Source organism: Micrasema longulum, unplaced genomic scaffold, assembly GCF_059751315.1.
Source record: "Micrasema longulum isolate JH-2025_06_02 unplaced genomic scaffold, ASM5975131v1 h1tg001710l, whole genome shotgun sequence".
NCBI classification, from domain to species: domain Eukaryota; kingdom Metazoa; phylum Arthropoda; class Insecta; order Trichoptera; family Brachycentridae; genus Micrasema; species Micrasema longulum.
Genome location: NW_028278888.1, coordinates 85,557 through 157,645, shown reverse-complemented (window position 1 = coordinate 157,645; position 72,089 = coordinate 85,557). Strand labels below are relative to the sequence as shown.

At 32.1% G+C, this 72,089-nt stretch overlaps 2 protein-coding genes across 5 annotated transcripts; one reads left to right on the top strand and one right to left on the bottom strand.

The window, feature by feature from the left end:
• Window positions 1-25,269: 25,269 nt before the first annotated feature.
• On the bottom strand, window positions 25,270-41,197 carry CysRS (cysteine--tRNA ligase, cytoplasmic). 2 transcript variants are annotated; one of them, XM_088237372.1, is made up of 12 exons: window positions 41,059-41,197; window positions 40,652-40,836; window positions 38,997-39,263; window positions 38,696-38,912; window positions 38,023-38,233; window positions 36,758-36,990; window positions 34,788-35,021; window positions 32,559-32,694; window positions 31,472-31,698; window positions 30,285-30,447; window positions 29,201-29,409; window positions 25,270-25,737 (listed from the first exon to the last, which is right to left on the bottom strand). In XM_088237372.1, exons 2-12 carry the CDS (start codon window positions 40,828-40,830, stop codon window positions 25,618-25,620), a joined length of 2,196 nt encoding a protein of 731 aa, XP_088093498.1. In that variant the 5' UTR covers window positions 40,831-40,836; window positions 41,059-41,197; the 3' UTR covers window positions 25,270-25,617. The 2 variants fall into 2 exon arrangements, with proteins under 2 accessions (XP_088093498.1, XP_088093499.1); XM_088237373.1 differs by lacking the exons at window positions 40,652-40,836; window positions 41,059-41,197 and having other exon boundaries at window positions 38,696-38,826; window positions 38,997-39,098.
• A 3,354-nt stretch (window positions 41,198-44,551) lies between these two features.
• Window positions 44,552-66,431, top strand: HisRS (histidine--tRNA ligase). 3 transcript variants are annotated; one of them, XM_088237370.1, is made up of 9 exons: window positions 44,552-44,702; window positions 45,419-45,587; window positions 46,417-46,629; window positions 48,992-49,213; window positions 51,004-51,210; window positions 51,599-51,893; window positions 57,476-57,576; window positions 63,712-63,894; window positions 66,084-66,431. In XM_088237370.1, the coding sequence occupies exons 2-9, from the start codon at window positions 45,468-45,470 to the stop codon at window positions 66,321-66,323; spliced, it is 1,581 nt and encodes a 526-aa protein (XP_088093496.1). In that variant the 5' UTR covers window positions 44,552-44,702; window positions 45,419-45,467; the 3' UTR covers window positions 66,324-66,431. The 3 variants fall into 3 exon arrangements, with proteins under 3 accessions (XP_088093496.1, XP_088093495.1, XP_088093497.1); XM_088237369.1 differs by lacking the exon at window positions 45,419-45,587 and adding an exon at window positions 45,043-45,327; XM_088237371.1 differs by lacking the exon at window positions 45,419-45,587.
• Window positions 66,432-72,089: the final 5,658 nt, after the last annotated feature.

Sequence of the window (72,089 nt, the reverse complement as noted above, 5' to 3'; positions counted from 1 at the left end):
GAAAAGTCAACAAGATGGAAGAATTGAGGAAATTTGAATGTTTAAACATAGGCAGAATGGTAGATTTACCTTATATATTTATTTTATTTAAGATTTTACACAGTGTGTCAAGTGGCCACTTAAACCAATGACAGATCATAAGCCCCGTAAACTCTTAGATTTCCATATTCCCTTCTCAGAAATGTTTTCCCTCTCTGTTGCAACAAATTTAGACCAGCACCTTTGATGAAAAATATTCAAAACTAATCAAAATGATTTTATATGATAAACCAACAATTAGAAAATAATGGTACTTACGTCATCATCAAATCCTTATCCACGCTTAGTGGTGTAAAGGGCACTGCATTAGTAGTCCAATTACAGCGCGGAAGGTAAAGGTAAGGTATATCAGAATATAAATTTCTTTTTTTTTGTACATGTTTTTTATGTATTTATAAATGCATCTACACCATAACATGCACAACGTATTCTGGATTTAGTATACCCAAGCACAGGCCTTGCCTTTGTGAGGATTTTTTTATACTCGTATAATAAAGTGATATATTATGTAATAAAAAATATAACAAGTGTTAACAAAAAAAATTTTTAAAAATAAATAAGAAGGTAACGTTTTAGTCTTACGTTTCAGAAGCCAATCTAGGAACAATGAAGTTTTGCATAAAAGTATCAATTTCAAAACTAATGCATGACGTCTACCTTGCCAGGAATCTAATTTAGTATCTCAAGCATGGCAGGCGAACGCGCCAACCACTACGTTACAAAGCGGACTTATCTCCACTCATGTTTTACTTAAGTGCAGCTATCGTTCCAAAAACACTCGTTTAGGGTTGTGATTATATTTTTTACTCACATAACTGTATTCGTCATTCGACCAGACGCAGATAATAATAGAAACTCTACCCTCTAATCCCTCTCGTGTAAACGTTGCGTAAGCTTCCTTAATATTGGTGCTTTCACTGTCGCACATAAGCTTGTACTTACCAGAAATCTTTTGAAATGTAATAAACATAAACGTATTTTAATTCCTACGCCATATTACAGGAAAACACAAAAAAAGAGAAAATATCATTTTTATTGTATTGAAAAATCCAGGATTTGGTTCTCTTGTTCGAGGAGAGATGTATTTACCTTCTGGGGTCACCGATTAGGTTTACCTTGGCAACCGATTGTTCGTCTGGCTGGACGCTTCCTTTGAAGTCCAAGAGGGATTAAATTAGATGTGCCAGATACTGTGACACATGATGGGCGGACCTCCACCTCGCGCCCTAGGAGGCCCAGGGCCGCGGACCCCCGCCCTAAGCCCTGGATATATTCTCACTCGCAATCCCTTCCGAGCATTAAATTTTCAAAGGCCTCGCTTTGTGTTATTCCTAGAAATTCCAATATGAATGGGCTATGTTAAATCGAGCGACATAGAAGTCCTTTCTTCGCTTTCCTTCGCCGAAGTTCGCAAGCCTGACGTAAGTCTCTCTAAATACTCTGGCGGAGAACCTTCTAACGGACGCTCGACTCGTGTTTTTTGGTATTTTCAATACCCGTATTAAACCTATCGAAAGAATTTTCCCCAATACGTTTATTATCGATGAAAAATTGTATTTCCTCACAGCTCGCACTATTGAAATAATACTCGACATTCAGGAGGACAAAGCTCGTATACTAGGGTCAGAAAATGACACAAGATCTTCCGCAAGATCTTGTTCAACTGCGCAAGAAACTTGGCCTACAGTAATTCTTGTGCCAAATCTTGGGCCATTTTATTTACTGTTTTACACGGAACAGTTTCGAGTATAAAACATTGCGCAAAGGCATGCGCAGTACGTCTCGTGACGACGCGACTACTGACAACTACAATATAATTATTATACGATCAACAATCAATATCAATGATAATAACATGAGTTTTTAATCTTAGTGAAAATAAATATTTCTAGAAAAGAAAAGCAAGTGTAAAGTGAATAGTAGAGCAAGACAAAAAATAAGACAATTTACATTTGGCGGCCTCCGAACCAAAGGTTCCGGGTTCGATTTCCGGTGAGAACCCAAAAAAAATGTTATGAATTTTCTTAAGCCTGGGTGTTCTGTGCTGTAATTCGTCCTCCTGGCCTGTTGTGCAAATAAATAAATACAAATTATAAATTACGAAAATAGAAATAAACAAAGTAAGTTAAAAAAATATATGCGTAACAGATAAGTTAGCTCTTAAAAAGTATTCGTATTCGGTTTGGCATCGAAGAATTTTTTTTTTTTGTTTTCTAAAATGATGTGTTTTTATTACAGTTATTGATTTTGTGAACGAATATCATTGCACTGTAAGGTATTCTTTGTTTCTAATGTGTTAGTACTTAAATTGTTAAAAAATTGTCGTGGTTTGATAGGATAATGTGCAGCAGTGGTCGATGTGTGGTTTAGTGATTGTGTTGTAGGTGATTTTGCATGAACCCTTTTCAATAAATCTTCTGGTTCTCTCCAAAATTGAAAATGTTTTGTTCTTTGCAATCTTGTTCGTTACCATATCAGTGTTGTAATAAAATGTCCGTTACAAGTTTGATGTTAAACACAAAACTAAACCAAAAATTTGGAACGCTTTTGTTCTATTCAATAAAGCTAAATGGCTTCTCTAGTGATTGATCTAGCAAGTATATGGAACACTGTAAGACGAACAATATTCGATCATGGCGTTGCACATCTTTCCGAAAGTCAACAAAAGTTTATGTTTAACAGTAATTTTAGAATCACAAAGTTTGCAAAGCGCACGATTTTGTCAATTTGTTTATTTATTTATCGGCAATTAATTTGATTTAGGGGAAACACTCAGTAGACGATGGCTATGAACTTTTTAAAGTGATGCTAAACTTGTCGTGTAGTTTAATCGAACAAATTAGTATACCAACAGAAACCCATTGGTGTTTTCAATTCTTTGTTTATTGTGGCCAGATCTTTCGTCAAATCCAGGTATGAGCACGGGTATGAGCGATGAACTAAGGAAGTACACTAATGAACAACATCGCTTGGTGCCAGTATTAACCGCTCGACGGCTTAATCTAAATAAATAAATAAAAATTAAATTTACATCTAAATTTGTTGCAACAGAGAGGGAAAACATTTTTGAGAAGGGAATCTCGAAGTCTGGTTTCGAAACGGTTCATGACCTATCATTGGCTGGTAAGATACAGCATTCTGCCTATGTTTGAATTGTATAATTGGCCAAATGAATGCAATGTTTTGAAAGTGAACGATTTTTTTATTGCTTTTGAAATAATACAGCGAAATGGAATCACATTAAAACCTTATTGAAACATGTGCAGCAAAGTTAATTGCCCCCTTTCATCTGATATTATAACATTTTTTTCCCTAACAACGATGCGGATATTTAGCGATTCCAATGACTGGAGTTCTACTGTACTAATTTGTTTGATTGTAATGCAGCTTTTGTTCTTATAAAATTTAACACATGGGTGGAGACTAAAATTTCGCAGGCTAATTTAGATCCATTATTCTGTCATCTCGTGTATTATTTAACGCTTTAGAAGTGCTTGGTTTTTATTTTAACAAGCACACAAAACACTCTAATAACGTCTAAAATCTCCCTGGCTTTTAAGTATAATAATCCGACAAATCTGTTCCTGAAAACACTTGGAATTAAAAAATAATTTTAAAAAAAGCATTATAAGTCTATTCACGTTTTTCGATATATATTGTTATTAAAATATTACAAAATATTACAATGATAAGGGTATTCTTATTTTTTACGTGCGACGTGGGATATTTTTTTTACAAAGATTCAAAATACGCATATTTTGAACTACCTAAAAATGAGACGCATCGCATTCTATGGGACAAACGGGATGTATTACATTACCGCGCCATACTTGTACGCAATGTTTGTTAGAAGCGGACTCGGTTGGTATAGTGTGTTATGTCGAAATGGCGGGACGCCAACTGCTAGTCGTTTTATATGTACTAGTTTTTAAATCCGAAAATTATGAATAAATCATGTTTTTTTGTTATTTAAGATGTTAACATAAGTTGTGTCCGTTTTTTCTAAATTTAAAGCATTAAAGGTAAAACAAAATGGTAAAGTTTATGTGTTTCGAAAGAAAATTTACTGCTCCAGAAAATATTGTCTTTTAGGTTACATATATAAATATTTATATACATATATTTATTTGATTACAAGCCTTTGAAATGGAATGTCAAGTAAACGAAAGTTAGCATTTTCGACACCTCCTTCTGTTCGCGTTCGATCGAAGGAATAACGCTGCCAAAGCTACTCGTGATATTTGCGCAGTGTACGGTGACGATGCTGTGAATTATTGACTAATTTGTTGTATTTTTCTCTTTATTTGGAAAAAATGGACAGAACTTATGTTAATACAAATATACATATATAAAGATAAAATATTTTACGGATTTGCAATATTATTACCGATTTGTAAAAATTCCTTTTTCTGATATTAAAAAATGCGATTCGTTCGAAAATCAACCCGTTCCAGAAGAAAACGGATGCTGTAAAAATTGGAAAGAGGCATCTCTCCGTTTAAATTCCTCTCGTATAACTGATGCCTAAATACTTAGACGCCCATTAGGTAGGCATATAGGAAAACCGCTATTCATTATTAAGAAATGAAAAGAGTTTTATGGGTGGCAAGGTTCCTTTTCCTTTATGCCTCGGCGTTGGGGTGGGCAGGGAGAAACACCCCGTTATATTGTAGGAGGAAATTCTTTGAGGCGGTGGCAAACAATAGGCTCCGGGTGGGTTAAGTCGCTGGCGGGTGGTAGGCCCCTTTCTCTAATTTTGGCGTCCTTTAGGCCGATACGCACAGCGGTCTCGCTGCAAGGCTTGGGGCCTTAGGGGTAGGAACCGGGAACTGGCGATGGCATCATTAGCATTAGCATCGTTATCTTAATGAATATTGCAGCAATAGCAACTGCTCAAAGTTCATGCTAATTTTAATTTACTTCACAAAAATTAACGGGAGGAATAATATTTAATCTGCTGATTTTTGTTAACTATTGACTTGTATCATTATATATTATGTTCTAAATGAAAATACTTTGTACACTCACATTTACTTTTTTGACCTATTAGCGCTTTCACCATTTCATCTTCAGACTGGTGAAAATTAAATGCTGCAAAAATCATTAAAACATGTTAAAGTTAATACAATAATACTTCAATTAAAAATTATTAAGACTCAATGTTACAGATTTTATGCATAGTATTATATCAATGGCATTTCTTAAATTATTTTACGGAAGTGGCTTTATTTTTTTTCTTGTTATTCGTGAATCAGATTGTGGTCCAGTGGCGAGTGTTTCGGACTGAAGGATCAGTGGTCCGAGGTTCGAATCCCATTCTAATCCAACTTGATTTCCATTTTCTAATAGTGAGTTATTTACAACTCGTTAAAAATTCCTCCAAAATTAAAATGTTTTAAATGCAAATAATTATGAAAAAAATGCTTATAATCAATATGTTATATGCTAAGATTCATTATTTGAAATAAAGTAAAAATAGCAATAATTATTGGAAAAATTAGTTGGAACTAGCACTGTACTAAAACTGGTGCTATTACCCCTACAGGGAGGGAGGTTGCGTATCATTACACGCATCGAGTCATCCATGTACGATATAAAATATGTAGTTTTTAGGGTGCAATCAAATCCGCACGCAAGTAATGATAATTATCCTACCGCGTACACAAAAAGTCAAAGACATTCCAATTTGTTGGGAAAATATCTTGGTGAAAGTTTACTGTAGCTGACATCAATGAATATTTAACTAAAATAATGGGTTGATGCTTAGTAAAAGGTGAGGATATGAAAAATCTGTGTCCGTTCTATAATGACTTACAGCATAGAATCTAAACCGACACTATCAGAACCAAAACCCTCTTTTAAACCAGCGAAATGAAGATACTCAGAGACATTGCCGGCAAAATCCTTCGTTACAGACAGCGTCGTAACTACGGTCATGAGTGCCCGTGGTAAGATTTGAATTTTGGCCCCCTAAGACTTGTTTTCTAGGAAGAGAAAAGAAAAATAAGGCTGTGTATCTACAAAGTGCGCCCCCCTGAGGGTTACGCCCCTGGCAGCCTCTCGCCTGGCCAGCCCCTAGCTACGACGCCAGTGACAGAATACGAAACACCGAGATCCGAGGGTATGCGGAGTCGAGAATATTGTACTACGGGGACGTCAGAGAACGAGGCTCTGGAATGAGCATGTGACCAAAATGATAGAATCAAGGGCCGTAAGAACAGTGAGCGACAATTTACCTTAAGGAAGCAGACCTCGAGGATGACGTCTAAAAAATGTAAGGAGAGCTCGTAGTCCACCTTTCAAGAGGGAACTTGGTGCAGAGAGTTACAGGTCAATTGGTCTTAAACAAGCGGAAGAAGAAGGAAAAATGAAAGCTGTAATTCGTACATGTCATGTCCCATATTCGATTTTCGACCGGATTAAAATGAAAATTGAAATTAAAATTTTATCAAAGCGTGTTATTCTAAGAGTTTCACGTGACGATTAGGATAGCGTTAAGATTTATTTTTTAATAAAACGTAGTTTTCGGGTTTTGGGAAAAGATGGGTTAGAAAAATATTTTCGTAATACGTCAAATTTCTTTAACATTTAGTTCATTAGTTAAGTCATTATTCATTGATTGATTTTGTGTTTGTTTTGTAGAACTACATATTTTAACTTATAGTATTAGAAATCAAACACTGATTTGAGTCTACTGAACACTTCATTTTATTTTTACAATTATGAAAATATAAAATTACATTCAATCCATCTAATCTTCACATTCGTTTGAAAATGCCCTAACAAGGGGAAACAATTGTCCCGAAATTTTTGTTTTAATATTTTTTATGTTTGTAAAAATAAAATATAGTGTTCAGTAGACTCAAATCAGTGTTTGATTTCTAATACTATAAGTTTAAGTCATTATTCATTATAGTTATAAAAATAAAAACTTAATTATTAGTTAACATATTACAACAGAGATGAAGAACGTTTAAAAGAAGGTAATTTTTATTTTATTTTATTTTATTTCATTGGAAAGCCAAAAGACATTTATAAATTTATAAGAATCAATTATACCATAATATAGAAGTCTAGGTATCTTCAGGGCTTATGACCTGTCAATGGCTGGTTTAAGTGGCCACTTTACACACTGTGTAACATTCACCATTCTGCCCATATTTGAACACCTATATTCCTTCAATTCTTTTATCTGTTGATGAAAGAATTTAAGGAGTAGCTCCCCTGGAAGTTGAGTCCAGTCCTTGTGTACAAAAATATGGACAAACTCAAAATAATGTTTAATATTAGTGTTACGCGTTTTACTCTCTTAAGAAAAACAGGACTATAGTTTCAGGAGGGGGGGGGGGCTCCTCAGTTTTAAATCACCTGTCGATGGGAGGAGTACTTTCCCGAAACCATAGTAGTGTTCTTCTAAGAGAATAAAACATGTCACATTAATAACAAAGTTTATATTTTTATAATAATTTTTGATGAAGTTTTACGAAGTGAATGCCGATTCAATTAATAAGTTTTTATTTATTTACAATTGAACGAAATTATGCAGAAACAGCCAGCCATAGAAAAGTGGATTGCACTTTTGTGAAAAAAATAAATCAACAAATCCACACTACAGTTGGAATGTTTTTTACTTCGAAAAATAATAAATAATGCTAACATTCGTTTTTATAACAAAAAATATATGTTATGACGTATTTGACCAGTTCTAATGATTTTTAAAGTATGGTTGACCGCTCAACCTAAGATGTGCATTTTGCGGAAAACAGCCGGCCTACTAAAACCCTGATGTATGTTGTGTCGTTATAAATTGAACAAAATTGTATTAGGGTACTTAATTGTAAAGAATCACTTAATATATTTGTTAAAATAACATCAAAATAATTTAACTCTATGTTAGAGGATTTTTTGTGATGTTTGTATGTGTGGCTGACCACACAACCTAAAATATGCATTTAGCAGAAAACAGCCAGATCTGATATTGAGTTATCATTAAAATTTTAAGTTAAGGTGACATTATGTATTGAATTGAAACATATTTTTTGTTACACGTATTTTTAAACTAATGAATTTATAAAATTAGAATGTATTTTTCCACTTTAATTTGTTTACGAGAACAAGATTTCAGGGGGCATAAATCTTCCCATCAGCATCTATACCGTAAGATTTTCCTAGTACTGTGGGTGTTTTCTACAAATTGAAAAATGCCATGTTTGTGATCAAAACTATTTTCAGAAGGTGATTATTACAATTTGTTTTATATAAAAGCGTCCTGGCTTTCTTGAACCCAATAACACCAATATCCGATTATTCTAAATTGTGGACTGATTGCTTTCTGCATAACTACATTTCATTGTAAAATGGGTAATCTAACAATATTTTGGGTAGGCCCAAATGCTTGTAGACAAGGCAGGATTTCACTCCTTCGGCAGCTGTTAAGATCTCAATTTACCGCAATAGAGAGGCAGAATGGTGGCAGTGGCCACTTATATCAGCCAATAACAGGTCATAAGCCCTGTAAATACCTGGAGTTCCATATTCCCTTCCTGAAAATGTAATACGGAGTTTAAAAATGCGATTTCAACATTTCGGTTCAACATCTTGCCTCGTAAGTCTAGGAAAATAAAATGTATGTGGGGGTTAGAGCCCAGTAATCGATGACGCACATGAGTGCCAACTTTTCTTTCCTGAAATATAGAGCAACGACCGAAGAAGCAACTCAGCATTTTATATTGAATATAAAACACGATATTCTGCAAGAACAAAAAAGAGCAACGTCCTGTAGTATATTTACTTCATTCCCGCTATGGAGACATGAAGAACAAGGAACGCGGCTACAAAGAGACTACAGGGCATGGTAACGTAAGTCAGCTCAACCAAGTCAGCTCATGTCAGCCAATTCCAACATGTAGTCCAAGTGCAGTCGGTTCAAATCATCATCACCGTTACTCTCGTGCTTTACAATAAAGTTTTGAATAGTTATTTAAAATGCAATAAATACGCATTAAACCCCAACATCGTTTCTTCTGTCAATCTCCAACTGGGGTAGAAGGTTTAACCCCGCAACAAGCAAAATTCTACATGTATGTACATAATAATACCTCTGGAAAAGAGGTCATCACATCAAATGTAGGTGGTATAACTTAAGGTCTCTAAACGAATACATTATTCTCGATTTATTTAAATAAAAGCATTACAAAGTGACGTATTTTTTATCACTTAACGTTCATTATGAATTTTAAAAGCGTCGTGACATTAGGAATAAATCCTTAAAAGCTCTGGGAGTAATACGAGGAAGCTTTTTTCACAAAGTACTTGTTTGGGGGGAGAGTAGGGTGGAACGTCCCCCAATGAAAAAAACTTGTGTAAAAAAGCGGGATCTTCACTCTCTTTTACTTTACCCTTCGTAAAGGTGGCAAATCAAGAGGAGCATTTCTTTGTTTCGTGGGTGACAAATTAGTGCACCAGAAAATTTTGTTATTGGCCACAAAGAGGGTAAATCGTTAATCATCGCATTGTTCAAGAGTGCTCTCAAATTTAACTTCTAAAGCAAGAACCTACTTAGCATTAATTATTCAAATAAGATTGCAAGGGGATAAAACATTTTTTAATCATAAAAATACTTTTAAAAAATAATCTTATAAGGAAGTTGCACTAAATAATTGCCTATTCTTTTTACTTTTTAAGTATTTGTTTGTTGCTTCAAATTACACCAAGTCCGTAATTGTTTGTATAATTGACTGTAAACAACGCTAAAGAAATAAATTACAAAGCGCAATTCAACCGGAAAGATAGATTTACACTAAGAATTCTGGTGGGTACCTTCGTCCTTTATAGCGTATTACGGTTTACATTAAAATATTAAACCTGTAGCGCTTCACTTTGAAAGCGCGTAATAAAACCCACCCACAATTTGTGAAGAAAGTTGAACTTGTCCAGAGTTGGAGCAGGGAGGAGGCGTGGGCCCTGTTGCCAGGCCAGACGCAAACACCGCTCCCTAACAACGCGCCCAGTAATAGGTTGGTAAATATACTGAGCGCGAATACAACCCTCTCAAACTTTCAAGCCCTTCCCATCGCCCGCCCCAGACTAATTACGTTTAGAGTTCTTAAGCGAAATTACTTAGGCAGCCCCCCCCCATTCTTTCTTTCCCCGGGCGCCACCACCCCCTCCCACGCCAAGGAAAGCGAGGAGGGGGAAATACCAGGAATGTAAGACGATCGGTTTCGCAATTATACGTTTATTTTGTACGGTAGGGAAATTCGTAATGAGTTTTCCCAATTCTTCGACGATCGTTTGGGATATCGTCTTGCAGCAAAATAATTATGGCCACCTTGAAAGGGCGGTTTATATTTTACGATCTGAATCCGGCAATGCTTTGCTATTGCTAGATTCGACTTCACACTAATATACATTGAGGTGATTTTCACAAAAATGGGGCTACATAAATTATATATCAAATGAACACGATCAAAAGTTTGATATCAATGATTGTATTTAGTTCAAATAAGATATGTACATATACATTATTCTTTTTGTGTTTCGCATTACAAAAATTGTGAGGATATGCGATGACAGAGAATTTTGATAAATAGGTATTTGAACATTGTTTTCCTGTCACTGTCTTGCAGATGCCTCCTTGATGCTGTGTGAAAAAGACAACTCCATGTCGAACCTTTGATGCCTAAATAAAATACACAAAATCAACGTTTCATTGTCCAATTTTCCGCACCTCAAAACTGAACTGATTATTATTTTTTTTAAAACAGTGTATCAGAATGAAATTCTCCGGATCGGTACATTTTGTATTTTTGAAAAATACTTTTTATATTTATATACAGTGCGCCCGTAGATCGCAGATAAAACTGGACGTTTTTATGGGTTTTCGGATGGTTCTAGTTCCCATAATAAACAATTTATCAAAAAAGCAAAACAATAGAGACATGCTCTTTTACGTAACCATAGAATTATGTTCGGTTTTTCAAATAAAACAGTTCATCTATTCATACACATATACGCACCCCGAGCCTTCTAAAATTATGACACTTAACTCATGCCCAAACGCTTAGTCATGATCAACGCGTATTTAGTCGTTTTTTAACCGCCAGCTGGTTTTGACGTGAGCTTGATATTTCATTTGAAACCCAAATGCCTTATTCCGCGTGAATATGTGTAAAAACTGTTCGGATAAAAGAAAATATTTTTCGTTAATAAGTAGGAACCTAGGTACTTGAATTCTAATTCTAAAAGAAATCAATATTCAATTATTTAATTTTAGCAGGTACTTAAGTAGTTTATGTTTGAATTTCAAAAGATAAAATAATATTTTTTTCAAATAGAAAATTCCTTTTGCAAATGTAAAACTCTGCTCTTTTCACCAACAGTGGTGCACTTTGTTTGGGAATGCGATTTTCAAAAATGTATTAAATGTCAGGTCATATTATTTTAGTATTACCAAAAATCCAGTAAAAAGATATAAATGGGCGGAAATTATAAGAAATTATGAAAATAATCTAATAATCTAGGGATTTATAAAAACTAATTTTGTTTATTTACATTCAAAACCAAACTTTTTTTGTACCGGAAAAAATCAAATTGTTCCATTTTTTTATGAGCTTTTACGGCAAATGCAGCCCTTGTGAACGGCGAAAAAACATTTAACACTCTTAACTTTGTTTTTACTTAATAAATTTAAGATTTTATGTATTTTTTAAGGTGCTATAAATATGCTCATGCCAAAGATCAACACTTTGCTGAAAACCGCACGTAAATCAGTCCAGTAGTTATTCAGTATATCGAGGACACACATACATTGCCGTTTATACATATAGATAGCAGATGCTTATTTTTAATATTTGCGTAGATTTATTTCATTGGAAAATAAGGTTGTAAAGTTAAATATGAAGCCGGAATAAGTAGATTGTTTAAAAAGATTTTATTAAAAAGAGAGAGAAAATTCTTTATGGATCGCGGATTATCACATTTAAAATGATATTTTTTGCATATTTTAGTTTATATAGATAAAAAATAACAAAAAAAACCTTTTTTTGAAATCATAGTATCTATCTACTACTAAATATTGAAATGCCGTTGATCTTTAAAACATTCTGGATGGTGGCAATATGATGCGCCATCATTTTGTAAATTCATAAAAAAAGACGTAACATGGTTTTATTTTACCATCAGATATGTACTTATATTTATATAAATATGTATTTATTTAAATAGTAACCCAAAATAAGGGAATTCATTTTACTTTTGGGTGTAACATTTAACATAATTAAAACCTGTCATCAAAAATGTATTACCCAATTTAAAAGGCACTATCAATATTTTTCTTGACAAGGAAATACATATCTTTTTATTGTATTTGCATTTTTTAAAAACAGTTTATTTAATTAAATCAATAACAAATATTTTTACATAACAGCAAAACATTCATTATGTTGAAACCATCGTATTTACCATAGAATCTATCAAAAACGTTTTTTTTGTTGAAAAAGTCTTACATTGAGATATAAATTATTAAGTTCAAGAGGGCAAAGCGCGTGGGAATACGCCGTCCAAGTTACCCATAAAGACGCTTTTCAATGTCGCATTTTGTATAAACGTTAAGTCATCGCTTTACATTCTCCCCGCGATACCGTTCGGGAATATCACTTACCAAAGTGTTCCAATTGCCCCTGCCTCCCCTATTGTTGGGAAGCTTTGTGTTGGCCATACTGTTTACAGAATTTGGCCTAAGTTTGAAGCGATTAAAAACTTTGCGATTAGCGAAGCGCCCTTGTGGCCAAAATCCGCGAGATGGAGCGCGTGAGAGGTACAGAACCGGACCGGGGGAAATCGATACTCATCATTTTTTTAATCAATTATTTAATAATATGTATTTTACTCTTCTTCTTCTTCTGCAGCCTTATTCTCTCCACTGCTGGATAAAGGCCTCTTCCAAACGTCTCCATTCCTTCCTATCACCCGCTTTCATCATCCACATTTTACCGGCAATAGAGGCAATGTCGTCGACCCATCTTTTATGTGGCCTTCCAACACTTCTTTTGTTTGCCCACGGTCTCCACTTTATTATTCTGGGTGTCCACCTGCCATCATTTTGCCTCGCCAAGTGTCCTGCCCACTGCCATTTGAATTTCGCTGCACGATCCATGATATCCACGACTCCGGTTCGGCGCCTTATTTCTTCATTTCTTATTTTGTCTCTTAGACATACACCGAGCATCTGTCTTTCCATGGATCGTTGCGTGCATTTTAATTTCTGGCTACTTTTTTTGTTATAGACATGGTTTCTAGTCCGTATGTTGTCACTGGCAATATGCACGATTCATATACTTGTCTTTTCAAGCATTTGGGGACTTTTTTATTTTCAAAAATATATTTAAGTTTGCCGAAAGCAAACTTAGCCCTATTCTTCTTGGTAACTCCGCTATCTGGTTACCTTTACCAAGCTTGACTTTGTGTCCTAGATAAATATATTCATCAACCACTTCGATTTTATTATCGTTAATGAAAATGTCTCGTCCTGTTGAACTCATAATCTTTGTTTTATGAATGTTCATTTCCAAACCAATCCATTTTGAAGCCTCATGTAGTTCTATAATCATTTTGCCTAGTTCATCCATGTCTTTACTTATGACCACTATATCATCTGCGAATCTTAGGTGACTCAAGTACATGCCATCGACCTTTACACCCTTATTTTCCCAATTGAGGTTATTAAATACATCCTCTAAGGCTAGCGTAAAGAGCTTTGGCGATATTTTTTTAAAAGTTTTTTTTTTTTTTGTATTTTACTCATATCTTATAATTTCTATAAAGTACTTGAAAACGCCTGTCTAAGATTCTGGTTTTATTTCAAACGCAGAACTATATTTTTCGTTCCGCCCGAACGCGGGTATTAAAATATTATATCGTTCGTCCCAAGCATTATCTGACTAAACAGCATTTTTGTACACCGCTATTAGTTTTTTTTTTAATTTAGGTGTTTCTATAAAAAAAAATCTAAGAATTTTAAAAGCTGATAATTAAATTGTTATGATGGCACAAGAGAATACGCAATATTTTAATCGTTATGGCGTTGGAGAAAACCAAAGATGACAAATCTTAAAATTGCAGTTAGCTTGGGTCCGTTTTAGTATTAAAAAATACGTTAAAACCATTTTGATTCGATATACACGTATATATATCTTTTATAATTATATTATTGTAGAATTCTTTAAAAAATCTGATTGAAAATATGAATTAACATTTAAGTTGTGCGAAAAATGGAGTATTTCGTGGAGAAAGCAAAAAAAAGAAATTCAGTATTCCGACATAAATGTTTTAAAGCCGATTTAAAAATTGTCAACGGCAAGGAGGAATCTTTGACATGAAAGAGTGAGTCCATTCTAGGATTTTTTTTCTAGCGATTTATCAATAGTGTATGTATTTTAACATTTGATATGCCTAAAAAACCGGCATCAAAGAAAAAAGATTATACAGATAGATTTAAACACTACTACACATTTATATGTGACTCCTACAAATGTGTAGGAGCACATTGTGTAGGAGTCATATATAAATGTGTAGGAGTCACCCGGAAACCAATTCTCAGTATCAACTGACTGACTATGGTAAGTAAGGACAGCACAGAAATTGAATCACATATTTCCTTTCCTTTGCGCGAATATTAGCCATATCGATAAAATCACTGACAGCCAAGAAAAAAGTACATTAAATCAAGTCCCCACTAGGAAGTAAAGTGAACACTGAACAATACATAAGTAGTAACAACCTTTAGTTATATAGTCAGATAACACAGTGAATTTGCTACAACATAGTTTAATTACTCAGTTCATACATACAATTTTGTAAACTCTATTCTTATATTTTATTTTGTATTATTAGACTAACCGTGGATTTTTTTAATTGGCTCTAGTATTGTTAACATAGTTCTTCTTTTTTGTGTAATAGCTGTGAAAATCCCGAATAAAGTAAAATAAATAAATAATCATACACAATCAATCTACGTAATGTACTTATTTAACTCGCCATTTAGAATCGGTGAGTGGTATGCATTTATGAAGCATGTACTTAAACGACAATGACATATTGAAATTCTCATCCGCCCCTGCCCTGTGTCCCATTAAAATAAAAAAGTTGCTTTGACGGGCCTGGCAGTACCCACAAGTTTGCCGGAGTTTAATGAGATTTAAATAATTAATGGAAAAGCGAGATTGGATTTTTTCTGCCCCTGATATCAAAATATAAACCGGCTTATATAAATTTTGTAAGTAATTACTCCGCTCCATGTAAAATATATTTTAAACTTGTTATGAGAAGGTCCCAGCGTGTCTTTAAGACAGATTGCTCGCCAAACTTTCTTGTTTGATGATTTTCTAGAGATTTTTTAAGGAACGATATCAAAATTTTAAAATATCATTTCGGCTATGGATATTGGTGCTTTCATTAAAAGAGTGACGAATTTCTTCGCGAACTTTTAATAGGCTGTGCTCTCCGTAATCTTACTTAGTAATAAGAAATGTTACATGATTTAAATTAGATAATTACAAACCTAGAAAGGTACTTTGTACTTATTCAAATTCAAATATTGACGTCAAAATAAGATACATATTACAAGAGTATGTAAATTGCGATGACTTCTGAAAGTTTTTTCAATCCCATACTAGTACAACTTTTTTATGAAATAGCACCTTTGCCAGTGTAGTGTTTAAATATTATGTATTAATACATACATAAACAGATTTCTAGTTATAGAACCTTAATTACTTTCATTTTTAAAAGCGTATTCTAAATAAAATGGCAATATATTATAATTCAATAAAAGCCCAGTGTTTTATTCCCTTTGATCAGTAGCGCACAGGTTTCAAAGTAAGCGATATTGTCAGACTGGACTTTTGTTCGATTTTAATAAAAAAACATGCATAAAAACATTTTTTACACTAATTTGTAATTACTTACTATAATTACAATCCGCGAATAAAAAATAGCAAATTAGAACTTTCAGAATTCGCATATTTTTTTTTACTTTTTAAGTGTTTTATTTATATTTTTGAACATTTCGGATACTTATATTTTCTGATACTTGAGAATTAATCTCATTTTGGTTATTTTTTCAGAACCAGTAAGTAGATAGATGTATTTTAATTTGAGCATAACTAGCGTCTAAAACCATGAAATTTTCCCTTTTCACTATCATACAATATATCAACCGCTTTGTGGTCCCGCGGTAGTGTGGTGGAATCGCGGATCAGAGGTTTGGGATCCTCTCCTCGCTCTGCAACTTAAATCGCATTCTCTAAAGATGAGTTATTCGTTGATAAAACCACAAATATATTTTTAATGCTTTTTGCGACAAATAACTATTATAAAAAATCGGTTAGTAAAATTACATGATCTTTATCGATCATTTCAACCACCGTATCATTTAGGCACGTGCTCATGTAAATGATCATAAAGATGCCCAACAATCGGGCCCCAACGAAGATAATAACCCGTCTACTTTTCCCACTGTTCAATTATTAAAAAAATTAAGGTTTTGGATATAAAATTGTTATATAAAAAGTTCAAATACATAAAGTCAAAATAAATAGTATTGTTTCTACGTCACAAAACGTAAGTACGCGACCTAGAACCGGTGGTAATATCTTAATTCCCAAATTAAAAACAACTGCAGCACTTCATTATACTTAGGAATATTTTTCTTTTAATGAAATGAACAATGAAAATAAAAAGTGCAATCAGGAATACAAAATATTTAAGAAAGAAATGAAAAGTTACATTTATATTTTTTTGTGTGACTGATTAAAAACAATTTTTTTTTTTGAATTTATTTGTTATCATAAAAATATTAATAATTAAAAATAAAATAAACAAACTATTGTAAGACGTCACTCCCCATTATGTACACACGAATTGTTTTCTTTTTCTTTTGCGTAATGGGAAACATTAATGTAAATATGTGTATTTAATTAATATAAAAATTGTATTTAGCAGTAATATTGTGTACATATATTTGTTATCTCAGATAATAAAAAATAATAAAATTAAAAAAATAGAATAAATATTTCAATATGAAAATGACATAATTAGCGTCACTTTTGATTTTCCGTAATTCGTAATCGTATCAAAAAATTGTGCCAGAACGAAATTACATTACCGATATCTTGGTCGCGAAGGTTTTTTCTATAGGATAGTGGATGGCAATAATCTTGGAGTAAAAACTATGCGTAAATTGTCCACTTACCGGATTTTTTGGCACCTTTCATATAACTGGGCGGTCTGGAAACGCCAGCGTCACATCATTATCACTAACTTTATAATTTAAAAAAACTTTCAAACCACCGCGATTACATATAAGACTTGTCACTGAAAATATTGGTTACTTGCACGTCGGTTGTGAAATGTTTTGTTTACACTGTTTGTTTGACAAGGCTTATTTAATTTAGTCGGATCAGCGCGTATGATTGTTGCAAATAAGAGCAGAATCAAAAGGGCTTGTGACTTGTGTACGTGGGCGTGGGTAGGAATGAATATTGAAAAAATATCGTAAATATGGAGCAACGACAAATAATCAAATAGACACGTTACTAGCGCGAAAAAAATGGCATTTCAATCCGTGGGTAGTTGCCTTTTTTCTCTAATAATTCACTTTCATCATAATCAGACGTGATGCTACTCAGAAATATGCCGTCCAGTTATGAAAAAATTGCTCTACTTGTAACTCTGAAAAACAAAACATATATAATATTAACAAATTACAACAGGAATGGAGAATACCTTAAATAAGGGAATATGGAAGTCTAGGCATTTACAGGGCTTATGACTTGTCATTGGCTAATTTAAGTGGCCACTTTACACACCGTGTTACATTCACCATTTTGCCTATGTTTGTACATCCATATTTCTTCAATTCTTCCATTTGTTGATTTTAGTGAAGTTAAAGAGCTAAAACCTTTATTGTTGTGAAGAGATTCATCTGACTGAATTATTTCACATGCTAGGCAACGCCTGAAAACAATTTTCCAATTTTTAAACTTCTTGGACCAGTTGGTTTCATTACAATATTTGAGTTTGTCCAAACGTTCGTAGACAAAAGACTGAATTCTCCATCCCTGTTGTAATTTGTTAATAATGACTCCCGAAGGGGTGAAATCCAGTATTTTGTCTACGAACATTTGCACAAACTCAAATATTGTTATATTTAATATTGTCGTTTCATTCGTAAATACAATTTAATTCATTTATTTATTTATTGACGGACTTATGCAGTCCATTCCAACAATGGTAAATACAATTTCTTATAATAAATACAGGTACTAATCAAATGAAATACAACTAAATAAAATTAAAGATAGGAAAAAAAATTTACTACCTCAAGACAAGATCCGGTCTACCTTAGTGATGTTTTAAATCTATAAAGACTTACACCAAAAAAATCCAGATCTTGTTTAGAGTTTACAATACGACACAATCGGGACATTGGCGCATGCAAGCCATAGTTTGTGCTATGTTGACCAAGGAACAGCACATTATTATTTCGCAACCAGCGGATCGGAACATTGAATGTCACTTGTTCCAGTAACGATGGTACATCAATTAAGCCATTCAGTAAATAAAACATAAACAGTTTATATTTTTAAGTACATTTTTCAAAATGTTGACATCTGCCAGCTAGTGTAGTATCTATGTAAAGTCATCATCATCATCGTTCCTTTTCCACACCTAATACTGCATAGGGTACTGCATTTGTACACCAATCACAGTGTATCTTAAAAAAAAAAATTGTTACATGAAGGCGATGAAGGTAAGATGATCATTCTTACGCTTCAGGTACCAGTCCAGGGACTATGAAATATTCCAGTGTAAAATTTTTTTTTAAATAAATTCCATTACACAAATTTATAAAGAAAAAAATAAAAGAATTTGAGATGAATAAGTCACTAAAAAAATTTTTAAATCCAAAATAATATTGAAATCCCCAAATTCCACACAAGTCATGGTCAAAATAGCTTTGTCTTCGAAGGTGTCAAAAATTAAAATAATCTCCCCAACGAACTAAAACTATTAAAACTAATATATCAAAAAATAAATTCAAAGAATTTTTTTAAACAAGTGTAAAAACTGCTTTCAATTTTGAATTAGTATGAATGTATTAATATTTTCTGTTTTCCCCTTTATATCCTATAAGTTTTTTTTTTTCATTTACTCATATATTTAAAACTATATAAATTCTAATAAATAAATAACTATAACAGTGTAAGTCACTCTTCAAGCACAAGAGTTAGTCTCTTTTTTTGGAGAGTTACAGTTTATTCATCCAAAATTACAAAATTGAATATTTATGAACTTATTAAGGCTTTTTAGGCTATGCCCATGTCCTAATTCCTACCTCAATACTGGGTTACCTAGTGAGCCAGGTAATAAGAAAATAAAGTATTTTGTGTAGTTAGGATTTTACAAATACATAAACTCGTATTTTTTTTCATATTTGTTAAAACTCTGCAACACTAAATATTTAGTATAATCTTCTCAAAGCACTGTAGATTTGAGAAAAATAAGAAGCAGAACTTTACAGCTCTGGAATGATCGCTATTTAGCAGAACCCACAGGAAAGGTAACAAAAATGTTTTTTCCATCTATTTACTGTGCGTTTGGATTCAGGAAACTGCAGCGTGCAGGATACGAACTTACACAAATCCTGACAGGACATGGCGGATTTATGAGCTATTTACAGAACCAAAATATCTGAGATCAACACTTGCTCATGCGATGATGTTACTCTCCAAGATGTCTCCCATCTATTGATGCATTGCCCCTTTTTTAGTCTGCAGAGAATGCAACTGGAGGCGCGATGCAGAAGTCTAAATGAGGATTTACACGATGTTCATGTAGTAATTAGTCATAAGGACTTGTCAAGAGAGGTAACATTATACATGACAGATATAGTAAAGGCAATAAAAGGTTTTAATGATAGCAGGATACCAAATGCCGAACACTCCTTAAGTGGATCGGAAGATCTGTTGACGAATTACAACGGTTCGCCTTCTCCTGACGAGTTTTCTGTGGTTTCCTCGTCACTAGAGCAAATGCGGAGAAGCTCCTGAAACAGGTGACAGCCGAAACATCCCACCGATCCTTACATAATATATCAACTAAATAACTAAACAAAGTTTTTCATTGAAGTCAATTTAATAGAATATATTTTTTTTTTATAAGTAAACAAATAAATAACTATCCCTTTGAAGTAAATATAAACCTTGTACATTACAAGGTAAAATAATAATGCAACTCACTTATTAAAAAAAAAAAAAAATAGCACTGTAGATTAAAAATATAGATACCTACCTTTCGTGCAGAGAGTTCTCGGTACCATTTTAGTAGATTAAAAATTTCCTTAGTGGTTTCATATTTCAGATTAAATGAACAGGGCAGGTAGGTTGGCTACATATGATGATACTTACATGTACATATATTATGTAAATACATATAATATACTACTTCTATATAGGTACAGCTTACAACACGACCTGCAGAGAATAATGATTCAAGTCAATAGTAAAAAAATTAAAACTAATAGTTTTTGACCATAGATCAATAGACATAAAAAAAATACCTCGATAAATAAAAAAATGGCCGGAATCAATAAATAAACAAAAATTAATAAAGAATGATGATTAATAAAGGATTGAAAGAGGGATGGGTGGAATACTTAATGGAATTATATTAGGGCACTGAAAGTGTCCATGCGCAACAGTTAGGCTGTACTGCAGAAGATACAAGTGATGACACTGTATGTGAGACAAGCATGGTAGAAATAAAGAGTGCACTGAAAAGTATGAAGTAGGACGAGGACGACCAAGAACCGAAGAGCATTTATGACAAGATATGTGAATGTGGAAGAAGCAAGGAATAGTATGCCAGGATAGACAATTTTGGCGGTCCACTCTCTACCTACTCCTACGGAAAAAATGACGGGATGGTAATAGGAGTGGTAGTAGTGGTAACCAATAGACTGCTTGCATTTGATTCGATTGAATACAGCGAATTAATCATCCACACTAAAGAAACAAGCAATATCGCATATATTCATAAATCCAATACAGCGGAGGAGACATACTCGATTTGCATAAAGGCAATAAAGCGAATAAGCAATGCGTAATTGCGAGTTTAACTGCCACAATTATATTCGTATAGACGTTTACGACGTAGATGTAGAATTTTACGTACTGTATTGGCATATGGGTGTGAGGCGCTAGCACTGACAGCAAAATGGCTGAAATGCTGGACACTTTTGAACAAAAAGTACTCCGAAGAATCTGCGGACCAGTGAGAAAGAGTAATCAGTGGCGCATTTGGTATAACAAAAAACTGTACAACATATACCAGGCCCCGAGTATCTCAGCACATATGAAGTTACTTAGATTAAGACGGGCCGGACATGTACAGCGAATGCCTGATTCAAGTGTCCCTAAAAGATTGATGAGCAAACACCCGGGTTGAATGAGATTAGTGGGACCCAGGCTGAGATGGGAGGATGAAGCGAGAACGGATTCAGCGCAGTTTCTCCAGGTGGCAAATTGGAAGACGGCGGCTGAGAACAGAGTTGGAAGCAAACGTTGCAGGGGGCCAAAGCTCGATATGGACTGTGGCGCCATCGATATTCAAATTCATTATTTACCGTTTTTTTACGAAAAAGAAAGGTTTTTAGTCCTCCTGAATATTTTGACAAATGGTTCTTCCGCAGTATTGAACTTACTTAGATGATAATAATGTACATATTATGTACATTCAATAACAAGAATTATAAATAATTGTAGTAATTAATTTTAAAAATAAAAATTCTTATGCACGGTAAATATTGGAGTATTCAATAAAACTGCAAAGATTCTTGAAAATGTATGAAAAAAATATTTTAATAAAAATGAACTACTTTGAACGACGTCACTAGTTGACATGAATCAACCAATGATAAGAGAATTGTGGAAGATTTCTCGTTAACTTACCATTAATGGATCAATTAAAATATATACCAACTTTGAAAAATCATAATACGAGACATAAGTAATTTTTTTTAATTATGGCTTATATTAATAGTATATTAACAAATAAGAAAAAGTGAACTTCCTCATTGTTGATTTATGTTTGGAGCAATAACGATTATTATTTTAATGATGTAATAACTTATATTTACATATAAGTTATTAATTTAAAAAATACTTCGTACACTTCCACTTATTTATTTTGACCAATTAGCGCTTTCACCCTAAGGTCATAATGGTTAAGTGGAAGTGTACCAAGTATTTTTTAAATTAATAACTTATATGTAAATATAAGTTATTACATCATTGCAATGGAATTCCATCACGAATTGTAAATAAAAAAAAATAAAAAGGATTATTATTTTACTAAAATAAACGCATGCAAAATATTACTGGGTCACTAATCCTTTATAACTGTCCACAGCATGCATACACCAAACACAAATATTAAGATTAAAGGGCTATATTCAGGGCTCTACTGTGGTATAACTTAATTTGTCAGCATGTATCACACTCCGAGTACAAACACAATCAGGTACCTGTTTATAATACTACATTTACTAGTATGGATGGGTTAATAATTCATCTATTCAGAAGAATTCTAGGCATTCAAAGGTTTGACTATGAGAGGTACACAAAAATATGACAACGGACGCAGAATCAATTGTTATCATGCAGAAGTGATTCGGTTGGCTAGATCACATACTGCAAATACTATCCGTGCTCACTGGCATCAGTCCTGGACGTTCATGTCTTGACAGTTCGTCGGCAGTTGATGTCTAAATAATGGTATGTAGACCTGACTTTGCAGTACCCACGAGAGTTGGTCGCCGATAATAAAGCCTGCAGAAAATTTGTGGACACCTCTTTATGATGTACCTAGAGAGCAGATATGGATTATGTAAATAATCATTTAATCTTTTTATCAATTAAAAACATACATACCTTTAACATGATGAATATTACATACTTACAACAGCTTAGACAGTTGCAATGAAAAATGTTAAGTTAAAAACGTTAATGTTTGTAACAACGGAACATCGCAGAGTATGCGGAACCTGGCTTGCCTTGAGAGGGCCCGCTGTCAAAATATTATAAAACAAAGAACATGACATATATAGTAATAAATTATTCTTACCTTGTAAACTCGGTGAAAAATAGATTTTATGAAGTATTTTACATGGTGTATCATTTAATAATCATGATCTACATAAATCTGAATAACTATGTATAATGAATTAATCTCAAATTGAGATAATTCTCCAATGGATCATATATCGACAAGTTATTTGTTACATTTCGGTCTAAATGGGTTACTTTATCTTTATTTTATTCTCTATGTAACACATTTTGATATTTTTTTAATAAAAATGTGACAGTTACATATTTAATGTTGACTTTAGCAAAAAACTATTTTGGTAAAGATGTAAATTTTATAAACAAATACATATATCTGTATTATAAATATTAAAAATAAAAAAAAAACAAATGATATATGAGAAAATAGGTGTATTAAAAGTTAATGACATTGTGGGTAATTAAAAAAAATAAAATACATTAACATGTGTTAAAATGACTTAACTTAACTTTAAAACATTTATATAATGAACACATTTTTCTTAACACTGTGTACTTGTACATAGTGAATATTGAAACCTTAGAGTAATAACACGCCACTGTCTAGTAGAGTTACACATACGGACAAAAACCATTCTATGATTATCAACCACAAAGTTAGCTACAGTTTATAGCAATACAACAGGCAGTAGGTACTCAGGTCGAGAATTGCAAGCGCAAACCAAAACCAAATAAAAAAAAAATTGAACGCTTTTGTTCTATGCAATAGAGCTAAAAGGCTTCAGTAGTGAATTATTACTCTGAGATTTAAACTTTTCAAATAATGTACATATTTTGTTTCGCCTTGATGCATTGAATTGTTTTTTAACTGGTTAACGCGCTGCTCTCCGTTTCCGTGCTTGGAGGGCTGGCCATACAAAAATAGAACATAAAGACATGTGCCTTTGTACGCGCTTTACGAGTCAAGGTAGAGTACTCCGAACGATTTTAGATTTTGTACACTCGGAGACATCTGTTAGAAGCTTGATGAAACACTAGGACACGAGGAATTATTAAAATTATCAACACAACAGCGGTTCAAATGAGAGTTTCTAAAAATTGCTTAAAATTTCTTACTCTGCTGGGAACTAAAATATCAATACCTAGCGGCAGATTAACTTAAGTGAATTTGCTTAAAAAATGATTCAAGGTATCATAAGCAATTAAAAAATAATTACAAATTTACTGACACCAAATACTGATATGTAGTAAACGCGCTAAAGAAATGAATATATATTTTTTTAACTTAACAACCAATTTTGCTGAAATACTTTTTTAAATTTTTTTACGTAAAACGAATATTCCTAAGTAGTCATCTGAAAGATACATATTTAAATAAGTTAATGATATTTTATGTTATTTTCAATTTAAACATACAATAAACGGTTGTAAATCCAATAACACTCAATGGGAAAATATTTGTTTTATAAACCCAAATACAAATGGTAAAATTATTTTAGTGTATAGCATTTTGGTTTTAATCAACGCATGCTAAAGATGCAAACATAGACAGAATGGTGAAAGTTAAGCAGTGTAAAGTTTAGTATTAATGAATTAAATAAATTATTGAAGGATCATAAGTCCAGTAAACCTATACATATCGTACCTCCGATAAAATAGTAATAACTCAAAAAATTCTGATTTTGAGTTAAATACACAAATTTAATTTAAAAAAAACTCTCATATGCTAAAAATAGACATAATTCTAGCTTTATGATTCAACCACTTAATGGCCATATGACACACTTACATCAACACTTATTTGAATGTGGCCATTCTCAAACAGGCTCATATTTTAACTATTTTTTTTATTATTACAATCAAGATTTTTTTTGAAAAATGTAATTTAATTTTTTTAAATGAATTAAAATATATATGACACATCGGCATTGCTTTAAAGTATGACGAGAAACACAAAAAACAAAATAAAGAAAAAAGGGTTTTAAGACAGGTAATTTTAGTTTTTAGGCTCTCCTGGAAATTCTGCCATTTAGAGATATGACTATTTTATTGGTTGTGCGATATTCTTTTCTTAAATAGTAATGTGTAAAATTGGACTAGTCGTAAATTTATTAGTCTTAAAAAGTTTATTAAATAATAATGCATACATAATTCGTTTATTGGAGATTTTCTAATATTACTTCTATAGTGTGACAGATTCTGGAAGAAGCATTGCGATAAATACAAATTACATACCATATGTATGCATTAATTTTGGTGAATTCCTTAAGATGTGTTTGATTGGACTGCTAATAATTCATCAATACCACTGACTTAGCTCAAGCGTCTTCAAAACTGTTCAACTATAAAATCACATTGATAATATTTAATATCAAAAAGGGAGTACATTGAAGGAAAATATAACCGTAAAGACACATTAAATGGAGACTTAAAATCGACAAAAGTGTGTCATTATTTACTTTGAAGCACTCAAATACTCATTGTATTTCTTTTCTTGGGCAAGTTGGAGCTTTTGAAGTTTTTTAATTAATCCTTTGCTTATTTCTTGCCCCTGATGATCATGTGTTGGAAGACCCTAGAATTACAAATGGTAAATTAAACCGAACCTCTTTTAACACAGTTTAAATAACATAGTACAAAAATTAAATGAAAAAAACTTTTTGAACATTAATTTCACAATAAGTAATATAATATGTTATGATAGTATTGTTTTTTTTTTTAAATTGGATGGAAATATTACACCGGTTTTGGATATATGTATCAAGTGATGAAAGCGATGTCATACTAAAAGTGTATTATCCTGATAGAGAATAATCTTTGTTACGATTTTTTTCAGTATTTAGTTGTCATGTTGTATTTTTTTATATAAGATGGTAAGCTATTTGCAAACGATTTTCAATACATAGGAAACAATAAAAAATCTATAATAAACAAATTGTTTAAAAATTATAAGCAAATTGATTGGTACCAACCTACTTTGTAACCAGTAAAGAGAACTAAAATTTTTATACTAATAGGTATTACAATTGTGTAGTAGAATAGAAAATGAAGGTAGACTATAGTGACCGACTGAAGTTTTGGTTTTGGTCAGTTTTAGACAGGAAAATGAGTTTCGGGCGCAGTTTCCGTTTCGATTTCGGACAAAAATTGGCCGAAACTTTGGCTCAGCGGAATCTTGCGGTCAGGATATGTTGGATTACTTTCGGATTAGACTGATTTTATGATTTGTTGACTACAGTTAATTCTAAGATCTTCCAAATTTATATTTTTGTAATTCTTTTATAGTTCATAACATCTTATAGTGTACATTGAAGAACTAGTGATATAACCTATACAATATGGACGGGCATGACATACCGATATTTAGGGGGAGTATTTTTCAGGTATTTTTATCGACAAATCCATTCCCCTACAATGACCTACCTCACCCCCCTTTAAATGGCCGCCATTTTTATTTTTACGTTACGATTACGCTAGTGCATGTACAAAATTATCAATAACTGAGTACGTAAATATCGCAGAACAATAAATTTGGTGTTATTCGCACGATAACATATTGTTCTAGCGCCTATTAAACAATTTTTATTGATACTAATTATCAAACATAACTAAAAACATTCAAACACCGAAAAAAGTATGCGAACAATTGTTTTTTTTTGTGCATTTCCGCACATCATTCAAAAACTAGTCAGTTAAGTGGTAATTTTTTTATGCTATTTCTACAGCTAGTTATGTTATCTACAAAATGAGATCAAATTTGTTATCCAAATTTAATTATTATAAGTACGAATGTCGTATAATTAAACCCTTTTGCGAAAGCCGCCCCCGGATAAGGACGATCCCGGTAGAGGGCCGGACCCCACATTCCTAGAACGAGCAAATATGATAGATAAACGTATTTGTGAGTGAGTGAGACAACATCTATCGAAAGGTCTTAATTGGTCGCATAATCCAGACGGTTACGTGTTGTCACTTGTTGTCCTTCGCTACCCGTTGTGATCACACGTTCGTTTTGTTTTGCTACTAAATACATTCTCAGTTTTCTGCAAATTATTGAGTCGGAAGTGATTTGTGGCTGAACTTTTTACAAGTAGTAACATGTCGAGTCATCCTCAAAATGAATTTTCAAGTCAACACGTTGCCGATATGGTGTTTGTTTACGGGTTTTGTAACGGAAATGCCGCAGCTACTGTTAGAGAATATCGAAGAAGATTTCCAGACCGAGTTACGCCAAATGTTCGGACTTTCGTCTTTACATACCTAAGATTAGCTGAAAACGGGATTCGAAAACAAGTAGTCGAACATTCTCGGCTATTGTCGCCACAAGATGAAGAAGAGATTCTCAGCATGATTACCAGAGATCCGAGAGTTAGTGTGAGGAGGATCGCTGCAAGACTACAGTTGTCAAAATGGTCAGTTTGGAGAGTACTCAAGAGAGAAGGCTTACATCCTTACCATTTTCGAAGAGTTCAGGATATTCATGAGCCTGATTATGTTGCAAGGGTTACATTTTGCTCTTGGTTTCAACGGCAGCTACGACAGGACACCGACTTTTGGAAAAAAGTCCTATGGACAGACGAGGCAACATTTACGAGGCAGGGGATTATTAACTATAGAAATGACCACTTGTGGTGTTCTGAAAACCCGCATGCAGTTCGACCGAGTACTTTTCAACATGAATTCAGTGTGAACATGTGGGCCGGAATGATCGACGGAGTTTTAGTCGGCCCAGTTGAGCTACCTCCAAGATTAAATGGGCAAGGATTTTTGGAGTTTTTGAGAACAAAGTTTGCAGATTTACTCTTTGATTTACCTCTCATAAACCGCCGCAATATGTGGTTGCAACTCAACGGAGCCCCCGTACACTTTGCGCGAAGTGTACGTTGTCATTTGGATGGGGAACATTCTCCATGGATAGGACGCGGAGGCACTGTCGCGTGGCCACCAAGATCACCCGATTTAACGCCCCTGGATTATTTCTTCTGGGGCACAATGAAGCAAAAAGTTTACTTCCATGCGTCCGCGACTCGGGAAGAACTCGTGGAAAGGATCCGTACCGCCGCGAATGAAATACGAGCTGCCACAGATATGATCCGCCGTTCAACACGACAAATTGTTTTAAGAACAACAATGTGCATTACAAACAATGGAGGACATTTTGAACAGCATCTTTGAGTTTCATTTATGTCTTATATCTTTAGAAAAACAATTGATTGTGTTATTTTGATGTATTAAAAGTATAAAAGCAATTTGTATTTTATTACCTCCATTTCGACCCATGTTAGAGTTGTATTAGATAACATTTAGTACTTAAAGTAAAAAAATTGTGGTAACAATTTTAGTGTCATTTTGTAGATAACATAACTAGCTGTAGAAATAACATAAAAAAATTACCACTTAACTGACTAGTTTTTGAATGATGTGCGGAAATGCACAAAAAAAATCAATTGTTCGCATACTTTTTTCGGTGTTTGAATGTTTTTAGTTATGTTTGATAGTTAGTATCAATAAAAATTGTTTAATAGGCGCTAGAACAATATGTTATCGTGCGAATAACACCAAATTTATTGTTCTGCGATATTTACGTACTCAGTTATTGATATTTTTGTACATGCACTAGCGTAATCGTAACGCAAAAATAAAAATGGCGGCCATTTAAAGGGGGGTGAGGTAGGTCATTGTAGGGGAGTGGATTTGTCGATAAAAATACCTGAAAAATACTCCCCCTAAATATCGGTATGTCATGCCCGTCCATATTGTATGTATAACATAACAACGAACCGAAAAGCGCTAAAGGTGAACAAATTTACTAATAAAATTTATGCCTTTTATTTTATTGTGTATTAAAATACACTATTGTTAATTAAATTTAACACTTATTTTAATGAATTCATAAGGTTTAATTTAGTTTTGAAGTAACTTAACTCATTTAAGTAAGTTTCGGCTTCAGCCAAAAGTCAATAGTGTTTGTAATCGCCCCCTTATTACCTAAAATTAGGGACTTAAAATAAATAATAATAATAATAAATATCACATACGTGGTCATCAAATTGTGAATATTTATCAGTCTCTTTTCTGAATAGATCCGAAGGAGGAATTTTCTTCTGTTCATCCTTGGCTTGTTGTAGCGCCAACTGTTCCTGTTTCTTCTTCTCCTTCTCAGCCAGTTTCTCAGCTTCCATTTTTCTTTTTTCTTCTTTTTCTTTTAGTAACTGTTCGCGACACACTAATTTTACAACACTTCGATCTGTTAAATCCAAAAATTCAGTATTAAAAATATAATTATTACAACAAAGAATAAATATATTATTGAAGTGATAAACGAAAGAAGGGAGATTTCAGTTGAGATCTGAACTGACTGGGACTGTTGATGTGTCGCAAGTGTGAAGGCAATCGGTGCCAGGCAGAGGGGCTGGCAACGGCAAAAGCACGATCTCCGAACCTAGTGTTTGGGCAGTGCCGGAGTTTGACAAGTTTTCATCAGCCTGAATCGAATGCTGTCATAAGGATAGATTTTCTTTGACATGTATTTTCCTTAACAAAGAGGTTCGATAGGTATTATGGAGCCATTTCATGAAGGGATTTGAATACTGTCCAGCAAAGCTTTTATTTCATTTTCTCTGGGCTTTTTAAAACAGTACAAATTTTGAAGATGTTGAGAGATGTGAAAATATTTTTTTACTAACGTAATAAGCCTTACTGCCACATAGAAAACAGATTGAAGTTTTTCAGTTTGGTGTTTTGAAAAATTTGCCTATATTTCATTGTAAATTAGATGCGACATGATATAAGCATTCGCTTTAGTTAGTCTATTGGAATATTTCTCAGTACGGATTCGATTTGTTGGAGAGGGAAGAAACCTTATATAGGGAAATAGCCTTAACAAACAAACCCGCTATCTCCCTATGGCCGCCATACTGAGACAGCAGGTTTTGGAAATAGATGACTCATATGTCACATCATTATGGCAAAATATGCTATTTTAAAAAGTTGATGAAATTTCGGCAGTACATATGCAGATAGTTATAAAAATTAGATTTGTATACACTAAAATCATAATAATAATTTCGTAATTATAACAGATTGAATTGAGATCAGCAGGAGAGTCAGATAAAATTTCACCTTCTTTGTCTTCAAGTCGCACTCCTAAGTTAGGGAGTATGTCGTCTCGGAGAGTATCACACAATCCAAGAATTTCCGTAGCCTTGAGAGTTCTCGCTGCATCCCTCACAGATTGACGAAAAGATGCAATTACCCCCAAATAAGGCATCACCATTTCTTCAAACTGAACATAAAACAGAAACTTCATTATCAACTATTTAAAAATCAAATGAGTAATGAAATAATTTATTGATAAATTTATGACAGTGTGAATTACGTATGTATATTAAATTTGTCATTAAGGCTGCATAAAAAGTAAGGAAATCATACGAAATCATGATTTAGCCATTTTAAGTCAGTTTTTTCAAAAACTGCGCAACTAAAAAAATTAAGTAAAGTTGCATTAGATAAAAATAATATTTTTTAAAGAAATTTCTGTTAAAAAATATACTTTAAAGTTTTGTATAGCTTAAATATAATTACTTTTTGACCCGCAGATTATGCCTCTTCAAATTTAGAGCAAACTTTGTTACATTGATTCTCATATAAAGACTGATCACTGAAGGAAAATTAGTTTAAATGATATAAAGATAATCAATTAAACAAAAGAACTGTGGCAGCAAAATCTTAAAAACATAAAAATGAAAATAAAAAACTTTTTTTTATTTTTAAATTTAATTACCAACTAGTATCCACAAAATACTCCGACTTTTTCAGGGTTAGTGACAAAGTTTGTAACTCAACTCTAAGACTAAAGTAATCTAAGAGCATTTTTCTAATATGTTGTTTTTAATCGGTCATCAACTAAATCTAAGTTATTTTAATTGTAAATAAAGGCCAGAATTCTACCCGCCCATGTACTCTGAAAGTGCAGGATATGCGGTAATTAGTTTCTATCAAGTTATTATTTCCTAAATTGATACACTTAGTAGTAAACTCATAATTCTTTAAGTAAATAGGAGCTAGAACATCACCCCCCCATGCACTCTATAGCTGCAAGACATGTTATAATCTAGCTGTTATCTGTTACTTTCATTATTATTTAGGCGAAAAACTAGAAGTCCAACTGCATATTTTCTCTGCTGCTGAAAGATGTTTTGGGATGTTTACTGTACAGCTAACCGTTGTAAGTTGATTTTAACAAAAATGGAGCTATATAAATTATCAGAACTAATAATAATGAAAACAACAAAGGTTTCTCGACTTACATTCGTATTGTTATCTTTACCAATAGGGAAACCAATTCCTCCTCTCGGTCCATGAATCGCACCAAATATGTGAAGAAGGTCAGTCACATAAGTTCCTACTCTCTCTAGAAGTGGGACACTTGGTGCTTCGGAAGAATTTGGGGGACCGTTCTTTATTTTTAAATACACATTAGTTGCACCGACTAAATCTCTTATACTGTCAAGTGCTGATCGGGTATCAATATTATCTAGAAAATAACAAACGGAAGTTTAAATACATCTTTAAAAATGCCTCATATTTTTTATGGGTTCTCTCTTGAGAGTTGAAATTCCAGCTATTTTAACCGATTTAGGGGAAAAATTATTGTATTTGTGTCAAATTTTAGTATTTAAATTATTACGACTCGTTTTTAAAATAAATAAAAAAAAATACTAAAATCTTGTTTGAAAATATTCAAAATATCAAAATCCTTTTGATGAAATCATTGAAAATATGTAAAAATATTCAGCATCCCCAATTATGACAATTTTTACAAATGCGGAAGTTCAGTGCTACGGAAAATTGGATGTGAATTTTTTTTTTTTAAACCCGGTAAAAATTAGAGGAGGTATGGCGGAGTTTCTCAAAAATGTATGAAAAAAATTAGAAAAATGAATTACATTGAACTACGTCACAAGTTCACTCGGATAAACCAATGATAGTGTTGTTATAGATTTCCGGCTTCCAGCCAACTCATTAATCAGCAAAACTCTCCGACGAAAACTTGTGACATCACATGAGAAGTCATTTCAAAATTGCAAAACTAAAAAAATCACAGCGCTGAGAAAATGAAACATAATTATTTTTCATTTGTCTTAGTTTGATAGTCGATTAACAAAACAAAAATATAAAAAACCACTGAACTTCCTCATTACAATTTTCTGGTGGTATATTTAAAATTTAAGCAATATCCTAGATTTTCTAGAACATTAATTATATTTTCATGTAATTATTCTATTTTTTTCTATACATTTTGAATTCAACCTATCAACCTTTTAAAAGTTAAGTGTTACATATGCAGGAATGCGATTTTTAACTTGTATTAATATTCATTTCAATATTACTCACCACAGAGAGCTTTATGCACATTATCTTGTGTGGTCTTTAATTTGGAAAAAAGTTGTGATTCTGCTCCAAACCAGCAGCCTCCTTGACCTGCCCCAGTTCCACACCTTATAGCATCCTTTACGCTAAGGAAAAATTCCTGTTAAGAAAATAAAATGGTAAAATTGGCTATGCATCACTCAGCCCTTTTATTAGAGTAAATTATTTTATAAGGAATTTGCAGCAGCAGCCTCCCATAAGCAGCAGCCTTCTATAACGAGCGTCTTGAGGATGAGGCGGTGGACCTGGCTTGGACACGTGCTGTGCATGTCTCAGGGCTCGCACAGTCTTGGAAGGCCATTGATGACGATTTTTCGACTTTATTTGGAGGAACTAAGGGGCGCTGGATTGATGTGGGAGGAGGTGAGAGTGCTGGATGGCGATAGGGTCTCCTGGAGGCAACTCCAGATGCTCCACTTAGGAGCAGATGTGGAAAAGAAAGAAGAGAAGGTATTTCAACAAAGATACATATTAGAGAACATGCAATTTGAAGGTATTCGTTAATACAATTTCACATGCTTATATATCTTTGATTATAGAATTATACAAAATAGATAGAATTTCATTTGTTGTTTTTAAAAAAATATTTTTTAATGTCTAATACAGTATACAATACAATGAAAAATAAGTTGTACGTGTGTAATTAATAACTAAGAGATTATTCGCAAAAGTTGGGAGAGTATCATGAAAAATTACAATTTTGTTATTTTGGCAGTATATATTATATTCCCAACACATACGGGCCATAGGTGTGTGGTGTGTAGTATTCCTTGAAAACAAAGGCAGTTTAAATATGTTCCGATGTCAGAGTGTTCTCATCCTGTATTTATTTGTATTATTATTATTATTATTATTATTATTATAATACAGTATTTATATAATTGTGTATTTTCATAAGCCAGCGCATGAAATACCAGACTCAACATAAGTGAAAAGTAGACAATCCATGGATGAAAAGAGCCATTATGGTTTTTAAAATCAAAATATCTCACCTTACCTCACTGAAGTGAGCAACATAAAATATTATGGCAAAATATCACTTGGAATAGATCAAATGCCATTTTTGAGCTTATGACTGTCATCATCTCAAAAATGATCTCTATGTGCGTTGTAATTTAATTTGATTTTAATTTCAATTTTTTTTTTTTATTTACGTTTACGTACATTACAAAAATATTTCAATGCATACATAACACGAAAAAATTAATACTAACATTTTAATATACAAAGATGGTAAAATAAAAACTGACGATAGTATTTGCACTCCCTTAAGTAAAGATACCTCAGAAACTTCTTCTGAACCATCTCCAGCATAAGAGAGTACTTCAATTCGTGGGGCGCCCAGATCAGAAATCCACACTCAAGCCTGCTTCGCACCCATGAGTTATAAAGAAGCCTAAGAACACAAGTATTTAAGAACACCTTAGCTGTTCGGAGAACAAATCCCAACATTTTGCGCGCACTGTCACAAACAGTGCCTATGTGAGTATTAAATTTCAGTCTAGCATCAAACATAACTCCCAGATCTTTGACAGTGGCAGTTCGCTTAAGTGAACACACTCCCATACAGTACTGTTTAAAAATAGTTTTTAATGCTCTTGTATATGACAAAATATAAAATTTAGAAAAATTGAAATTTAGTTGGTTTCGAGTTCCCCAATCAAATGTATTATTTATATCAGACTGGAGAAGGCGGCAATCATCCAAAGTGGAAATCTTCAGAAACAATTTTAGATCATCAGCAAACAACAGAACTCGTGAATGCGATACCACGCTAGTAATGTCATTTATAAAAATGGAGAATAAAAGTGATCCTAATATAATCGTGGTAATATACATCAATCGTTAAAACACTTAAGGGGTCAAATACAATTGGTTTTGCTTAGTTGGGAGATGGATCGTGTAATTTTAATCTCTTTGATAATAGACAAAAAAGTTTAAATACCATATTTTAATTCAGAGGCTAATACTTGAAATATTATGTAAAACCTTGCTTATAACTATGTACATAATATGTATAATGCTAAAAAAAATAGATGTGTGGGCAGATTTCGTTTTGAATAAGCATTGTTTGAAAATTATGATTTTAGGAATTTAACAAACTAAGCATTTACATGTCGCATTTAAATATTTTTATTAAGGAATTACTAATGAAAACATAATATGAAAATTGTAAAAATATTTTTAACATACATTGAGCATTTTCTCATACTGCACAGCCATTTCCATAGTGTTGGACGAATAATCCAGAGTATCTTTCCAAGAATGTAACAAAAATGCGAATCTCAGCTGCGTTGATGTATTTTTTTGTAATGCTTCTTGTATTGTAATGAAGTTTTTGAGGGATTTAGACATTTTGCATCCAGCTATTGTGAGATGTCCGGTGTGCAGGAAATATGACACCCAATTTGCACAGTCAAAGTACGCCTATAATATTTAAATAAATTAAAATTTGTTTAACACGATGGAAAATAAATAAAATACATACTAAATTATCTCATAATTCACAGTCGAGTTCTTTACGAAAATTGCATAACTGAAATTGAAATATTTTTTCCCTAACTGCAAAACACAACCTGTATTCAAAATTAATCAAATATCTGAGTAGTTTTGAACACAAGAATGGAAAACATGTTTTACAATATTGTGTTCAAAACAATCCAAATGTTTAATTCATTTTTAATACAGAATGATTTTTGCAGTTGATTAGAAAATATTTTTTAAAATTTCAGTTATGCAGTTTCTTTTTAAAAAACCCTCCAATTTGCATTCATGCCTATTTTTATTTCTGATGAATGATACAAAACAGTATTGAATGAGGAACTTCAGCTCTACGGGAAATTGTATACAAAAAACATTAAATTTTACGGCAAAGTTTCTTGAAAATAAACAAAAACAATATTTAAAAATGTTTTAATAAAAACAAACTTTGAATGACGTCAATTGTTCGTATGAATCCACCGATGATAAGAGAGTTGAGGAAGATTTCCATTTTACTTACCGTCAATCTCATGATTAATTGGCAGAACTGACCGAGATGAAGCAGAAAAGAACTTGAGACGTCACATATGGAGTAATTTCAGAAATACAAAACTCTAAAAAATCATAGCGCTGATAATATGATACATATTTTTTTTTTAAAAAACAACTGTTTAGCTGAGTTTAATAGTCTATCAACAAATAAAAAAAATAAAAAAAACCACTGAACTTCCTCATTATGGATTTGAAATCTAAGAGGGTGTACATTTTTTATTTAATATTGAATCCTAATATAAGTTTATCAAAAGTTGTTCTGTACTGTAGTTTGCAATAAATTGTAAAAAAAAATATACTGATAGGTAAACTGAATAAGGTTAACTTAATCACAAATTTAATCCACTTTGTTATCCACATCAAGTGTTAATTTTTATTCTCTGTTTATTATTATCTTACCTTTGAGCTATTTTAAGTGCATTGACTGTATTTCGACGATTTGTTTTAATTATATATTTTCAGTGAATTAAAGGGTACACTGCTAAAATGGGCTACTTGTATTTTCTTGATTTTTGAGATATCAATGTCATTTTTTTCTCCCGAGTTAGTTCAATAAAATGGAATATTTAAAGCTAACAAAATGTAGCTCCTTGTTTTATAAACGGCTTTCAAAAAAATAGCAAAAATACGACAGTTGCTGAAATGAGCTCGTTCTTGACAATTCAAAAAGGAGTTTTAAAAAAATATAAAATAGAGGTTTTTGTTTGTTCGTTACTGTGATTATATGTAAAAAAATATATAACATTAATTGAAAACCAATTTTATTTAATACATGACGGCAAAGTCCCGCAATTAAGGTTTTTATTCTTCTTTTTGCTCTCCTGTAAAATGAATTTTTTGTTAATGAGTCCGTTCTTGCCGTGTACCCTTCAAATAGTAGGGCGTTACATATTTTTGCAGTTAATTTTTTTTACATCCTATTATTTTAATACCATAGGTTCATTTGACACAAAGAACCAGACATTTTGAAAGGGAGGGGAGAATAATATTATTGTATTAATTAATAAACATTCTTCATTCTGCATTCTTGCCCCTTTTCAGTAAGTGACGGGGCGCTAGATACCATTAGATCCAGCACTATGAGTATGGAGTTAAATTTGTTAAATGCAAATCGATTAAGGAATATTTACCTCACTCTGGGCTAATTCATTATCATGATGAGGAAATTTAAGGTCTACCCCTCCAGTATGGATATCCAGAGATTTACCGCAGACTTCAGAAGCCATAGCAGAGCACTCAATATGCCAACCCGGTCGACCCAGTCCCCAAGGTGACTCCCACGATGGTTCCCCACTCTTGGAATTCTTCCAGAGGGCAAAATCATTTGGTGAACGCTTCTCGCCAGTCTCTTCCATTAAGTCGCCTGGAAAAAGAGTTATTAATACAGTCGAACTTGGTTATAAAGCTCACGGAAATAGGCAGATTTCGGATGTAATGAGGAAACATTTGTTGATATTTTACTTTATGGTTATATAAAATCTTTACGATATTCTCTATCATTTACTGCGCATATAGTTGTTTTATTATTCAAATTTTCTTTTTGATGGCCCTACTTATTTTTTTATTGCTGTAATTTTGTTTTTGCCTCTATTATTGCACGTTTTTTGACACCAATCTTTGAAGAGATCCAATAAAAATTTAAGGTTTTAATTTGGAGAATGACTCACCAAGGCAAATGTTCCTGTTATAAATTTATTCTTAACTTGTTTAACGAGCATAGTGAGTTTTGTTTCTTGCAAAACCTCATTTGAGATTATCTTGAAGGAAATTTTACTTTGTAAGCATTTATTATAATTTTCCCTAAAAGTTTATTTTTTAATTGTTTGAATGAATGTATGTTTGTATATATATTTGTTTACTTAGTGACAACATGCAATAGCGGTTGTATTTTTAAAATTTCCTTTCTCCGGTACAACAAATAATGCTTATAACAAGCAAATTTAGTCGGTCCCATCTTCCTCATAATAACCAAGTTCGAGCGTATTTATAAAATATTAAAATGTGAAAATTACCAATTAATATTACAAAATTGCCTATCCTTGTTCAAGTGAATAAGGAATATAGTTAAGTGTGTGAAAAAGAACCAAAATCCTGGACAAGCGTTTTTAACTTGATGCACAATTTCAGATAAAAATACAATACAAGATAAGTCCGGCTCATGGTGAAATGGTTAGCACATTTTTCTACTATGCTTGAGGTCCCGGGATCGATTCTTTGTAGGGTCGATATAATAAATTTGTCTAAAGGTGGTTTTACCCATGTTTCACTGTCTTCGGTCAAGCATTGACTGATTAACTTATTAACACTATATTGACATACGCTGCATTTGGTATACTAATGAAATGACCATAAGGTGTGGATAAGTGTATGATAATAATGAACTAATGAAAGTTACCTTCTCCTTCTTGCAATGAACTCGTATCGCCATATGCCTCTGGAACTAGCTTGGCATAATGATGATTATCTCGTTTATCAAATTCACCGACATTAAAGTACACAGAGCCATTTGCAACATAAGCTAATCCATTATTGACAATTCGTTCAATAAACTTTATGATTTCTGGAATATATTCACTAACTCTAGTTAGCACATCCGGTGGCAAAACCTTAAACATAAAACAAATCAATTAAGTAAAATAAGTCACGAGCAAAAGTATTTAAGGTCAACATAAAATATGTGTGATATTGTAAATGGACTAATGCAGTGTCCTATGCATCATTGGGTGTGGACGGGTATGATGTTGATGATAAAATATGTACACTAATTTTGTTTTCACCTAGATATTTAAAATGGAGTAACACCAAGACATAAAACCGATCATCATACTTTGGTGTAATAAAACTCTGTAGTTAGTATTTCAATCGCAACCTCATGCACACATAAGATATGAATAGCGAATGAATATGACGATGCTAAAATTAGTGGTTAATTCTTTGTATCTTTATATCAATGCGAGAACATAAATGTTAGAAAAAAGACGGCTTGTCTCCCATGAAAATAATATCCAGAAATTAATATTATAACAAGTACAAATTCAATGTTAATGAAAATAAAGTGTGAATCTTACATTTAGTGCTTTCATATCAATTTGGAATTCTTTTTCCCAGTACCTTGGGAGAGCATTGAAGATATGATTATCTTTCACCGATGAGCCTCTTTCTTTATCGAGCCACTGTGACACAGGGTCTTTAGCTGCATCTAAGAAATTAGATTTACTCGACTGTATCCTTGATTCATCATTAGAAACAATAGCTTCTTTCAGCGAATCTACAGCAGATGTCATACTGTAATTTATCATAAATGTTTAGTATCCATGAATCTTAATACAAAAAGATAAAGAATTAAAAAGGATATATATAATTACTTACTTTGTTAACATTCTTGTAAGCATATTTTTTTTGTCGGGGTCAGTAGTGTCTTTTGCATTATTTTCAAAAAGGTCCATTACGATTTTGGCATCCTCTACTATTCCTTCTAAACTTTTTTCTTCGGAAACATATTTATCAAATAAGTAGTTCTGTCTAGCTCTTCTTATGATCTTGTCATCGATATCTGTAATGTTCATTACATACAGAACTTTATACCCGAAATAGTCAGATAATACTCGACGGAGTATATCAAAAGAAATATATGATCTGAAAAACAAAAGTTTATGATAAGAAAAAAATATAACAATTAAAAGGACATGTGGAGGGAATGGACAGCGAAAGAATGGCTAAAAAGATTTACAATGTGAATGTTGATGGATGTAGAAATAGAGGAAGACCGAGTAAGACATGACATGACCAAATCCAACAAATACTTGAAGATGGACATGTCAAAATTCGGAATAATCGGTGCTCGTGCATGAGAAGATGTATAAATGTAGAGGAAGCGAGATCTGTATGCAAAGACAGAGTAATATGCCGTTCTATCCTCTCTGCCTACCTTTACGGAGAAACGGCGTTATGGTTTGTTGTTGTTTTAAAGTAAGTAATCGAAGAATTGAGAAAAATATAATTTTACTAGATAAAATACTTAACAATCTGTGTTAGACTGTCCATTTGGCAACACTGCTCTTGCCCGCGCAATTTGATTCCATTGTATCGACAGCTTCTACATACACGCTTTGAATCTATCCCAAAGTTTTTGCCGTTGTATAATTTAGATATGACTTTTTCACATCTCTACCAAACCATCTCCTTTCATTGCTATCCCCGCGCCTCCAGCGAAATTATGTGACTGTAGTTTCCTGAAGAGTGAACTGATTGCTGACAAGAAAGAAGACATAACTCCAAGTTAGTCAGTGTTATTACATGTTAATCTCTCTGGTCTGAGTACATCTCTAATGAATTGTTGCCGCGGTAGCCACTAGCTCACATTGTCAGTTTGGAGAAATAATTTCTTGTTCATCCGCTATCGCTAATATTTGACATGCCATCGTACAAGATGAAGCAAGTTACATGCTTCACCAGGAGTATTGGGTTGGTTTGGACATGTAGATCCAATGGACAGCGAAAGAATGGCTAAAAGTATTTACAATGCAAATGTTAACAGACGCAGAAAACATGGAAGACAGAGAGAGAAGTTTAACAAATACATGAAGAGGGACATGTCAAAAGTCGGAATAATCGCCGTGCGAGCATGAGCAGATGTATGAATGTAGAGGAACCGAGGTCTGTATGCAAAGAAAGACGATGTGGCGTTCTATCCTCTCTGCCTACATCCACAGAGAAACGGCGGGATGGTTTATTTGTAATTAATAAGCAAAGTATTATTATGACTTGAAGTAAAACATTTATCAATAAAAACATACTAATCAATAAAAAAGCGTACAATATTCATTGTAAATCTCAAGAAAAGTAGACAGTATAAGAATAATCTTTGAAGTGTAGAATATTTTTATTTCAAAGCATTTACAATGCGTAAGCACATATCCAAAATCCTTGTTAATATAGCCCAACGTTACTATTTTTACTGTGGATAAAAAAAGCCAGGGAAGTAAGTGTAATTGAATAAGACAAAAAACAGTAAATTCACGAACCTGGCATGTCCCATATGAGATGCATCATACACGGTCGGTCCACAGCTATACCAAGTCACATTATTACCATCGTGCGGCACAAATTTCTCTTTCTTTCTCGTCAAACTATTAAAAAGCTTTAGCACAGGTTTCACCGATTCAGGAGGACTTATCCATGTAGGCTGTGAACGTTTTGCCATATTGCACTGAAATTTGAGACTGTGATTAATTACTTTAAAGACATTTAAAAAACTTTATATTTACATATGACTTTAGTTTATAAAATCTGTACTATGTTTATGTACTTTGTTGAAAAGGATTATTTAGGAGAAAATAACAAAAAAATATATAGGGAAAAGTTCTAGTCTTTTAAAACTACCGTTCAATACGAATTGTGATATCTAATACCAAATATATATATTACAAACCAAATCTATTATAAGAATATTTTAATAGTACTGCGGTTTGAGGTTTGATTATAGGACTCAATGATGAAACCCTTCCTTCTGTCGCTACACTTTTTGAATAAAAAAATAACCTAAAATTTTGACACGTAGGACGCAGAACAGAGCGCTGGCGGTAATTTCTTCTTTTTCTAAAATCGAGTTCTAACTTCTAACGTTTGAGTGCAGTCCACAGACTACAGTGGTGCAGTCACAGACTACAGGGTGCAGTCACATACTATTTCGTTTGTGGTAGGTATGTTCAATTTTGTGTTCAAATCATTCTTTTGGTTATAGTTACGGCAGTCATTGTTTTTGATTAAAATTAACATATCTCTCTTAGTTCTTTTGCCATATGCCATAGAATATATTGTATCCTTATTATATCACTGGCTATATGTATGATTGTATGACTTTAAAAAAAGTGTCAATTTTTGAAAAAAGGTCGTATAATGCAAATGACAGTATTAGTTACAACCACCCCTCCGTGGTGAAGTGGTCAAGGCGTTAAACTCACTCACGTAAGGTTCCGGGTTCGATTCCCGGCGAGAACACAAAAAATAATTGATTTTTCTCAAGCCTGGGTGTTCTGTGCTGTAATTTACCACTGTAATAAACTAATCAGATCAAGCTACTCGAGATCACAGTTGGTACTCTATGCATTTACTTTTCGTTTGTCGTAATATTTGAATACGTTTCAGTACAAATCAAGCAGTAATATTCTTCGTCTTCCTGACTTTCATATTTTTGTTTTTTTGTTATGTACTCTTTTTGAAGCAATCATCCAGCACAGATCTTTTTACTGACTTGGTCTTCCATTTTTTTACTTTTTCTTCCTGAGGTTCTAACTTGTTTCGGATGTCTGTCATTATTGCCGATTTCCGACATTTCGTTAGATAAGAAGTAAATATGAACCTGTTTATTCGATAAATGATGTTCGCGAAGTGACCAGACTAGATAATGAGATAATTGGTACAAATGAGTTACAAATCATATTCGATGGATAAGCAACATTCATACATGATTTAGATATTGAATTGTGGAGGATCGACTGATTTAAACAGAACGGTTAATTCAGAAATAGAGTTTAATGAAAATGAAAGGCATTGACTGTAAGAATCAGGCAATCTCTGAAGCAAAAACACCTCGGGCGTTGCCAGGCCTCGATCAGTTTTCCATTTTGTATATTAATTGCATTCTGTTTTATTCATGTAGCAATTAATACTCTCTTACCTACCTCTAAGAATTTTTATTAATATAAATGAAATATAAAGTAATCTGGATAAAAATAAAACAAGACTAGTTGTTTTCATTCTTTATTCTTGATTTCCCAAAATCAGACAGTCATATCCCTATCATGAGAATCATAAAAATTTCGATGTTAACCCTTACAAACATATAAAACGATAAAATTTTTAAAAAAACTAAATAAACATAAAATCACGACATAAAACATAGACAAATCTTTTTAATGAAACATTAACGACAAACATTGAAAATAGCTTCCATATCTAAAGAAATCTTAATTCATTTGTTACTTTCATTCAGTGTTCCTTTCATGTCTGGTCTCCCCTACTCTGTGTTTTGTCGAGCTGTGCCAGTACTTCTTAAAACTGGTAGATATTAATACTTACTCATTTTTTTTTGTTTAATAAAGAAATATTTTCGTTTTTATAATTTACGCAAATATTTAATTTTGAGGGCCATTTTATTAATTATACCAACAACAAAAAAGTTTAAAATAAAACTATCTAATTTTACATTGCCTTTTTTTCTGTACCCCTCCTTACTTCGATAGTTTTCCACTTCTGCTGGGAGAACATTCCATAATCATATATGTTATGAGGCAGGGTCATGTTACATAAAAACAAAATAATAATCTATCCCACGCCCTTAGTATCAGTCAAGGAAATATGAAATATTGAAAAAGTGTTTATTAAAAACAAATACTTGTTTTTTATATTGTTTTTGTTTATATAAGATCGAAGAAGAGTTGAAAGGGGATAAAATATTGTAATGGAAATTTAAAAAAACTGGCGCCCAATAAGGTAAAAATATACAAAAAAACATTTTTTATACCATTCCTTGAGTTTAAACAAGAGGAATAAAAAACTAAATTTATAAATATGAAATCATTTCGATACTAAAATAAAATAAACTTTTCTCTCGTAAAGAAATTTATTTATATATCAACGGTTTAAAGAACCTTTTACAATAAAAAGTTTTACAGAAATAATCACAGCAGTGAACAATTCATTATATAATATGAAATATGAATATATAATTCAACTAAATAATTAAAACCATACAAATCATTACTTAAAAAAACGATGACGAATAAAAGATAACAAATTGAAGTGAGAAAGCCTTATTTTCTTAATATAAATATAGCAAATTAAAATTGAGAATAATTTAAAATAAACACAAAGTGACTAGTATTTAGCTATGTAATAATGAAAAAGAAAAATAATGCTAAAATAAAATTTTATAAATAATACTTTTTTGGATCAATATGAAAGCTTAAATAATCTTAATTATACCTTTATCAGTTGGTCGGAAGAAGTTGGAATTTGGCAATAAATCCACAGATGTATAATTTATGTATAAAATACATTGATTTATAAATACACTATGAAATAATAAACAAAAATACGTATCCAAAAAAACAATGTTAAATTTAATAATATTTTTAAATAAACTCATTCCTTTTCTAAAAAATAACGAGTGAGATTACATTTTAATGCATTAACAAAGTTTGTATTAAAAATATCAAATATTTTTTCGAACTTATTTTCATACCTATGTATTCTGGACAAAGGTGCATTTCGAAGTTGGTACGAGAATTGTTACAATAAAATAATTTTCTACTTCTAGTGCACCTACCAGGTATTTGAATTTGAATAAGTTCAAGTAAAGCAGGGCTGTCAATTATTGATTTCATTATTTTAAATAAGAATAACAAATCAGCCATAACTCTTCGGTCTGACAATTCAAGTAATCTCTTTTCACTTCTAAGAAAAGGCTTCAACAGGTATTTTTAATTTATAGTTTATAAAGCGCCAGAATTTATTTTGTACCCTTTCAATAGCATGAGAATGAATTTCATAATAGGGTGACCAAACTGAAGAATTGTATTCAAGTCTACTCCTTATTAAAGTGCAGTACAATTCCATCAAGAATTGTCAATAAATAATTTTAATGAAAATGCAGTACAATTGTTTTACAGTAAATACATTTTTTAAATTTGATGCTACCCTTAAAACAAATCCAAGCATAACATTGTATTTTTGTTACAAATGCAATGATTATTTTTTGTTTATTTGTATTCGATATCATAATTTTTATTTTTTCATTGTTTTAAAAATATTAAGTAAGTAAGAACCTACTTATTTGTTAGATTCTTTTTTTTAATTAATCATACAACTGGTAACATCTAATGCCATGCTCTCCATTCTTGTCAATTTTCATTTTTCCATTTCTCTTTGATTCGCGTTGGCTATGTGGCGTACATTCTGTTTTCTTACTCGTTTTGCAAAATGACTGAAAGTCGCGTTTTATTAGAAGAACAAATCAAAGCGCAGGGTGAAGTTGTGCGAAAACTAAAATCCGAAAAGGCATCGAAAGAAAAGGTTAGTGCACACGTACAAACATACTTTAAAAACATTAATATTGATTTGTTCACTTGTACAATATTTTTGTCCGTACACATATTATTTGATGATATTAATAAATAAAGTTGTATTATAAATATTTAAACGAATGTACAAATGTATTTTATTCATCAATTGATTGTTTTATCACAGCCGGGAAAGTATGGCAATTTTCTAACCTACTGATGTAGAAAAAATATCAAGGCTAATGTTCACGTCACTGCATTCCTTGTATTAGTTAATTCCGATCCTTGATACGTAATTATAGAGTAGCCGTACTTACCTTTCAAAATGTAATCATATAATTTGATTGTTTTAGAGAAAGTCAAATTCCGAGGCTGAATTTTGTAATTTTTGGCTGCTAAATGAATACCTTTCCCATCACAGTTATCTCTGTGGATATATCCCTACTAAATTAGACAACGAAATCTACTGCTCATTAGATAGAACACATAAAGATTTATTTCATGAATGTCACCACATTATGAGATGGTTTGCTCACATTGGAAATTTTACAATCGATGAAAGAAAACAGTTTCCATTAGTTACAAACTTGCCTAAAGAAGTTGAAAATCTTTTTAAAAATAAAAGTATTGATGAGCAGGTGAGAGTGTTTGTTGCATGTCATTTCTTTAGTTCTAACTTTTCGTTCTTTGTGGTCTTTTTCGGTTCGAATATTATTATTGGGTGTCCAGTGCTGAGAGGTTGTCGCTTTTTCACAACCGACCCGAGTCACACAAGTTGATGATGTCGCTCACGTTGTTTGGGTTAAGGGCATATAACTCGCTGATAAGTGTAAAGAAATTAATAGCAAATGGCTATATCAATAGACACCACCTCTCAACATCTGTATTATACAATCAGGTTATGATTTTATATATTTCTCAAAATTTCCATACTAATTATAAAATTTTGCATAATTTTTCAGTTTGAGAGAATATGCATCAAGTCACGATGTCTCTTATTTCTAAAAAAATCTAAGATAACTAATCAAATTATGTAGATTGTGTTATTTTAATCATTCAAGTGTTTTGATTACAATGTATTACCAATTCAAAGTGATGACCATTTTATTATCGTTGTTGCATCATGACTGTGCATGTTGTCTGAATAAGTATTACTTATAAGCTTTTATGTAAAATATGTAAATATTAATTAATCGTATCTAGAATCTGCCGAGAAATTTATTTGCTTATATTTTTTTTTAAGTGTCCAACTCTAAGAATATGCTGCTTTTTTTGTCAGCACTATTTAATGTACAAGTTTATTATGTAAAATTATAAAAAAGATTGAAATTAATACTACATTTTCTCTGAAGATCTTAACACTTTAATGCAAAATTTTAAATATGTAATAGATTTTTTTTTATCAGAACAACACAATTGAAATATTCCCTGAGGGTTATTTGTAATTTAAAAAAAAGGGTACCCCAGGTATTGCAAATAATGTGTTTTTTGGGACTTTTATTTGATTTTTTTATGTTATTGAGTAAATAAAATTTACAGTTAAGGGCAGTGCATTTTAAAACAAATCATTGAACTGACAAAAATTTTGTGGTAGTTAAAGCCGTATATTAATTATTAAATTATAATAAAATTTTACTACTTAAAATGGAATCTGAATCAATGTTTAGTTGTACTAGAATATTCACCATTATTTTTCTTAAATATGTATGTATATATATTTTTTATAGATTGGAGAAGAGGTAGCCAAATTGCTTGAATTGAAAGCGTCACTTGGAACTGATGATGCAGTCAACCAGAAGTTCACGCTTAAGACCCCAAAAGGCACAAGAGACTATTCTCCACAGCAGATGGCTCTCAGGATGGGAGTCTTGGAGAAAATTGTCTCCGTCTTCAAACGACACGGTGCAGAGACAATAGACACACCAGTTTTTGAGTTAAAGGTTTGACTGCTCCAAAATTACCTAATGTACTTATTGATTCATAGTATTTATGGTAAAATATTTGATTATAGGTCCAAATCACGAATCATCAACTTGCATTGAAATAAAGCATGCCATTCCTTAGATAGTTTGTAGTTAATTATTTGTCAATATCCAATAAGTTAGCATGTTGTTTCATACAACACCCATAGTCATTTAAGTTATTCCTTTTCATAAAACTATCATTATTTGGTAAACTTATTGCAATTTTCAAATTCATAATGAAAAATTGTAATGGAGTGGCATTTTATTTATTGTAAAATATATTTTTTAAATGTCAATGAATATTTTAGAAACATAGCAGTTAGTATGCCAATGCAGCGCCATATGCATCATTACATGAAGATAGGGTTAAAATAAGGTGTACAAGAAGAATAATCCACATTCAAAGCAATAATCCTGCCATAAATATGTTGATTTCTCACACATCCATCAAGAAATCATATCAACCATATTCACTGCTTTTGTCCTTTTATCAATTCCATGTTTAAATTAAACAGAACCAAAATTGAGATGGCATTTATTATTTCCTATTTTGTTATAAAAAAACTGATTAATATTTTGCCAATCAATTTTTATAACACGTATATTATATTGTATGAACTTGAAAATGCCCTCTGGAGGCGAAACAACTCTCACAAATATATTATAATCACTGTTTTTTTATCTTTTGCTTGCTCTCCAATATGTAATTAGGTTTTGAAAGTGCATGTAGCATCAGCTCAATATAAGTATTTTTAAGTGGTGTAACTCCTATGGTTTTGTAGTTGTATCTTAAATGATATCTTTACATGGATAGAGGTCTGTAGAATTGTCCAATTTTGGATCATGTCAACATTGCCATTGAGGGGTTTAATGTATATTATGCATACCATTATGAATATGAAACAAAACACTTTTCAAACTCCATAAGCTAGTTCTTATTTGAGGTTATTCTTATTTTAAAGATGATATTATTTACTATCTATAATGTAACTAGTGCAGTTTTGTGGTTAAGAGTAATTTCACCGCAAATTATTGCAACATTACTTGTGCAATAATTCAATTACTAAGCAGTTTGCTGCTGTAATATTATGGTCTGTTAAATTATGTTCACTTTCACATTATTTGTTGTTTTTATATTATATATCTGTCTTTACTCAATTTACTCTGAATAGATTTTCAAATGAATCGGTACATGTAATGATTTCTGCCCTCTCGGTACCATAATTAATAACATTTCTTAGTAATCCAAAATAGCATTATATGCAATTCCGTAATCTAAATGGAGTATCACAAAATATTTTTTATATTGACTTAAATTGGTCAGTGAGTGAACTATCCAGAAGCTTACCTATAAACAAAGAAGAAAATAATAAAAAATAAAGAAAATAGCCGATAAAACAGATTTCTATTTGAAATTACAGAACAAAATAAATCAAATTTGTACAACTGTCATTCAATGTTTAAAAAATGGCGGAAAAATAGGAAGACCTTGTACTCTAGATATGGAAAAACGCTTAGATAGCAAACCACACTTCTTAGCCAAAAGACAAAAAAGCAGCCCCAAAGACTGTGCAGTGACCGAAATAAAAAAGGAAGAAGAAAATAAATGGTGTGGTTTTGCGAAACCTGTCCATGAAAACCTGGTCTGCATTCAGGACTGTGTTTTAAAAAATATCATACGGAGCCAATTTTTAAACAACCATAATAGTAGAAAGAAAATGCTTTTTATTTCAAACAAATACATTAGCAAATTAATATTTTGTGTATTTTTTAGTAAATCTTTTTCCTATATATTCTTTTTGTCAAAACATAATTCAGAGCTGGCTTCAACAAAAAGTGTAAATTAAATATACTTCAAAGGGTTATTAAGACTTTGATTCACCATCATAAATTATTCTAACTTGGACATATCCGTTCTTAATAATTTGTTGAATTTGATTGTGACATGTCTCTTGATCTTCTGTTTCCGCATCTATCTACATTTTCCATTGCATGGTACATTTTTTTTTTATAGCTGTTCTTTCGTCATTTGTCTTTCTTGTCATCATTGCTTTCGCCATGTTTTTCATGTGCTGAAACCATCACAGCACCCGTTTCATATTTTTTTATAGTGGTTATCTCAACCTTGCATTCTGCACGAATCTTGACATTGGTGCATCTATCATGCATCCTTTTATTGCACATTCACCCGAGAGATATGTTTCACCTCATATTTCCTTTTAAATAACACAGTTTTAGAAATGTTACTCATAACAATTGTTGTGTATTTATAAAAAAAATATTTAAATCTCAAATTCTTTGCACATTGTTAAATAACTTTTCAATTCTATTCCTATAGGATGTCCTAACAGGAAAATATGGTGAAGACTCGAAATTGATTTATGATCTTAAGGACCAAGGAGGCGAGATTCTCTCATTAAGATATGACTTGACTGTTCCACTAGCTCGATACCTCGCTATGAATAAAGTTAGCTCCATCAAAAGATATCACATAGCCAAAGTTTACAGAAGAGACAACCCGGCCATGACAAGAGGAAGATATAGGGAATTCTATCAGTGTGTGAGTACTAATTTCAGTGAAATGAATTCCCAAAAGTTTGATGTCAAATAAAACCCCCTTTCTAGACCACACATGTCTATTTTTGCTCAAATAGTTTTGGTTATATCAGTATTTACACAAATGAGTTTCTTTAAAATAAAATTGTGGTGGATGCAATTTTAAAATGAAATATTTGTCCATTATAAAATATATTTTTACTGTATTTGACTTTCATTTGTATACTTTTATATTTTTTTAAAAATTCAAATAAAGAAATGTATTAAAAAACTGTAAACTTAAAGGCTTAGATTATAATTATTCTTCTCTGCATAACGTGTATGTGAAGATCTGTAAAAGCATTAAAAATACAGAAATGAAAGTCATAATAGTTTTTTAAATTATAACCTGTGTTTGTGTCCCATTTAAAAAGTCTAAATTAGTGGAATACCTTAATATTCCATTTGTATAAGAAAGAATGCAGCATCGAAAAACTGGTGGAGGTAAGTTTCAAGTTTTTTTTTTTGAATATGGGAATATTGAAACAGGTGTGAGGTCTTTAAAAATACTTTTATTATTATTTGATACTGAATATTTTTTACTCCAATCAAAGCATGTGATTGTAATATGTTACTTTTAATCTAACAAATTACTAAAAACTAATAATTTTGTCATGATGAAAATTATTGTTTCAAATACTTCCAAAAATAATCTTGTTAGATTAAAACATGTATATTATTTACATTTGGGGTTGGTTTAGTTTTTCTTCTGCAATGAATAAAATTAAAGTAAACAAAGAGAAAAACTCAATGTAGAAAAAACACATTTATAATTTAACATGTAAATACACTGTTATCAAAACTAAAATGTTAGATGTTGTTTTGTTTTGTTATTCATAGAAAAGCAAATATGGATTTTACAGATATAATTTGTTAGATCATTCTGAGCATTTGCAAGCTTAGAAAGTTATGAGAAACTTACCAATTCAATATTAGAAGCTTGTCTATGTATTAATGAATCTAAAGTCAAGAAAGATAAGGAAAAATTTTCTATGGGCTAAGGAAAAATTGTTATTTTGATTTTCTTTTAAATTCTGTGATTTATGCAATTCAGGACGGAATCTAATCTCAGTTCAGTTCCGAAAATAGGTGTTGTAGCAAATAATATAATATGTTCTGTTTACCAAACAGTGAAAATGGTATCTGATACTAAATATATTTTTTATTAGACCCTGTCTATCCTCACTAGGTATAGTAAATACCTGTTCTGAGGTAGGCAGCATTGACTTATTTTGATATAATACAGCATATTTAGTCTTTGTAATGTTTAGATGTGATCTAAATATGGAAATCTTAATATATATATAAATTATATAATATCGCAAGATATGAAAATCTTACAAAAATGATGGAACTAAAAAAAACAAAACTGACAAAGTGTATGGAATTGAAAAAAAACATAGAAAAAACTCCAATACAAAAATAATACAATCTAGGTAAATAGTTGATTAAATAACGATTTTAAAAATACGACACACTGCCAAAAAAAATTTGAATTACACACAGACTCTTAATTGCTGCTCCAACTGGCTCCTTCCCATTTTAAAAAGCCACTTGAATACAAATTTTAAATTTGTTTCCAGCTAAACATAATATTTATTGTGGGAGCATATTGTATATGCGAGATACAAAATTGAATACCTTTCGAGTTCAATTGTTATGTTTATATGACTAATATAGATAAACTAAAAGATCTTGCATGCTTGACACCTCTTTACAGATCTTGTATTAAATGAGAAATTTCTATTTTTGCAGGATTTTGATATTGCTGGATCTTACGATGCAATGATACCCGATGCAGAATGTGTAAGAGTTGTCGCTGAAATAATGGATGCTCTTGATATTGGAACCTACGTCATTAAAATCAATCACCGAAGATTACTTGATGGAATATTTGAAGCTTGTGGTGTTCCTGCAGAAAACTTCAGAGCTGCGTGTTCATCCATTGACAAATTAGATAAAGTATGTATTTATAATTTTATTTTATTAAACATTTTATTGCGCATTAATGTCTCACATTTTCCTTCTCTCTTTTACATCCTAGACTTATGTGTCCATTGGATCTATCAACATATTATCTTAATTTAATAATACTGGCATTGGGAGGGTTTATTTTTGCTTGTTGGTAAAATGTGGACACCATTGCAATCTCTTAGTTCATCTCGCATGCTCCGTTTTGGCAATTTCTTCTTCCAATTGTAGTTTTTAGTTGTAATTCTATCATGCACCTTTGCTTGTTTACAGATCCACTTTTTACATATTGTGTTTTTTCGTGAAGCTTTTATTAAAATCCACACTTTCTGACTTCCTTTTAAACATGTTTTATAACATTATTTTTATCAATTTTCAGTCTCCATGGGAAGATGTCCGTAAAGAGATGATAGAAGAAAAAGGACTTTCTCCCGAAGCTACAGATAGTATCGGAGAATTTGTACGCCTTCACGGGACCACAGAGCTTGTGGAAAAGTTACTCTGCGATGAAAAGTTGAAAAAGTCCAAGGCTGCAGTTGAAGGGCTTGAAGCCATCAAGCTTCTCCTTCACTATTGCGAAATATATGACCTCGAAGAAAAAGTATTATTTGATCTTAGTCTCGCTCGTGGCTTGGACTATTACACTGGTGTGATTTATGAAGCGATACTCAAAGGTAATTATGTTTTTTAATGTATTATAATTATCAATATCCAAATAAATTATTTGACATATTATATTTAAAGAAAATCAGCGATATTAATCTGTTTTTTTTGCACAATAAGTACTATGTATTTCAATTGAAATATATTTCTTTGGAAGTACCCATAAGTGGTGAAATGAACAAAATATTTCATATCGTTAAATCGCAAGGTAATAATAAGATAGTGGGAAACTCATAAATGTTGATTTTGAAGTAACCTTGTAGTAATTACTCTATAGTGTATTTATTATAATATAAATTATTTATGTAAAGCAAATACAAAAAAAACTTTTTTTTGCTGTTTACCATTGAATTATTTTTCAAACTTATGATGTTTTATACATGTCTTTTCAAATGCTGATGTTAGGTGAACCTTCTTTTTTGTTGACGTTCCTTACTTTAGAAATTTTTAAATATTTGAGACATTTCTAAAATTATGTATTTTTTCTCTGCATACGAGGGTTGCTACTTAAGTTTTGAGATAGACAAGTAAAAACAAATATTTATAATCCAAAATGGCTTTATTGTTTTTTAAAATATTCTCCTTGAAGATCAATACACTTTTGCATGCGTTTGAACCAATTTTCGAAGCACTTTTTCCAGTCCGATTGAGGTACCTCCAAAACATGTGATTTAAACGTATCAACCGCTTCTTCAGGCGCCAAAAATTTATTTTTCGTATGCGGGAATAAGAAAAAATCATTGGGTGCCAAATCAGGGCTGTACGGCGGATGACCCATCAATTCGATGTTTTGAATGCGCAAAAATTCACTTGTTTGAGCTGATGTGTGACAGCTTGCATTGTCGTGGTGGAGAATGATTTGTCTTCTGCAATTGGTTTCCCTTATTTTTCCGAACACTTCTGGCAAACAAATGGTGGTGTACCTTTTAGAATTGACCGTTCTACGTTTCTCTAATGAAACGGTAGAGACATGTCCAGATATTCCGAAAAAACAGGCGACCATTTGCTTCGAAGTGCTTGTGAGCGAACAACTTTTGTTGGATTTGGCTTGTCTCGAAAGACCCATACAGTCAATTGTTTTTTGTTTCGAGTTCATATGCATATATCCATGATTCGTCGCCTGTCACAATCTTATAGAGGTCCTTTGAAGCACCGCGATTGAATTTTTTAAACATTTGTTTGCATTAATCGACACGAGCCCTTTTTTGAGCGATTGTCAAATTATGCGGGATCCAACACGAACAAATCTTTTTGACGACCAAGTATTCATGCAATATTGAATGTATGCGAGTGAACCTAATATCCAAGCATGCCTCAATCTCACTGTATGTCATATGACGATCTTGCAATATCAGTTCACGCAAAGCATAGATTTTTTCTGGCACAACAGCCGATTTTGGACGACCTTTAAGAAATTTGTCCTGTAACGAAGTGTGACCACGATTGAATTCAGAAAACCAGCAAAACACGGTGACTCGAGATGGTGCTTCATCACCAAAAGTTGCAGCGTGTTGATCGGCACACTGTTGGTTTAATCCACATCGAAAGTCATAGAAAATCATCGCACGAAAATGTTCAAGATTTAGTTCCATTTTTTAACAAAATTAATTGAGTATCTGTAAACAACACAAATATCACTCGTATGGTGAAACGTTCTGAGTATGTTTACCATTAAAAATGGCAAACTTTACAATGACAATGTCAGATTTTACATATTCACACTGGTGTTGCCATATCTCAAAACTTAAGTAGCAACCCTCGTATTGTGCAATAAGTAATTAACAACAAATTAATTGTATGAAACAAACAATGGAGATATTATGTGGTAGAAATTATAAATGTTATTATTTGGTTTAAAGTGGTTAGAAATAGAAATGTTAAATACAAATGAATATTAATGAAAATTAATAAAAGAACAAAAAAAATATAATGTTTCAGTGCATATTTTAGAATATAAATTACACTTGTATCTAAGTATATTTGAATTTTGTGAAAGTTGATTATCGTTGTTGTGAGCTGCATTGGTAACTGACTATGTGCATTCATTTTGCATCCATTTTTTACCCCAAAAAGTTGCTAAAAATATTTGAAATTTTAATGCTTTCCTTGGAGATCTAGAAGGTAAATACACATTGTATTTTTAATAAATGAAATGGAGTACATTTTGTAATTTGTTTATTTTTAAGATAATACATGTTTGTCATAATATTATTTGGTAGGATATCAGCAAATAGTCAACATCTCTTGCAACCTATGCGCTTGGTTCTCATTTTCTAATAAATAAATAGTTTTGGTAAATCATAAAAACACAAATATTTATTCAAAAAAATAAATGAAAAAGAATAATCTGTCACTCAGAATAAAGCTTAGAACACAAATATTTATTTTTTAAAAATTACACGTTTGTGGATCCGATCGCTAGGCGTTTCATATATACAATCAAGAGGCCGATCTGTGAAACGTTAAAATATATAAGCTAAGATTTTTGTTATTATTTTTATTAATTGAACAAAAAACCTTTTACCAGAATTTATATAAATATTTTATTTGCCGCGTGTCGCAATCAATCATTGCTAGAGTAATAATAAATAGATTTTTAAAAATAATATTACTTGTAACTCCACAAAACATTTACATTCATTTAGTATTTTATTGAGACATTTATTTTTAAATCACTTTTTTCCAATGCAGTCATTGTAAATGAATCAAATAGTTAAATAATACTTTCAATGAGTGTTGACGTTAAGCGTTATTTTATGTTTCGTAATTATTGTCGGCCTCGTGGTGGAATGATCAGTAGTTTGCCTACAATGCAAGAGTACGCATTGTACTCTCGGGTACGCTTCCCGACAAGGTTGACATGAAATATTTATTTTAAAGGGCGTTTTCACACTAGAATATATCATAGTCCCTGGATTGGTACCTGAAGTGTAAGACTGATCTTACCTTTATGTAGCAAAAATTTTATCAAGATACACTGCGATTGGCATACCAATGCAGTCCCGTATGCACCATCAGGTGCGGAAAGGGAATGTTGATGATGAATTATTGTAATGTGTTACTATAAAAGTAATAGACGAGTGATACTCAAATTAATAATAACTAGTGTCTGGTTTAATCGCTTTCGTGAAATCTTCAAGATTCAAGAGTATACTCGGTACTCATGAATATACTCTCGAGTCTTGAAGATATTACATTTCGATAACAAAATTGCCGATAGTAATGAATCAATAGTCAATCTATTTGCTGAATTTTTTAAAGACATCTACAACCAAGAAATTCTTGATGTAAACATACCGTCATATAGTTACCATAAAACTACAAACTTTTCTAGATGCCAAATCACTTATGATTCTTGTATTGCCAAATTACTTTCTTTGGATGTCAACAAATCTGCCGGTCCTGATAACCTCCCTCCAATTTTTCTTCAGCAGTGTGCCCATTCTATTGCTGGTCCAATTACATTATTGTTCAACCACTTATTAACTATGGGATACTTTCCGAGTTTTTGGAAATCAAGTTTTGTTGTCCCGATCTTTAAAACAGGTGATAATACTAATATAAAAAATTATCGTCCTATCTGTATTCAATCTACAATATCAAAACTTTTTGAGTCATTAGTATTGGATCAAATTTATCCAAAATTACTAGATTTGATAGAACATAATCAGCACGGTTTTGTGAAGGGTAGATCTACCGCCACGAATCTACTTCTGTACCAAAATTATATTGTAGAGGCATTTACTAGAAAAAAACAAGTTGACAGCATATACACTGATTTTTCGAAGGCATTCGATAAGGTGTCTTATAAACTTCTTTTAAGGAAATTGCAAGCGTTGGGGATAGAAGGTAAATTATTGGAGTGGTTTTCATGTTATTTACTTAATAGAAAATTACATGTTAAAGTTAATTCTACAAAATCACAGCCATTTTACGCTTCTAGCGGCTTACCACAGGGAAGTCACTTGGGACCAGTACTGTTTTTAATTTTCATTAATGACATTGTTTCCATTTTTGAGGATGTAGAAGTTGTCTTGTTTGCAGACGACATAAAAATATATAAGGAAATATCAAATGTTAATGATTGTAAAACACTTCAGTTAAACTTAAATAAACTACATAGTTGGTGCATACAAAATAATTTGTTTTTAAATGTAAGTAAGTGCAAATCAATTACTTTCTGTCGTAAAAAAAACCCTATTATGTATGAATGCACTATAAACGATATACTGCTCGAAAGAGTGAGCGAAATAAGAGACCTGGGTATAGTGTTTGATGTAAAATTAGATTTCGTTAATCATTAACAACATAACGAACAAAAGCATGAAAACATCAGGTTTCCTGCTTCGCACTCTCAAAGATTTTAATTCACTTAAAGTAATAAATATTTTGTATGTAGCACTAGTTCGTAGTCAGTTAGAATATAATTCCATTGTTTGGTCTCCTCAGTATAAATTACACATTAGGAACATAGAGAGAATTCAAAAAAAGTATTTGAGATTCGTAAATTTTAAATTAAATATTCCCTTAGATAACATAAATTACACGTATTTATTAGACACTTTAAATTTAATTTTATTAGAAGATCGTAGAAAAATAAATGACCTTCTTTTTTTATTTAAACTTTTAAATTCAGAGCTCGATTGTTGTGAACTCTTGAATCTCATTAACTTCAAAATACCTAATCGAGTCACTAGAAGTACGGAGTTGTTTGCAACCACGAGTACATACGTAGGTACTAACTATGCACGACACTCCGATTCCGCGTTTACATTCCTTAGCCAACAAATTTACTTGTGAAATAGACATTTATAATACAACAATTATCCATTTTAAAACGTTCTTAGATGCACTGTTTGAAACTCATTATTAATGTCGTAATAAAACTTTCTTTTTCATGCAATTTTTTCTCTGTTTTTGAGGTGTATTATTATTTATTATCTTTTTCTGAAATTGATGTATCAAATATTTTTGTAAACCAGATATTATGTTATTATCTTATATATACTTACTGTTAACTAATTTAAAAAAAATAATTTTTTAACAATAATTTGTTGATACCATTTTTTTTTTAAACTTATAAGTTTATGTAAATGTATTTATTTTTTTTGTTTAAATTCTTTAAGTTATTTAAAATTAGTTTTTTAATTCAATTACTTTTCTTATATCCATTTTTTTTTTCTTTTTTACTATGTAGAGTTTCACTTTTTATTTTGCATGGCAGTATGCTTTTTATTGTTTCTACAAGTATACAAAAAAGCGTTGTTTATCTTTTAAATTTTTACTCACTATGTTTGTACTTACCTGTATATTTTTTGTAAATGCCCCTTGGGCGTATTGTAAAATTAAATAAATAAATATTGCGAAAGCGATGAAACCAACCGGTAAATTTCTGGATTTGATTATCACTCATCTTTTATTTCTATAATTAATTACAATGAAGTTCCGTCAAGAGTTTTTGAGAGAAGAAAACTTGAATATAATGTATGTACATACTAATGTTTGCTATAAGTATTGTATTTTGTTTATCAAGTATTATTGTGTCATTTGTAATCTCGCTTCATTGCATTTACTATATATTTTAATTTTAAAGGTGAAACCACTGCGAAAGGTGAAGAGTTATCTGTTGGGTCAGTGGCTGGTGGAGGACGGTATGATAATCTCGTAGGAATGTTCGACTCTAAGAATAAACAGGTTTGTCAGCATGCACATTTTGTTTGCCTTAACTCTTTATAGGACACCTAGAATAAAGTGGTATATACTTACGAGGGTTGTCTGAAATGTTTCCGACTTCAACATGAGGATGGCAGCACTTGTCAACAAAAATTGGGGAATGTGTTTGCGCATATGTTGAAAGGTACCCATAAAAATTTCGGCCGTTTTGGACGCGCAGTTATATTTTGACAGTCGTTTGAGTGAGTTTTTATAAGTGTTTTTGTAAAAATGGAAAAAATCAAGTATGGAGCTATTATTAAATATTTATTTTTGAAAGGCAATACGCCCACCCAAATTAAAAACAAGTCGGCCACTGTGTACAGGGACTCTGTTTCATCGTATAGCACAGTAAAATTTTAGGCAGCTGAATTTAAACATGGACCAGCTTGGATGACAATGAACATTTGGGATGTCCAAAATCTGCAACCACTGAAAATAACATCGCCCAAGTTCACCAAATGGTGCTGGACAACCGTCAGATTAAGGTCAAAGAGATAGTAGAGTCTATGAACATGTCCAAAGAACGTGTTACATATTAAAACAAGATTTAAGCATGAGAAAGCTAACCGCGCGCTGGGTGCCGCATTTGCTCACTCCGGACCAAAAACATGTTCGAATTAACATTTGTACCGATCTGTTGGCGCAGTTAAGGCGCAATAAATCAGACTTTTGTCGCTGATTAATTACGGTAGATGAATCTTGGATTCATCATGCTACTCCAGAAACAAAAAATCAGTCCAAACAGTGGACTGCAAAGGGGGAATCAGCCCCTAAAAAGGCAAAAACTGTACCTTCGGCGGGAAAAGTGATGGCGACTGTTTTCTGGGATAGTCATGGAGTTATCTTCATTGATTACCTATAAAAAGCAAAAACTATTACGTGAGCATACTACGCATCATTAATTGATAAATCACGGAAAAATGCCCACATTTGAAAAAAAAAAAAAGATTGTTTCACCAAGACAATGCACCTTCTCACACCTCAGCGGTTGCCATGGCGAATATCCACAAATTACAGTCTGAACTGCTTGACCACCCTCTTTACTCACCAGATTTAGCCCCGAGCGACTTTTTTTGTTCCCTAAGCTAAAAGTTGCGCTCGGAGGAGAGATATTGTCATCTAATGAGGAGGCCATCACCTTCGTAAACGACTATTTTACAGGGAATGACGCTAACTACTATTCTATTATGGGTTAAAGAGATGGGAGCATCGCTGGGAGAAGTGTATAGATGTAAAAGGAGGCTATGTAGAAAAATAAAAAACAAATTTGAATGAATATGACATTTATTGTTAGGTCGGAAACATTTCAAACAACTCTCGTATACTACCAGGGCTGGTATTCCAAACACTCTCGTGACCGTATTATCGTGATTTTGTATGTAAATACACGAGAAAAACTGTTTTCTTGTGCCACGAGAGTGGTTCAGAATAGCTCCCCTAAATAGGGGTCTATGTTTTCTATAGTTTTGTGTTAATGATGAGGCTTGTGTCACAAGTGTATCGGAACAATGTAGGTATGCTGGTAGATCAGTCTACCACTCAGATTTTCAAATGAAATAAGTTTATTATCTTAAAAGAGATCACAAAGGTTTGGAAGACATAAATCAAAACAAAAAATGTGTTATATAAAGGGTTAACTGGCCAGAAGATATATTAACATTATTTTTTGGTATGTGTATTTTTGTACGATATTCGCTAATAAGCGGAATGGGGAATGTTGTAAAAACGTAAAGTGGCCACTCAACCCAGCCAATGACAGGTCATAAGCCCTGTAAACGCTCGAATATCGATAATCCTGAATTTGAAAAAATTCTACCTCATCTCTGTAGGAATATTGATAAAAAAAAAAAAAAAAAAAAAATAGAAGATATATTCGTAAATACCTTACGTGTTGTCCGTTCGGGATGTTTCGGAATCCATCCAAAGTGTCTTCGTTTTCCAATGAACCAAATTTATTTACAAGACATTTATGGCACGGCCGAGATACTACAGTGAAAACAAGAATGTTTATGTCGAGTGACATTAGCAGGTGCTACTCGGGGGCGATTTAATGGCATTATAAAATTTAAAAATCGAATGGGGGACGTATTTCCGATTGATACCATCGGGTATTTACGAATATGTGGCCAGGAGGCTGATTTCAGTGTCTAATTATAGTATAAAACACCCATGCTAGAGAAGATCACATTGAATTATTAGGGTCTAACCGGGAATCAAACTCAGAACCCCCGTAAAGAGTCTTATCCATTACAACACGGGGCCTCCACACTACTATGATTATCTTTATTTTTGTGTTTGATAATTGAAGACATGAGTGGATGAAGATATGAACGTAGTTATGCAGAAAGCAGCCAGCCATAGAAAAGTGAAACTGAGATAATAGCACCTTTGCGAAAAGAGTGAATTATCAAATCTACACAACAGTTGGAATGTTTTATGACTTAAACAAATGCTAAACGATGAATACACTTGTTTTTTTTTTACATTACAAACAAGAATTTAATTATGTACACCCATGGACAAAAAAAAGTTCGCACTTGTAATAAAATTCTTAATTTAAAATAATAAATATTCTCAATTGCTGGGATTTTTTTAAATATATATTTTTGTAGATTTGATGACTAAGTAATGTTTCCAAGTAAAATATAAAAATAAAAGCTTAATATATATTTATAAATAGGGTTTTTTCCAGGTAGCAGCTCCGTTACCATTGTTCTTGTACCCGACATAATTGATTTATGGCACTGTGTCTTTATTGGCAATCGCAAATAATTACATTTGGTTAATAGATTTGTGTGAAGGGTAAACAGACCGATATTTTAAACAAAAGAATATAAAAACAAAAGTAATTTTTCGGGTTCGATAGTATTTTAATATTTTGTAATATCGCCTTTGCTCTTAATCACTAAAGAAATTCTGTTTGACATCGACAAATATAAATTATTTATAGTATCTAATGACATTTCATGTTCCCAAACATGGTTAATGATTTTAATCAACTCCTGGGTATTTTTGGCCCGTTTCTTCGCAATTTTTTGTTTCATTATTGCCCATAAATTTTCTATCGGGTTAAGGTCCGGACTGTTTCCAGGCCAACTCGGTGATGTAACTCCAAAAGACTCTTTGAATTTAGTTACCTGTAAGAAAGATATGATATTACAAACCAAGTTACAATTTAAATTTATAAAATAAAGTTATATACTCACAGATCGAGCTCGATGGCAAGGCGCAGAATCATCTTGGAATATAGGATTTGAACTAAATTGTGTAATGTCTTCAACTGTAGGAAACAAATGATTTTCCAAAATAGTTTTGTATTGTATGGCATTCATAGTGCCTTGGACTATCTGTAGTGGACCCAAGCCATGAGCTGTCATGCACCCCCATATCATGACATAGGGTGAATGCTTTACTGTTTGGGTAATACATTTAGGGTGAAATCTTTCGCCAGATTTTCGCCAGACTATCGTCTTGCCATCTGGACCTAACACATTAAATTTAGATTCATCGGAAAAAATTACTTGTTGTCAATCGTCTATTGTCCAATTTTGGTGCATTTTGGCCCAATCTAGACGAGCCTTCTTCATTTTCTCCGTTAAAAGAGGTTTTTTTGTGGGACTTCTTGCTTGGAACCCCCTGCTCCAATAATCTCCTGAAAACCATCCTCACCGAGAACGTGGTTTGGCACGTAGACTGGATCTCTCCGTGTATTTCTGCAGCAGTTAGAAAACGATTTTGGTTGAGAAGCTTGGCAACCAGCCGATCTTCTCTAGGAGTTGTCTTGCGCTGCCGACCACTTCCCTTTTTTTGCTCCAGAGAGCCGGTTTCACAATTTTTTTTTTAAAAACTATCTCACAGAACACTCCAAGAAACCGATTCTACGAGAAATTTTACGATTCGACATATTTTACTGTGACAGAGTAATAATTTTCGATTTTACCGCGATAGACATTTGACCCAAACTCTCCATATTTTCGTAGCGATGTTTCTTCAGACATAGTTTTTAAAAGACTGATGAAGCTTTTGAAAATGTAATAACTTTAAATGTGTAGCCAATATATTCCTTAACAATAAACAAAAGCAATTGTTAAATAATAAAATCGTTTCTAAGAAATAGAGTCAGGTAAACTGGAAATTACGGATAGCGGGGTAAGTGCGAACTTTTTTTTGTCCATGGTGTATTTGATGATTTTTAAAGTACCGCAAAAATTTTCTAGTGCTGTGGGTGTTTTCTGAAAATTGAGAAATGCCATTTTTGTGAGTGACACCATTTTCAGAAGGTGATTAATACAGTTTTTTTGTACGAAAGCAGTCTGGCTGTTTTTAGCAGAACATAGAATTGACCTTATTGCACCCGATACCATCAATATCTCATTTTTTCAGAATTGTGGACTGGCTGCTTTCTGCATAACTATGTTCTAAAATGCATTTTTTTGCACGAATGAAGATTTTATATAAAGCCCTTTCACATACACCATAAAAAAGTAGCAGAAAAACGATTTTGAGAGTGAATATAGGGAAATATCAGGTTTTTTAAAAAACATTTTTAATGTAATAATGTCTATGAAATACTGTAAAGTAAAAAAAAAATGTTTTTGCTAATTATTAGTAGCTTGAATAATGTTTTAAATTTGTAATTTTGAATTCCCAAAAAAATGGTCATTCCATTAGCCACGCCCCTCATACGTCAAGATTCATGTTTATTTGTTCCTGCCATTCACATTGACCATTCACTTAACGTCACAACTGTCGAGGCCAAACATGTTGCGTTTTTCTAGCGGCGTATTTTTTATTAAGTTCTTTTTTAGATTTATGTATGAAAACATTTCTTCACAATATCCATATTGATTTTGAAAATACAATTAATTATTCTAAATCCATTATATAATATATTGTTATCGGTATTTGTAGTAAGTGATATTTCCCTATTGTATTGGTGTTCAAAACTTTAACCCCAGATATCTCTGCTTTTTGTCACATAACACCTTTATCCACTCATGTCTTCAATTCACACCTTGTTGTGGTGTTATAGTGTCAAAGTTATGAATCTGCAGCCATTGAGTTTATAATGAAAGATAAACAGCTTAAACTATCATACTAGAATACATAAACAACAACAAACCATCACGCCGCTACCCCATAAGGGTTGTCAGAAAATATAGAACGCCATGTTACTTTGTCTTTGCACACAGATCTCGTTCCATCTACATTCATACATCTTCTCATGCACACGCACCAATTATTTCAACTTTTGACTTGTCCATCTTCAACTATTTGTTGTATTGGTCATACCATGTCTTTTTTGGTATTTTTCGATTTCTGCATCTATCAACATTCGCATCCTAAATCTTTTTAGTCGTTCTTTCGCTGTCCATTCACTCTGCATGTCCAAGTGAACGCAGAACTCCTTTCTTGATTTTGTTGAAATTATGTTTTAAAATATGTATTTGTAATCATTTGTCAAAAATCTGGTTGAGTTACTTATTTATTCTTAATCTATATTTTATATATTCTGCTTGGCTATATCACACCTTGTAGATATGTAAAACCAATTCAAAATTGAGAATGAAGACCATTTTTTTATTTTATGGAATCATTTGTGCTTATACTTAGATATTAAACTTATATTCTAATATGCAACTGAAAAATATTGAATAAAACCAATGTACCGTGTACCACTTTGTGCCTTGATGCTCAAAATCCCCCGACTCTGTCGAACCAAATCATTAAAAGGGTCGAGAGTTTCAAATACCTGGAAGTATATGATACAGAAAAAAGAAGCTTTCAAAAATAACTGGGAGTGCTGCTAGGAGTAGCAGGCGCCACATTCAACGGTATGAGGGCTGTCTGGAAACCTGATACTTACTCGACTTCCTGGAAGACCGCTGCTGACTGTTCGTCGGCAGTTTATGTCAGAACTACGGGACGCAAACCTGACTTGGGAGGAAACACAGGAGCTGGCAGCCGATAGAGATGCATGGAGGCTTGGAAATGATGATGAAAAATTAACTTGCATCGGTGTTTGGTACAATCATACTGATGGTCAGCGTTCTATTGAGAAAAAAAAAATTGTATATAGTCTTAATGAATTGATCAATTATACAATTATTTCAGGTGCCTTGTGTTGGTGTCAGCATAGGAGTGGAGAGGATATTCTCGGTAATAGAAACAAAACTAGCTGCTAATGCCATGGCCATCAGAACCGCTGAAGTTGAAGTCTATGTTGCCTCCGCCCAGAAGAATTTCCTGGAACATAGAATGAAAGTTTGCAGGCAATTGTGGGATGCCGGGATCAAGGTAACTTATTTGTTCCATTATATATTAATTTAAAGTTGCATGAGTATGTTCTGAAGGGTGCACTTCAAATAGGCATTTAAGCATTGCTTACTGCCTACCCTACTTGATTATTATACTAATATTAGAGTCTTTCGAAGTCATTAATGAAATTAATGTCAATATACTCTAATTTGCATAAATTTATTTCAAAATATTTTTATGATAATCTAGTAATAGCAGTAAGTAAGAAAAAACAACATAAGGTGGATACAAATACAAAATAATAAATGTCAATCCACCCTAATTTCACCGTGCCTGGTGGATTTGGACAATAAATTGAGATGGGCCATTCTCTGTCTGATATCATGCGGCTGGTTTGTTTATTTGGAAATTCTAGTAATAATGAACAAACTATATATAAGTGTACGTTTTTGGGAAATATAACCAAAGTAAATCGATAGAATTTAGTGAAAATTTGTCAAAAAAATATTTTGAGTATGATTTGAACATGCATAATTTGTGTGTTCAAATCGTGATAAGTGTTAAAAATGGAAAATATGAGAGTAAATAGGTAACGTAGGGTGGGGATGGCCAAAAAGGACTTGGTAAGGTCAGACAAATCAAGTCCTTAAATTTGGTCATGTCAAAAGTTTACATAATCAAGTTTAGTAACCAGCCGAAGTTTCGGTTTCAGGTTCAGCCAGTTTCGGCCAATAAAACAAATTTCGGCCAAAAATTGGCTGAAATTTCGGCTCAGCCGAAACCCGCGGTTGAGATGTGTCGGATTACATTTGGCTTTACTCGGGTGCATTTTATGGCTCGTGACTGGGCCGCATGACCTGTGACCTTTAATTTGTTTCTGCTTTAAATAATAATAAACAAATTTATGCCTTTTATTTCATCGTTTATTTTATTCAACACTATTTCAATTAACTCGTAAGGTTTAAAACAATAAAAAAGCCTGATTTTTGGCGTTTTGTAGTGACTTTTTACTTGTTTAAATATGTTTCGGTTTCAGCCGAATCTAGAACAGAAGCCGAAATTTGGGTTCGGTTGAAAATCTCGTTTGGGTCAGTCACTACGATGAAGTTGTATGAATGTGAGAAAATCCAGGATTGTATGCCAAAGTAGATGCATGTAGTGTTTCATCCTCTCTGCGTTATTAAGTAGGGAAATGGAGTGATGGTAGTAGTAGAAAATATTTTTTAATGTTTCCTAGCAGGCGAAATAATTCGGTAGAATCTCATCTGTCAAAGGGCCAGTTGCACCACTAAAGTTACAAATAAAAGGACCACTATTTTTTTTGTATTACGAGTATTGGGCATTTTGGCACACCTTAAACTTTTAAATAAATATATGCATTAAAATTTAAAAAAATAATAACAAGAAGAAACAACTGTTAACAACTAAGTACTGTTTTTACACATGTATAAAATAATGATTTTTTTTGTCAAAAATCACAAAATGAGTTAAATATGATGTAATGTTGTACAAGGAATTTCGAACCATTTGATATATAGCAATGAGCAGTAAAAAATATATTTCAGTATGAAAAACAATATAATGTTTTTTTTAAGATTTTAAGTTTTTTAAGCAATAACACAATATCTGGAGATCCATAAGCAAAAACTCAGTGTAAATATGACACATAGATTTTATGCTTTAGAAACAGTTGACATACTGTGTTTTTACTTGTGATTATTGACAGTTTTTTGAATTTTTTTTAAAAATGATAAATACTTTTTTAAATTTAAATTTTTTAGTTTTTTTTTTACAATATACATAAAAGGTAAAACAGAGCATTAAAAAAAAGGATAATTACATAGCAATGAAATACATATTAACTGTAAAAATAGTAAACAAAAAATCCCACAAAGGAATGGCCTGTTCGTGGGTATCCAAGAATGTTTATGAATTTTTGCTCCTATAATAAATAGACAGTTATAATATTTTTGTGTAACATAAAAAATAGAAAAGAAAATAATCTGTAAAAGATTATAAGGTATTTTTAAATATTTTTATAGTAATTAAAAAATATAAAAACTTGAAAGTTAAAGTGTCATGTCTTATTTTGCAATGTAACTGCCTTTTTGCTTATGACAGTAGTATAATCCAACAATGTTGCTCTTTTGGGACTTGAAATAATTATTATGTAAGCAATTTTTTTTAAAGATTTGGATGGATTGTTCTTAATTTATTATGTATTTTAGGCAGAACTTTCTTACAAAAAGAATCCTAAGATGCTAACACAACTGCAGCATTGTGAGGATAATGGCATACCGATTGCTATTGTTTTGGGGGAATCCGAAATGCAGAGAGGAGTTTTTAAGCTGAGGGTGATCAAGACGAGGGAAGAGATTGAGGTTTCCTTGGAAGAAATGGTGCCTCTTATCAGGACTAAACTATCGCAGTTCAATTCCAATGTTCAACTTACAAATGGCGAAGCTTAAACATTCAAACATACACGAGAATCAAATTTAATTTTCTTATATTCCATATGTTGCTCACATTTGAAAATAAGTTTTATTTCTTGCTGAAATAATAAACAATATCTCTTTTCTATTGTATTATTATGTACAACCACTTTGTAGAATAATTTATGAAATAGTTTAAAGTAATTTAAACTTTATACACATTTTTTTTTTATCCATACCAAAATAATATTTTTAGGCAATAGTGATAGTTAAATTTTTACTACTTCTAAGTTTTTTTAATACATTATTTTATGATAAGATAGTCATAAAATTGTTTCCGACTAAAGTATACAAGTTATCTACTTGTTATACTATGGATGAGTTTATTGATATTGATGATTGTGTAATAATTATAATAATTTATTTTCAAATCATTTCGTTTCATTGATGTAAATTGCTTCATCCTTAGTTTATCTATAGAATCGATAAGTTTAATCATTAGTAGATAATATTTTGCTCTAAAAATGGTATTCAATAAACCAAAATGAATCTACACTTACAAACTTCAGTTTTTTTGCATTTTGTTTAAAACATTATTTTCTTAATATAAATAAGTGATGTACAAAAATAATAATTAATTGGAGTTAATTCCTTTAATAGTTAGTATGTGTTGAGGGCAAAAAAACTTGTTTTTAATTCAAAATAAAAAAATATTCTTTAAAAAAACTCTTTATTTTATGCATTAGAAACATTGAAAAATCTCTAAATTGTTTAAATTATTATTATTATGAGAATGCCATTATTAATATGATTGACGGGGGGATTAAAACAGTCGAGGCGCTGTTTAGATCTGCTCAAGATAATGACACATACTCTCGAGTGATAGTCAACATCAGGGGGACCTGGCATGAGGACATGGCACAAAGAAGAATCAATATGATGTTAAAAACTAACATCAATCGCCAAAAAAATCATTAAAAACTTTATATTTAGCATTTAAACATTTAATTACGATAATGGAATGAATGGAAAAAAACTTATTGAAGAAATTTACACTCTCTTATAGGAAAAAGCTCATTGAAGAAATTTACATTCAATTACAATCTGAAAGGCATTTAAAAACTTAAGTTCTTTTTTCCGTCAAGACTCATTTCTTTGGACCTCAGATTCTTATATTTCTGCAATAACATCCCAAATACTGATATCATTACTCAATATCTAAAACACGTTCGACTCTGGCACATATAAATTTTCTTGCACATATAAGTTCTCCAAAACAAAAGCCATCATCAGGAGGAACATTCAAAATTGGATTTTGTCTAAGGGAAGAGACCATTCACTAGTGCACTCATAGTGAGGCATGTTCAGATTTTTTATTATTTTTATTTTATAAGGTAATCCAACAAAGATACATACTTAATAACATAAAACAATTTTCACATATTAGTCGATGCAATTTCACACGCATTCAATTATAGAATTATACGAAATATATGGAATTGAATTATTTGTTACAAAATAAGTTGTATATGTGTATTTGTAAATTAAGATTTATTCCTAAGAGATTATTCACATAGGTTGGGGGAGAGTATCGTAAAATATGTCTCTTTTTTTATTTCGGCAGTATATGTTATATTCTCGACACATGCGGGTCAAAGGTGTGTGGTATGTTGCGTTGCTTGAAAATAAAGGCAGTTTGAATATGTCCCAATGTCTGAGTGTCTGCATTTATTTGTATTTTGAAATAAATACTTCAGGAAATAAATGTGTTGCTCAATCACCCATTTAGATATTTTGAATGATGACATTCAATATTAGGTATTGCCACGCAACAGGTTTAGTGTGACAATATTAAAAAATATAATAATCCCTATCAATCAATTTTAATTGATGTTCTATTAGAATCGCTAAAAGGATAAACAATTGCAGTTAGAAACTTTGTGAAAAATTTACTTGCCTCTTTTCTAAATCTAATGAAGTGCATATATGTACTTCTGGATTACCTTCCTAAGGCTACCGGATTACAGAGAGCTCCTTCGGGCAGCTTTTTTCGTTTGGCAACTAGCAACTTTTCCGTGTATGTGGGCACCACCGAGGAGACTTATGTCCTCAGAAGCGGTATGTGGTGGCCAAGCTCCTGTTCATTTTAGTTTTATAGTAGGATTTTTTTATTTGTGAACAGAATAACAATGCTACGTCATCATATACTGATGGATCATTGTATTTCTTTCATAGCGATTGTTGGAAGACCAAGTTACTTTCGATCCCGATAAAATATATCATTTCATCGGAAAAACTCTTATTGATTAAGGACACAACTAAATTATTACCTAAATTAATAAGATAAATATGCCGAAGGCACCTTTTATATTGTTTCAACAATTTTTTTTATAGCTTTTTGTAGGTAATTTATTTGATATTTTAGGAAGAATGAATTAGCATTGCTGAAGAGTTTCATCTCAGTAGTTTAGTTATATAATATAAATATGGAGTTGAAATAGTCTAGTTTCAAAGTTGTTATTCCTGAAAAAAATGGAAAAACAGTTTTTATATTTCAAACAATGCTATTCGTTGGCAGGCATTGTTAAATTGACAAAGATTTTATGGCAAACAAAATCTTTATAAATGAGTTTGTGTGTGTGAAAAACACAACAAAAACATTTGGCAATGAAAAAGGTTTCAATTCTTGACAGATATCTTATTATGGATAGATAATTTTTTCAAGGAGGGAAGTCAAGACATATTGCAGAGCTTATAATGTGGACACTGGACACATTGTGAGACATTCATCAACTACCTAATTTTATTTTTACACAAATGCATTTGAAACTTTAAGTAGGTATGCCACTGTTTAAACAACCGTATTATATTTATAATAATATAAAGTCTTAAGTCTTAAATCTTAAGTCTGGTCATGTCAAAAGCAGACAGAACCGAAGGGCATGTATGACAAGATGTATGAATGTGGAAGAGGCTAGGATTGTATGCCAGGATAGACGTGTGTGGCGGTCCATTCTCTCTGCCTACCCCTACGGAGAAATGGCGTGATGGTAGTAATAATATAAATACGTGTATAGTTTTATTCCACTTTTATTTATAATTTTTTTACCAGTGACCGGGTTTCGTCGTGATCGACATCGTCAGACTGGTGGGAGAATAAACAAATTTCTATGTTATAATTATGGAAATAAAAAATAAAAAATCAAAATCATTTAAGTATAAGGTAATAACAATTATAAGAATATAAGTTTTGTTTGAATGTATATAATAAAAACTGGTGTAAAATATATAATTTTATGAAGTTTTATAATGAAAATGTATTTGAATTACATGTATTTAAATTAAATTAAAACTATAACAGGGGCCGCTGGTTGGTAGTTCCATCGACAGCTATGTCTCCGGGCCCGGGGGTAATTAAGTGATTCTCTGAAAGCAAAAATTCCTGGCAGTTAATTCTTATCGATTAGTTTCATTGTTTGAATTTTAATGGATACAATAATGGAGAATGCACGTGTGTTACTTGATCGTTTAATATTATTTTTTAACCCGGTCACTGGTAAAAAAATAATAAAAAATTATAAATAGAAGTGGAATAAAACTATATACATATTTTTATTACTATAATTAAAATGCAGTTCCACCAAGAAATGTCCGTAGAAAAACTCAACTGTGCTCTTGATACCTACATTTATGCCTCGATTTTTTATTTTTAAATATTTTTTTACTATACAATATGAAATATTTTTAGTACAAAATGAATTTGATACTTCTCGCCTGAAACCTGTTATAAGGAGGAATGTAGTGTCCAAAATTTTTTTTACATGTTTCACATGCAATTTTTATTTTTTTTCTTCTAATTTTCTTTAGCCAAATGAGGAAGTTCAGTGTCTTTTTTAATTTGTTTTATTTGTTAATAGACTATTAAACTAAGCCATTTTTTTAATATATAGTATTATCAGTGCTATGATTTTTAAAGTTTTGTATTTCTGAATTGACTCCGCGTGTGATGTAAGAGGTTGTTGTCTGTTAGTTCTTACGATTGGTTAGTTTACGGTAAGCAAACCGGATATCATTTACAGCTCACATATCATTGGTTGGTTCATATGAACCAGTGATGTCAATCAAAGTAGTGCGTTTTTATTTAAATATTTTTTATTATTTTTTCATACATTTTCAAGAAACTTAACCTCACAATTTAATGCACTAATTTTTACCGCGCTCAAAATATCATTTTTTGTATCCAATTTCCCGTAGGGCTGAAGTTCCTCATTTTGATTTCTCTTTTGAAATGTTATCATTTATCTTAATTTTATGGTGAAGCATATTAAACAATTTTTCAGAAGAATAATATTTGGACCTTTGACAGAATGTCTCGTTGAAGGGAAGAATATTGACAATGATATTATTTCTTGCCCCTGATATTCATGTCATGACAATGATATTCATGTTCCTGAGCAAGGGAATGAAGATGTCCATCTTAAAATCTGTCTAGCAGAATAATTTTAGCGTATATTAGTTATATCTCAGGCACTTCTTCACAGGGGTTCTTATTCGTACCTTGAGAATAACTTTTATGATGCCATTTTTTACTTTGATAATTCGTCTAAGATTTGTAGCTGCAGCAGATCCCAACTCTATTAGTCCATATTCTAAATGAGATTGCCAAAGTGCATAGTATATTTTTTCATATCAATTTTGCGCACTATGTTTCTAATGGTAATAATATGAGATTCTTAAAAAAACAAAGATCGATGGGAACCGAATGTTCCCGACCCAATCGAGTCCATCCATATGAATTTTTCTAGAACACCCCTTATGTAGAAGCTTTAAATACGCCTGTGAAGTGTGAGGACAGTTACAGCACGATTTTTTTTGGCAGTTATGAATTTGGAGTGTTAGCAACTCATCTGGTTTGCATCTTGATGTGATGGAAAACATTGAATAATTAGTTTTCTTAACATTCAATGTTAGAGAGTTTGTTACTTGCCAATTTTGAACAACTGCAAGTAATTTTTCAGCAATCTTGTATATTGTGTTCGTCCAATTTTTATCACGAAAAATTTAAACGGTATCATCTGAAAAGCTAAGAATATGTTTTTGTGTGCCCTACTTGAATATTGAAAAAAAAAGTTTCCTTTTGCATGTAAGTAGAAATAATATTGGTTCCAACACACTACCTTGAGGCACGCCATAATTTATTTGAGAGATGAACTTGCTTGTATGGTTACCAATTCTGGCACATTGTTGAAGTTCAGTCATATAGTTATTGAATAGCTTAATTGTTGAATCAGACATTCCTAATTTTGACGATTTGAAGAACAGAATATTATGACAAATAGTATCAAACTTTTTGGATATCTATAAATTATGCCAGGGCTGGTATTCGAAACGTTTTCATAGCGCGTATTTATGTACGGTTTAAACCTTAGAGTATATAGATGTATATACTCTAAGGTTTAAACCTGTGAAATGAGTTAGGTACTTGAAGAAATGAAAAAAATATTACCTTCTTATTGACACCATTGCCAAACGTGTGAAATTCGTCACGCAGTTCTATTGTTTTTTTTTACGTGCCCACTCAAGTTATAGATTTATGTACCTACATTCAATAGGTGACAAAGGGCTTTAGAAAACAATATTTATCTAGGTATCAGTCACGCGCATTAAGGGCGTAAGTAATCGGTTGCAGGATAGCAGCACGCGTCCTTGACTCGGTTGTCCAATTACTTGCTTGACGACTTTACATCATTTTCTTGCCGGAAACCAGAAAAATTGTTGTACGTATTATTCATAGAATTAAAT

Coding starts and splice junctions, on each gene's coding strand:
- HisRS (XM_088237369.1), top strand. CDS start 44,610: ATGACTGAAAGTCGCGTTTTATTAGAAGAACAAATCAAAGCGCAGGGT. Junction 49,214..51,003: donor ATAGGGAATTCTATCAGTGT/GTGAGTACTAAT, acceptor CTATTTTTGCAG/GATTTTGATATTGCTGGATC. Junction 63,895..66,083: donor TGTGGGATGCCGGGATCAAG/GTAACTTATTTG, acceptor TATGTATTTTAG/GCAGAACTTTCTTACAAAAA.
- CysRS (XM_088237372.1), bottom strand. CDS start 40,830: ATGGCAAAACGTTCACAGCCTACATGGATAAGTCCTCCTGAATCGGTG. Junction 36,991..38,022: donor TTCATTGCAAGAAGGAGAAG/GTAACTTTCATT, acceptor CTCTTTTTCCAG/GCGACTTAATGGAAGAGACT. Junction 32,695..34,787: donor AGTATGAGAAAATGCTCAAT/GTATGTTAAAAA, acceptor TTTTCTTAACAG/GAATTTTTCCTTAGCGTAAA.